The sequence below is a fragment of the Rhipicephalus microplus genome, chromosome 4, assembly GCF_043290135.1.
Source record: "Rhipicephalus microplus isolate Deutch F79 chromosome 4, USDA_Rmic, whole genome shotgun sequence".
Taxonomy (NCBI): domain Eukaryota; kingdom Metazoa; phylum Arthropoda; class Arachnida; order Ixodida; family Ixodidae; genus Rhipicephalus; species Rhipicephalus microplus.
In genome coordinates, this window is record NC_134703.1 from 154,526,249 (window position 1) to 154,598,337 (window position 72,089).

Sequence of the window (72,089 nt, forward strand, 5' to 3'; positions counted from 1 at the left end):
AAAATCAACAGAAATGCAAGGCGTCGTTAAAGGCGACCAGTACCTGTTGATGAACTGCGAATTTTGTGTCGCCAGAGGAATAGTCGAGATGCTTCGAGGGAACGATGCTCAAGAACTTCAGCAACGAGTATGAGCACTTCAGCAAAGGCATAATGGCTACGCACATCAAATAAATGCTGCAGGCCAGCAACGCTTTCTCCATCGTCAATTCTACAGAATCTGCTCCGGCGACTCAAGCCCTTCAACCAGCTTTTGACGTTAATCCGTGCTTTCCAATGAATAAACAAGTACAGCTCAGAAACCTGCTGCTGAAGTACACGAACTTTTTTTCGACATAAAGAATTCGACAGACCCTTGCCGTATAGCACGGAACCATAACGGAAGAAAGCGCCAGGCCACCCCATCAGATCCCGTGCAGTTTCGACGCGAGAACGTGAAGCCAAAAAGAAACAAGCGGACGAAGTGCTACGTGAAGACATCATCCAGCCTTCAGATAATCCATTACAGCATCGATAGTGTTAGCGCAGAAAAAGGACGAAACACTAGGCTTCTGCATCCACAATCACCACCTGAACAAAACAGCGAAGTACGTGTACGCACTCCCACAGATGAATGGCACCCTACATCGACTCTACAATGCGAGGTACTTCTTTCAATGAACCCCAGGACCGGTCATTGACAAATCAATGTCGACGAAAGAGAGAAAAGACGGTCATCAGAACATGGGAAGGCCTCTTTGAGCTCGAGTCATGCCCTTTAGTTTTCGCTCGACACCTATGACTTCCACACTAGTTATGGAGACAGTCCTGGCTAGCTTGAAGTGACATATTCGCTTCGTTTACCTGAACGACGTCGTTGTTTGCCTCGAGCTTTGACGAACACCTCCCGCGCCTTGAATTCTCGCATGAAGCAATGAGGCACTCCGGACTCAACCGGAAACTAGAAAAGTGCCACTTCGCGAACAGGAAACCCTTCATTTTGCACAACGTGATCCGTAAAACTGAAGTGCGCTCAGACCCACAAAAAACAGAAGTGATTGCTGTGTTTCCACCACCCATTAACAAGAATACGGCGGTATCTCAAATTTCCGGTGCCCTCCACAACGGCATCTCTAATATTCATAAGGTGGTTTTGGGACGTTAAACCCCACATATCAATCAAAACTTACACGACGCCTGCAGACCCCCCCCCCCCCACCCCAGTACTTGCACACTTCGACGAATACGATAGTAATCTACACTGATGCAAGCGGCCTACGTCTCGGTGCCATTCTTGTGCAAAAGACAAACAGAGAACAAGGGGTTATCAGTTATACTAGCAGGTCGCCATCGAAGGCACAAAGCAACTATTCGAAAGCAGAAAATGAGTGCCTCGCTATTATTTAGGCTACGTCAGAGTTTCGCCATTAGCTCTATGAAAGGCCCTTCAAAGTTGTGAGCTAGCATCAAACCTAGTGCTGGTTAGCCATATTGAAGGACACTTAAGGTCGTCTCGCACGATGGAGCTTAAGACTGCAAGAATTCGACGTTACCGTCGTTTACAAGTCCGGACGAAAGCATTCCGACGCCGACTGCCTGTTTCATGCCCCATTGATACAGCAGCGCAGGATGATGAGGACAATGACTACCTCTTGAGAACCTTAAGCGACGATAATATGGCCGAACGAGTGTGAGTGGACCCTGAAATCGAGGTTGTTGTGAAATACCGCATGGACAAAGGGGCATTTGTTCCAAAGGTATTCAAGCAACGACTGGTGTCGTTTTTTTGCGGTACAGTATTCTCGCCACAAAACATTTCTCGCCACATCGGTCCAACTACCTCATCGTAGTACCATCGGTGCTAAGTCCAGAAGTTCTGGATGCACTGTATGATGACGTGATGGCTACACATCATGGAATTTCTCGTACGTTAGCGCGGATACAGCCACAGATTTCTTTTTCTGAAATATTTTAGGGGCGAAGCTCCTAAAGGCGTGGGTTGTCCATCTCTTGTACGTATGCATGTATTGATTGATGTTTGATATGTAGGGTTTAGCGTCCCAAAACCACTATATGAATAGAGACGCCATAGTGGAGGGCTCCGGAAATTTCGACCACCTGAGGTTCTTTAACGTGCACCCAAATCTGAGCACACGGGCCTACAACACTTCCGCCTCCATCGGAAATGCAGCCGCCGCAGCCGGGATTTGAGCCCACGACCTGCGATTCAGCAGCGACTACCTTTGCCACTAGACCACCGCGGCGGGGCTGTGCATTTATGTATGTATGTATGTATGTATGTATGTATGTATGTATGTATGTATGTATGTATGTATGTATGTATGTATGTATGTATGTATGTATGTATGTATGTATGTATGTATGTATGTATGTATGTATGTATGTATGTATGTTTGTATGTATGTATGTATGTATGTATGTATGTATGTATGTATGTATGTATGTATGTATGTATGTATGTATGTATGTATGTATGTATGTATGTATGTATGTATGTATGTATGTATGGATGGATGGATGGATGGATTTGACCACCTATAGCTCCTGCTTTGCTAACTGCCCACCACTTCGTCCTTGCAAACATCCCACTACACCCCATCTCCGATACACCACTTCAACGATCATAAAGCAAATGCTGTTCAGAAATAGCCTATATGAAATGCAAAGTGGTCGTGTACTTGTACCCAGGTTCGCATTCAAGAACCATAGATTGTATCACTGTGTTATAGCTTGTTGTACATGACCGCCTATAGTTGCACCTTTGCAAACTGCCCTCTACTTCGTACTTGAAACCTTCCTACTATGCCCCATCACCGATCCACTTATTCATTGACCATGGAACCTTTATAATGAAGGGAGAACAGAAGCGACGTATAGCTACCCCTTAGTAATATTGAAATTCCTTGTAAAAATATCTACAGTGTTTGCTATGTCATTGAGAATGTAGAAGTAATATTCCCAAATGATTCATGGTTGATCGTTGAAACCCTCCAGTGCTTCACCGCACTCATCATAATTCACTCCGAGTGTATGCTGTGATATTGTTTCTGTGTTGGGAGGAAGTACGTTAATTCCAACTGAATGATTTTCATATGGTGAAGATTGTAAAAGTGGCATGGCAGTGAAGAAAAATGTAAAAGCCAGGAATTTGAAGAACGGTGCCGTTGATATATCATGTGATCGAGAGGGCGCAATTACACGAACTTCACATCCGAGCAACCGCAATGTGTATGTAAAAATTTTAAACATTGAATCAACTCGCCGGATGGCTATTCGCGCAAAGATGTTTCCTCTTCATCTTTAGTTTTCGACCTGCTTCCAAGTGTAGTTGTTGAGCAAATAAAACGCTAGTGGATTTATTTCCAATCTCTACAGCCCTCTAAAGTAGGCACATCAGTTCATAGTTATGGGCTGCTTTAAAAAAGACCTATGAGCTCAATGTGCCCAGCATCTACTAAAGCACGTACAAGTTCGCCCATAGAAAATAAACAAAATGTTTGATGCGCCATTAGAGGAATTTCATTTTCTTTTAATAGAAAAAAGAGCTATTTCGATATACTATAGGCTCGCACGCATAAAAACTCTTCGTTGTGGCTTCACATACTACATATATATATATATATATTTAGGCAATGGCTAAAGAACTTCAATATACAAACGCTGCTCTCGTGTAAGTATTCTGTCACACGAAGGCTCTCAATGAAGACAGCAAAACTGTCTACCTGCAATATCATTCGTCGAAATTCAGTTCATTGTATTTAAAGACAGCCGCACGTCTACAGAAACGTGCGCCCGCAAACAGATGACGTCCTTCTATGGAGACGCATCGGGCACGTAAGGCGGCAGTTCGTCCACGTGAGGATCTGAGATAAAAGACATCTCGTTGAGGAAAACCTGGCAGAAAGGCACGCGCTCTAGGTGGCGCCTGAAGACGCGGTCCATGGGTGCCAGCGAATGCATCCAAAGGGGCAGGAAGTCCCAGTTCTGGAGGAGCACGGGCAACACATCCGGCGCCTTCTCCTGGATCACCAGATCAATGACGATACGTTGGAGAACCAAACAAAGACAGACTTTTGTTAAGAAAGAGGGAAAGCAATGGTGGTGGTTTGGACTGGGTTTCTTATAAAATGATATTATTAATGCTGTTACAACGACTGAAGACACGACTGTACTGACGCTTTAAAGCCTGTATTTATGCTTGGTATGTCCTTGCGTGATCGTGGTGTCATAACGTCTCTTTCACATTATCAGACAGTTAGAGTTTAGCGTTAGCGTGATAGCGTAGGTTAAGGGAATGGTGTTACCGTGGAGCAAACGTTCGTTGTGGGCAGCGTCCTATAGTTTAGCGGAATATCGTTTACGTGGTTTACGTGCCCCCAGCTGGCATGGTGGCGCCACCTATTAGATGGTTATAATGTTAAACAGTGAAAATGAAAAAAAAAAACGAGAATGTTTGCCTATGCCACCGGGCGAAGCATAGTTAGAAGCTTATTTTAGTGATAATAAAAGTTACTAAATATGAACCTCGCACCAAACGCGAAATTATCTACGTTGCCGATTTGTTTACATCGATCTTGTAGTTAGGCCTAGGCACGTTCGTTATGCGAAGCTATCTCAAAAACTACGCCAACTTATCCGTAATAATTGGTCATCGAAGCTAACTGAAGGGAAGCGAAGCCACTTTGAACAGTCGTTTGCGGCGTACTATGTGAATCTTACAACAACTACGCCAAAATCACTTCGAAGTGGGCGTCCGAGTGCGCCGCCATGTTTACGAACACTACGTACACCTATGCTACCACGGTAACGTGAAACCTGAAAAATATCGTATCGTGCGTACAGGAAGCTGTATGGGTGACGTACGTATCTGCCCATGTGCACTTCTATTCCGGTATCACGGTACACCCGGTAACCCGGTAAACCCGGTATACTATAACTCTCTATTCATTGACACTTGAAAAGGGTCATCCCGCGCAGTAGCTCCACGTGAACACATTCAGTGATTACACTGTGTTTTACGAAATGCGTCACAACCATTTAGGTATAGAAAAGTGAACACAAAAAAATATACAAGCAACTGCTCTGACAATCAACGTAAGGAACTGTCTTCGCATACAATAGTATTAAAATACTGATTATAACGATAGCGGTATTAGTCATGTGATGAAAATAGGGTTATAACACATTAGATAAAAAGTTCGGCAGATCCCATGTACCTGGGAATCGACGTTATGCTAAGCATGCGGAGGGAAGGTGACCATGTTGTAATCTTTTTACTGAGCGACACGTCTCAAAATGACGCTAACATATGTACAAATCTCGCACGCACAGATATAAGCTGAAGAGTTGCAGAAATTTATATAATCAGTTGTTTGCACTTGCGCAACAATGCCAACTGGAACACGCATATTAGCAATACCAGAAGCGAGATGCTGGCCCTGGACACTGACTGCTACATGAACCAACTTGAGAGCATGATAACTAGCCATGATTTACGTTAACCCGACGTGACAGCTGTATCAAAAAAGCACATAAGTAGCGCTTATAAAATGGAGTAGGCAGCACTGCAACCACTATTGACGTTTCATGATAATTAGCGTCTGTTTGAAAAGGAGTTCCAAGACTTACGATAGAGCGTAGCTCTATCGTAAGGTGATTCACTTCCATTCAGAATGCCTGGGTCGTATTCCAGCTGGGACCCTGTCATTTATTCTTTGCATTCGTCGGGTCTACGCTACCAATGTCGGGCATTTTTAACACTCGCGCGTTTGTTGCCCTTGTCATTCCTGGGTATACATACTAAGTGACAATCACATGTGGCACATACCCACATAGCAGTGGCACATACCCACCCATGGGTATGTGCGCCTGTTTGGCGGGAAGTGTGTTACAACGTACGCGATGGGATCACGACATTATTCATGTCTTGACTAGCGCGTCATGTTCGTCAAACCATCTTACCCTCTCAGGCTAATTTTGGTTCAATCCAAGTAAGGGGGTGCCCACGAGAGCACGGAAACGTAAGCGGACGGATAGATAGATAGATAGATAGATAGATAGATAGACAGACAGACAGACAGACAGACAGACAGACAGACAGACAGACAGACAGACAGACAGACAGACAGACAGATAGATAGATAGATAGATAGATAGATAGAGATAGAGAGATAGATAGATAGATAGATAGATAGATAGACAGACAGACAGACAGACAGACAGACAGACAGACAGACAGATAGATAGATAGATAGATAGATAGATAGATAGATAGATAGATAGATAGATAGATAGATAGATAGGCAGACAGACAGACAGATAGATAGATAGATAGATAGATAGATAGATAGATAGATAGATAGATAGATAGATAGATAGATAGATAGATAGATAGATAGATAGATAGATACGTTCAAAGTCACTGACGTTCGCTGAGAAATGTTTCGCATTTAATACTTGCGACTCTACAAAAAAGTCAACAATACAACATGTCTGCGAGGCGCACATCCCCTCGGAATGTTTCGCGTACGCCCGACCACTGTCCTTCTTGCCTTCACGGAGGTGAAGCTGATCACTTGTACCGCCAGTGCCCATACGATGGGTTTCGCTGTTTTCCGCGTACTCACCGCCACCCCGGTACGACCCAACATGAAAAACTACCTCCCCCAGCAGCATGCACTCCCGTGTGCATAGAGCCAGTCGCACTCGCCTTCGCCAAGGCATTTTTCATCACCACCGCCGTGGTTTCCTACCGCACGGCCTCCCAGTCCCTGTCGGTGAAATTAACTGGAGCGACCTATGAGGGTGGAGTCACTGAACGCCAAAGCGCCGAATACCTCCGATTGACACGGAGACGCAACAATACTGATCCGACCGCTCCTGCTGTTGCACAACACGACCGGCTTTAACTTGGCATACTTGTGATGATAGATAAGATTACGCACACCACGCGTTATTGGATACCGGCGCCGACTACTCTATATTTAGTGAGAAAGCAGGCTTCCCAGCAAAACAATCTAGTTACGCCATGGCACAACTCGCCGAATTGGGGAGGTGCTGGCTATGTCAATACTCTACTGGGCGCCTGCTTTACTAAAGTTCATATCCAAGGAAATACGTTCATCGCAAGCTGATTGCCCGACGCGAGTGCTCCCGTGAAGTTAATCTTTCTTGAAGTTGACTTTCTGCAAGAGTGTACATCGATACATCTTGATTATTTATTTTGGGTTTATGTGAACGGAAGCCTTGAAGCTAAAGATTCCTTTTTTTTCTGTTACACTACTGTCGAGAGCACCTGAAAGCGACAGTATGGGGAATGACAGACGTCACAGTCCTAGAATTCTTGTTCGGTAACAGTGACAGGTCTTCCTTACCTGGAGCACGTTTATGAACGCCGTGAATAGTCCGCATGATATAAGGACGACCATGATGATGCTGAAAGGAACATCGCCGAGTAGGGACAGCAGCAGTGCCCCCAGCGGAATCAACGCGAACGTCACCAGTAGATAGAAGAGAACGAACCACCGGTACTTGGCGCCCGTTTCACCAAGCCGTCGTGCTATGAACAACGGTATTCTGTGAACAGAAGCGCGGTGCGCTTTGAAAAATGCACTGGCGAATAAAGCAGATGAGAACTAGATATATGAACACGGAAGCCCGTACGCCTGTTTGATTGATTCATATGTGGGGTTTAACGTCCCAAAATCATCATATGATTATGACAGACGCCGTAGTGGAGGGCTCCGAAAATTTTGACCACCTGGGGTTCTTTAACGTGCACCCAAATCTGAGCACACGGGCCTACAACATTTCCACCTCTATCGGAAATGCAGCCGCCACAGACGGGATTTGAAGCCGCGACCTGCGGGTCAGCAGCCGAGTGCCTTAGCCACTAGACCACCACGGTGGGGGGCCGTACGCATGAGGTTCAGTTTATGGGAGTGCGGTAAGACTTAATTTCATATGTGATTACTTTACTATAGACCCTTTCTGTAAAACTGTATATTTAGGAAAAAAAGTTCCTGAAGAAAAATAAAGTTCCTTAAAATGTACCGACAGACGCAGCAGACGTCCACTAGCGGTAAAATCAGGCTGGCGCACTGGGGCACAACAAGTAACATTGGAATAGCTTCAGTCATACAGCAAACTTCTATAGACGAGAGGTGGCAAAACATCCTACTGGAAAGGCTTTTGAACAAGGCTGTGATATGAAGAAATGGCGTAATCTTTTTGAACTTCACTTTATAATTGGAGTGCCGTTGTAAGCACCGTCAAAAAGTAACATGTCAAAAAGCTACATGTGTGTGTCATGCCCCCCATGCACACACACACACACACACGCACACGCACACGCGCACACACATACACACACACGCACACATAATCACAGACAAACACACACACCAACACACACACGAACACACACGCACACACACGAACACACACGCACACATGCACGCACGCACAAACACACACACACACACGCACGCACAAACACACACACAACACACACACAAACACACCTACACACACGCACGAAAACACACAAACACACGCACACACACACGCACACACACGCACACACAAACACACACACGAACACACGCACGCACACACACGGACACACAAACACACACACACACACAAACACACGCACAAACACACACGCACACACAGGCACACACAAACACACACGCACACACACACGCACAAACACACACGCACACACAGACGCACACACAAACACACACACACAAACACACACACACGCACGCACGCACACAAACACACACACAAACACACACGCACACACACGCACACACAAACACACACACACACGCACCCACACAAACACACACACACACAAACACACACACACGCTCACGCACACACAAACACACACCCGAAAACACACAGAAACACACACGCACACACACAAACACACACACACATGTGTACTTGCATACACGCGCAAGCACACACGACTCGCACACGCGTGTGCACATACACACACACAAACAAACAAACTTTCGCACGCGCACACGCACGCACAGGAAAAGGGACCCTGGGTCCGACCGAAATTGGTGATTTTTATCAAGCTTGATTCGCCTCAAGTGAGAATATTTAGTAAAGAGGTAATAAACCACAAATATTGTACCATATATGCTATTCCTGGTTGTAGTTTTATTCACTTCGTCACTTACGTATAATACAGAAAAGGAGCCCGTCGGGTGATTCCCTACTTTCCATAATCAACTTCTTTAACGCTAACTCACACCCAATCAACAGAAAGCTCTCGTTATTAGGAACAAATAAGAAACATACGTTGACCTTCTAATGTCAATATTTTCTTGGAGCAAACGTATCGACAGTAGAAGTTTCTTCAAGGCTGCAACTTCAAGTCGCATCCTAGGGGGGACAAGTCCATTCGTCAAAACGTTCGCTTCAGTTGTACCTTTTGTTTCAAGAAATGTTCATGTCTTCAATAATCTTTGGCCGCAAAACCTTCCGTTTTATTTGGACAATGAAAAATAGGCATTTATCAGATATATAAGAACAGTACTAAAGTCCGTATTTGTACTCCCATAACATAAAGGCTAGATTCTGAAGCAAGAATCATAACAGGGAGTGAAAAAAAATGCACTTTTATAATTGCTCGGATGCGTTCGGATTTCAGTCTGATCAGGGGATGATACCTACAGACCGGACACCATCACCGCCCTCAGCAAATGTGTCCCGTTTTACGGGAAGCGTCCTATTGTAGTGGCAGGTGCGAAACGACGCGCCATGGCACGCATAGTTTGAGTGATTGAATACATGATTGAATGATAATTGAAGGTCGAATACACCAAATTATTTTTGCTACTTTGTCCCATTTGGCTAGTTTATCAATACGAATTTTCGTCGTCCTTATAAATTGACACTGAAGTTTTATGCTGTGGTCATCTTGGCGTCATCTAATGGGAATAAAGGTATGCATTTTTATTCAAATATTAAAGGCATTTACAAATTTGTATACCTGGTTTATTGTAGTGATGTGCACATTTATGTTCTTACTTTGTGCACGCTGTCGTACCTCCCTGTGATGACGGTGAATGAAAGGTTGTCAGTATTTCTAGATAAAATGAATTATTGTGAAGCCGGACAGTATTTTCCACGCAGAAATACAATTGTGAACAATTACTATGCGGAGTTGCTTTGTCATGAGATAACAACAGCGGTTTACGGCAGTAACGTATCACATCATAACCGATAGCTGTTATGCAATAGCGTGCGTAGCACAAGAGGGTTTCAGAGACTTCTAATATGCATGCCTTGTTAAAGAATGCCAATGTCAGTGCTGCGAGTTCGCAGCCTTAGATGTTGTTGATGTAGACTATGTAAGACCGGGAACAAAGAGAAAGTGCGGATGTCAAAGTACTTGCCTGAGAAAGGGCAGCGGATAGAAGAGTAGGATGCCGATGACGTTGAAGAAGGTGTGGCACAGGGCTATCTGCAGCGCATGCTCCCGAGTTATGGGACTGCCCGCCAGGGCGGCCACCAATCCAGTGGCCGTGGTTCCTACGTTGGAACCAAGCGTGAGCGGATACACGCGGTCTAGGTCGAGCATGCCCAGCGCCGCAAACGGCAGCAGCGCTGACGTGAACGCCGAGCTGCTCTGGAACACGAACGTAATGAGGCAGCCCAAGAGCAGACTCAGGTAGCCCACCAGCATGGACGCTGGGAAACTGTACTCGCGGTTCACGCACACTGTCAGTACCTGCACGCGAAATCGTGCATACACGGATATAAAGGCCTAATTCAAAGCCAAACTAAGTGCAGGTGACTTACGTTGGATCAGGGATGCTTTTCAAATGCATGGTTTGGTGCTGACACCGTATCTTCATTTGGAATCATCTTTTTTGGACGTAATGTATTTATTATAGTTGTACCTATTATTATTGTATGTTTTTTTCTTTTTCTTCACGGTATGTATTATTATCTTAACATTGCCATGGCAATACTTCGATATCAAAGGACTTGTTTTTATTTTGTTGAAGTGACTTGACCTGGAAGAGTGAGAGATAGAGAGAGAGAGAGAGAGAGAGAGAGTGTGTGTGTGTGTGTGTGTGTGTGCGCGCGCGCGTGTGTGTGTGTCCGTGTGCGCGCGCACGTGTGTGTGTGTGTGTGTCTTTTTTGACATTTATAATGTATAGTGCTTTGAATTACGTATGTTGTCAATCTGTTGTAAGCTATTGCTATGATTGTTATGATTGTCCACGGTTTAAGTATTACAAAGATTGAACTGTGCAGACTTGCTGTAAACACCTTCTCTACTGTAATGCATCTGGCGCTGTTGGTACAGAACAAATAATAATAAAATTGCAAAACTCATTTACAATGGCTTACCAAAACGTTTTTTGGGGGTAAATTGATGACTTTTTGAAAGAAAAATAATTTTGCGCAAATATAAACAGCTCGAACTTAGCGCCAGTGCCATCCTGTTTTTTTGTAGGTGTCTTACATTGCACCAAAATATTTTTGTCGAAAAGAAAACTTGCAATTATCGCAATGCAAATAAAACCACACCACGCTCTCACGATGCGCAACTGGCCTCACCTTGACAACGTGGCTCTGAGTGAGTCCAGTGAGCACTTTTACCAGGACGTAGAAACAGAGCAGGATGGTCAGCACGGCGATCGCAAAGCAGCAGGCTCCCGTCACGGTGTCGCTCCAGTCCAGCCAGTTGAATAGCGCTGCGCCTGCGTAACAGGATTCATCGGAGTTTCTCTTCACAGATCGATTGTATGTGTCAGTGTAATAACAACAATGTCAATAACATTTACTACAAAAGGCAAGCAAATACCAAACGTATCACAAATAAATTTTACAACAATTATATATCAACATCAGGGAAAAACACCACAGCAAACGTTTTATAGCTGAGTCATTTTGCTTTCGTTATGAGTACTGACCCACTATACTTTACGCATTTTCATACCTACTCATTGTTTAGTTGCTCGCTGCTTAGTTAATGTTTACTCTAGCTATTTTTTATTTACTTTCGTTATCAAATTAAGTGCACTAACTAGAGCATTCCGTAAAATTTCTCGCAACACGTATATGCTTACAAAAGTAGAACATATGAAAAGAATAAAAGCGGCATGAGACTGAAAATCATGCCTATAATTTTTAAAACAGCGTTTTGCGTTTCGTGCAACATTTTACAATAGCATTTGTTTTACATCTAAGAGTTTAAGTAAATCGCGTCTTTTCCCCCAAAAAAAAGAGATCGTCAAAGAACTCTTGCGGGCATGTTGGCATTCTAAATGACGTTTTGCCTCATGGCACACACCCGTTCTTTGGCGTAGACATATGTCGGCAAACATACTCATGCGTAAGCTCACGAAGACGGACTCCTAAGCAGTAGGTCCGTGAGTGTGATAAGACAAGCTGAAAGCCTAGTTGAGTATAATGACTTAGACTGATTAAAGAAAATATTGGTCAATCTTATGCGCGTGAGCCTTAATCACAAAACATATTTTTTGTGTGGCTCTCAAGTATCTTCACACATATCTCAATGCTTTACCACACCCGTGCGCCACCTCAATATTTATTGATGATACGCATTAACTAGCAGGGAGGTTGCCATAATGACCCCACCCGCCAAAAGATAATTGATACCATCTCGTGGCAGTCGCAAATAAAAGAAAATGTTCCCACTAGATATAAACCACTCACAACCTATATTTGAAGCCGCAAAATGAAATCGCACATTGTGTAAGCCCGATCGTCTGAGATATCGACAATAAAGAAAAATAACTGCATCATCAAAAAGCCTTATTTTACGATAATGAACTCGTGAGTCAACCGACTCTGGAGCACTCAAACTATGGTAAAGACGCGAGCCTGAACCTTGAGTGAGTCCACCTCAGTATAATGTCGGCGAGTTTGAGTCTGATTGAGGTTGGTTGAGAAAAGCGTTTAGTAAGCCTTAGTTAGGGGGTATTATGTCCGATGGAAGAAAATTTTGCTGAATCGGCATTCGAGTGATATTTCGAAGTTGGTTTTGGGTCACGACACTTTTTTTTGCCGACTTTGTGGCGTAGACAGCATAATCAACGCCGTACGAAGAATGGTGCTTCCTAGGCGACGAGATATGTGCTCATGCAGAAGACAACTCAGTGTCTTGCGGGCTTTTGTACTGCTGTTAGACAGCCCCTTTCACCGGAGGTCCACGCCCATAGATTACTTGACTTATTCGCGCTGCTGCCATGGTGAATCGAGCGTCGGCGACCCCGCATTCGCTGTTCATTGTTTTCATTAGGTTGTTCATGTGTTTTATACGTGGTATTGGTGTAATTGGCACGTTTACTTCGGTTATTTGTGAGATCCGGATGGCGGAATCACTAATGTGTGAAGTAATAATGGTACACATGATCGTAACATAACGTGCGTACTCTGTTTTTATGTTTCATAAAGAATGGGTCTTTCTCTACATCACACAACATGAACACTACACTCAGGCTTAGTAGACAATATGTACAAACACATACATATGTGTTTGTAATCGCCTTTAGGAAGTACCTAAACATTATAGCCCTGTGTATTACCAAGTGTTTCTCTGCAGCAAACATGCAGATTTACTTGCTTTATAATAAGGGTTTTTTTAGTTATGTTGATGAATGTTCAGTACTTATCCGTTTCATACTGTTGAATAACTCAAACGTGCTCTGTTGCTGTGAATCGTTCATGCAACACCGGAAGCTACACGCTATTATATAAACAGCTTGTAGAAACCAGCAGCGGCCTCAAGGGAATTAGCAGGAAGGAGCACAACGAAGGCTTGCCATGCCATGCTTGCATCCAGTATTGGCTTGCTATCAGTTGTGATGTAAATGAATGTACAGTTCCTGTACTGGCAGCGTTTACATGTGATAACCAGGGTAAATAATATGTGTTGTGGCTTAAAAGGTGTTGTGAAAGGCCAGCACTCTCCTACATAAGAAAAACAAAATCAATCGCAAGGTTCCTCAATGAACATAGCATTCCTCAATGCGTGCTCCCTCCTTCGCCGCCTTGCAGTGTGAAGACAACCTCGTCGCCTACTATGGCGTCCGCCATTACGATGCCTTCTCCGGATGCCGTCCAAAAGCCAAGATGACCAGCCAACTAGTGTCGCGTGGCTGGATACAGAGTTTGTTGTATGAAAACGAGTGGTACTCAAACATGAGAAAAATGCAAAGTTTTCACATCGTGAGTGTGAAGGTCCCAGAAGTATATTTTCTGATCTTTATTTTGAAAGCGACATAAGCAGTTGGAGCTGCTCACAACAGAAAGCTACCTTCTACGCCAGCCGCGTAAACACCTTCAATTAGCATCTTCTTGGACTACTCGGTTAACTATTTATATAGGTTAAAGATATGAAAAGCATGCACCCAAGTCGCATGACCCTTCATAGTGTCTGTGTGTTGTGTGCCTTGCACAAAAGGGTAAAATCAAACCTAATTTTATTCGTTTAAAATTGTTTGACTGCACGAGGTGCGCCAGTAGGATAGTCGAGTGTAAAAAAAAAGTTCCAGTCAAAAAAAGCATACGGACATGTGAAAAACAACTTCACATTTTGCACACTTCCATCTGCTCTTGAACTTTTTGCCCTGCGCCTTGCACACTAAACAGAGTCTTCATGGATTCTGCTTGGCTTTGTTTGCCAGATTGTGGCGATTAAAATGAACCTATTGGGCGGCTTGTAGGCGCATTAGTGAGGCCATGATAGACGGGTTTCTTAAGCGACATTATATTTTGAAAAAAGCTTAGAACACACCCTTCGCCACATAAACAAAAAAAAATAAACAGCCACAAAACCTTTTTAACTACGCCCATCTAGGGGAGGGCATACCAAGCAAAAGGTAAGCACTAAATGCTGTGCTGCCATATATAAAAAGTGTGAACAATAAACAATTTCTAGGCAGCCGGCGATTGACCGTTCAAACAGTTTTTGGCCTTGCCAACCCGGCCAGCGGGTTGCAGCAAGCGAAGCCAATGGGTTAATCAGAAAGAGGTGAAAGATGGTTGATCTCTTTCTAAAAATTAGGGAGAGTGAGAAATTATTCTTTGACAATGACTGGCGAGATGCATGCTTTCATTATGATAAGATAAAAAAAATACTTGAAGGCGCCGGTAGCAACAAGCGCACATTACGTAGACGCATATCTTCGTGCTATGGCAGCTTACGTAAAATAAGCGATTAAAAGCAACGCATTTTGGGCTATCACAAAGGAACGAGTTGAATGCGCACGTACGCAGCGTGCAAATGAACGTCTATGGCACCCGGTGCACTGGTGATTGTGATTAAGCCTGATCAGAATCACATTTCTAAATAGTGATTGGTGTCCTTTTGCAGCTGCCTGCCACTGATTGGAAGGCGGCACTAATCACTTCGAAAAGTTACTTCCCCCTGCAAAGGGGCGCACGCATCGAGAAAGTCTGCTAGAGCGCGATAAAAACATGCTACATGCTACGTTCATAGTGTGCTCGTGGCCAATAAGCTAGCTTCACATATACCAAATTTGATGTTGCGTGACGTGACTGGATGATGAAGGTATACGACTAGTGCAAACATGATAATCACGACATGCGGGTCACGAAAAAACATGACAACATACCACGTCTATGATGCGCTCGCAGCCGCTTCGCTAGTTTCACATACCAAATTTGATATTACATGACGTGAATCGACGATGAAGGCAAATGACATGTTCAAACATAATAATCATGACATGCGTGTCATCGTTTTGCCAGCTTCTGATATGCCAAATTTGGCACGACGTGACGTGAATAGACGCGGGCGCTAAATGACAAGTTGAAACATGATAATCACAATATTCGTGTCATGTAAAACCTGACTACATGCTACGCTCATAGCGTGCTCGCGGTCGTTTCGCTAGCTTCACATATACCAAATTTGGCATTACATGACAAGAATGAATAACGAACGCAAGTGCTAGGCGCAATCATGATAATCATGACATGGAGGTCATATATGGCGTAATTCGCGTCCACCTTGTAACGTAGTGTGGATTTTAACGTGACATATCAACGTTCCTGACTCGTGCTTCACAAATTCTCACTGTACATAGAAACTGCCTATATATTTTTTTTCTTCAAGGGAAGGACACTGGTAGAGCCGACGCATTCTACTAAGAGTAACTTATCAAACATTCATGAAAACTTGTGCCGTAAGCGTACTTTCGATGGTGAATATAGATGAGCGTTAGTATATATCGGGCCTTATAAACCGAACGAGGCTACTTACACTTGGCGACGCATTCAGTGCCGTTTTTTTGGCAGCATCGCTTCAGGATTGTTCCATTGGTGTCCTTTCCCAGCGCTATTTCCTTTATTACTTGGTTGTTGAGCTAGCAAAAACAAAAAGATTCATTTGGTTTTAAAGTGGTATACACATTAAATTCAACTATTTTCTGATAATAGGCCACACTTAAGGTCATAACGAAAAACCATAAATCTAGGAAGATGACAGTCCATGTGCTGTAACCAGTGTTACTATTATGCCTGTCATTAGAGCGCTGTCACCTCAAGTGCTGAAAGAACCAAGTAGCTTGACGACTACTGCATATATTGTCCATTTCCAACGTGCATTAGCACATCATAACGGCGCATCGCACAAGTTTGTATGGTAATGTTATTAGAGATAGCGCAGAAAACAAAGACACTTATGCTCATTTTCTGTGTCTGCCTTTTTTGTGTTACTTCTGATAATGCGAAAGCTTTCTATTTATTAAAAAAATATATACTGATAGTTGAGTTTCACTCCAAGTTCATTTTAATATCAATTTTCTCCATCTTAAGTGCTATTTAATTGTTCAATTGCAAAAAATTGAAAATACGAAAATATCCGCTCCCTAACAGCGGATAGCCAATACCGGTGTCACACGGGCAAATTTAATCGCGATCAACGCCGAACGGTATTAACCTCGATCCGGATTAGAGGCTGCTACACGGTCACTTTTAATCATGATCAGGCCCAATCTTGATGAAAACTATTGCGATCGCGCATCGCGATCTCGCTGAGACATCGCAATTTCGTGTCTTCTGCTCCCCCTGGTCGAGGTTATTAAAAGCAAAAGAAACAAGAAAATCGAGCATAGTTCTGTAAAAACAGATATAAAAAGCAGAATATTTACTTCTAAAATAAATATTGAACTGTTTCAAATGGAAACATATTTGTAATATCGCATATTTTAGGATTTGTATTGACCACATGTAATTATGGGAGAAGCAGACGAAAAACATACGACATGTTCAACTCTCGCACCATTGGAGCAGTTGGAGCACTTCGAAGCAAAGCGATTCTCAGTGTCACTGGCTTTTCGACTACGTTGCAACGTATGCGCACTTCGTGGTCGATTGAAGAGACGTTTCCACTAATTGAGCACTGGCAGGAGCATCTGGGAGACTTGAGGCACTAGAAGTGAAACTCTGGCATGTACAACAGGATTGCCATTTCGCTGCGACTGGACACTAAGAGCAGGTGCCATCATAAATGAAAGTAAAGATTAGGACTCTCGCACAGCGATACAGGTAAGTGCAAAGAAAACTCTACCGAAGGACAGATTTATGAAATTACTTTTGTGGAGGCACGCAAAGTTTTTGATGTCCGAGCGATTTGTGCACGAATAACACATTGCTGAGAAATGGCTGTATTGAAATATCGTACGCTGAGTTTTGTCAATGACATATTTTATGGCGTGAAAATTCCACCTGGTGCCTTTCTTCTGACCCAAGGTAGAAGCGGATTAGCTGGGTCCGTGCAGCAGCAGCCATAAAGTTCATCGCGATCGACCAAACCGATCCGAATCACCCCGATTGTGAATAAAAGTGCCCGTGTGACACCGGTATGACATAACAATAATTAAGCCAACATTCTCCATCTTCCTAGCTATCACTATACGGTAATTACCATTAGGTAACGACTGTATGTGCCTGCAGCACGAAAGAAAATATTGTAATTGAGCCATCCGATTGACTAAGATGGCGTGGTTTGTTGGAAATGATCAGGTTCATTTATGCCATTCTTCTTTGCAGAATGTGAGTGAGCAATCTTAATGAAAATAATTCCTTCTTATCAACCTAACAAATTTTGTACTTAGAAAATACGTTTAAGGACTATGTTTTGCCACGAACCATCATCAATGCCAGCTATGCTTCGTTAATAATTAGTACTCCTCGCTGCAGACTTGCATTGGCGTTACATCACAAGCAGCTAGAAGAGTGCCATTCAACATGTGCGACTTAGGTGAGAGTAAAAAATAAACATAAATAGACGTATAATTACCATCGCGAACTAGGATATCATCCTTGTTTTGAATGTACCCAATTTAGTTTAGTTAAATCTATTCAGTTATTGAGTATACCATCCTAATTTTGAAAAATCAATTTTTACGCTTGGAATTCTTCAGTGTGCACTTGTATATAAGTATTTCGTGTGTCCGCTTGCATTTCGCTCAATAGAAATGTTATTGCCGTGATGGTACGCGGAAGGCGTGGCATTGGATGTAATAGGATCGATTCTGGTTAGCCTGTAGTTTCCACAGTGACCTCCCAAGAGTCAAGTCAATACCAGTGAATTGAAATGATTGATCACCTGCACGATAACCCTGACAAAGGGTTTTGTAAGGGCGTTCAGGTAGTTTGACGTCTCCAGTCGCTGCCCTCTGTCGATCACGTGCACAAACGCCTCGGAGATCTTCTCCAGCATATCTGCGTTGAAGTCAGAAAAAATGAATCATGGCAGCCGAGGCCAAGGAACAAGCTAAGGGAATGAGTCATTTGTGTTCCACGTTTACCGCTGCAAAATTTCACGCTTGGTAATTCACTATTGCTAGAAAATGTTTTGATACTTCTGAACTTGCCTTAGAGACTGCATGATGCAAGCTTCTCCTATTGGCCTCTCTTTACAAAGAATGCAACGTAATATGTCCGAAGTTTCTAAACAATGATTTCTGCATGGTACCAGCAATATAAGACTTCATGGACAAGACATGCCAAAAATAAATATTGATGTGTCTATTACTCCTAAATGCAATCGATTGTTCTAAGAAAGAACATATACAGAACAATAAGCCTGTAATAAAACTTCAAGATGACAATTGTTTGTTTCTTTATTACCTTGTTTTCTCAACTCCTAAGCCAACCGACAAGTCAACAAGTCAACCGATACGTATGCTTAAGTAGATCTTAAATCACCCACAGTGCTGGTGCTCATAGGAAGGCATAGTACCCTTCTGATGCTTTTAGGTATTAAAATGTCGAGTTTATCCTCCTCGCGTTTAGACCAATTTAGCGAGGATGCCACGTAGTAATGTGGCTTATGAAAAATGCATGGAAGAGCCGAAGGAGATTGCTCTCCCTCAGCCTTCCCTGCGGGTTGGAACCCTCAATATTAGTCGGAGCATGTTCCCCCTTTTGGAGGTACTAGGCCTCCCTATGAGCGCCAGCACGGAGAGGCTCAGGAGTCCCGGCATGCACAACACCCTCACGGATGTAACCGAAGCACGAACACTAGCTCATGTTGCGCAACTCTCCTCCACGAACGCTGGGTAGCGTCTCCTACAGTCGCTGGAATATCATGATACGGCAGGGGAGGAACAGATCTTCATATCACAAACAATGAAAGGCACGTACGAGGTGGCACCCTTTCTGCGTAACGTTCATCCACAGCACATGGTTCGTCGGCGAAAGGCAAGGGCCAAGTCTCTCCTTTATTTCGTGGCTAGGTCCATGGGCAGTGTAGCTTTCGTCGATGCGGCGCAGTATGGCTGCTCCAATCGTTTTGCAGCTGTGGTCGTTGATCATCACGGTCCCATACTGAACTCAGCTTTCGTGAGGAAAACGTCTGCTTTCGTAGCAGAGCAGGTAGTGATAGCCTTGGCGATGACGGACCATTCACGTCCAGATATATTTACTGACTCCAAGACTGCCGCCCGGGACTTTGCTTCGGGGGTAATCTCTAGAAAGGCGGCCGCTATTTTAAATTCCAAGTGTGTAGTAGGCTACCACACAATCACCTTGTTTCTGGTTCACATGGGCTCCGAGGTGCATCCGACTGTTCCCAACGCCAACGAACTTGCCCATAACCATCCGCGAGAAATCACATGCCGCGGCGGTGCGGGCGGGTACGGAGGTGGGTTCGCAGATAACTTTAAAGATCCAATTGGCACCTTTAACGAAGTGACGTGCAATTATCAGTTGTCTAGGCGGAGATACCCGCTTCCGCATTCTAAGCTCACTCGGCCGCTGTCATCGGTTCTTCGAATGCTACAGGCAGGTTCATTCCCATCTCGTAGTACATTCAGCCACTTTACTGATGGCATAACTCCAGAATGCCTTAGTTGTGAGGCACATAACTGAACACTCGCTCACATGATCTCGCCGTGCCCGGCGTTATATGGCGCAAAGTTCAGCATAGAAGAAGACTGGGAGAAAGCTCTTAAAATCCCCGAACTCTCAGTTCAATACTCGGTAGTCCAGGAGGCCTGCGATTGGGTGGAGGACCATGGTCTTCCAGTGCCTGCGTGGACGTGGCCAGACTTGCGGCAGACCCTCTTAGGGGGTTGTCTAACTTGTTTTTCAGGAACAAATAAAGTTCAGTTAACCTCACTTCACCCCCAGTGCTTAGTTAACAGGCACATACAGCTCCAAAAGACGCTGCTGTCAAGAGCTTAGAAGAAATTTGCAGCTCTGCGCATCAGCGAGCGTTTACAAGCAAAACGCAAAGTTGTCCTTTTCTCTCTGACCATAATAACGTGTTGCATCAGGCTGTATTCTATTCAATCCAAAAGTAGGCGCAGCAACGCAGGAAAGCCGAGGGCAACAAATACGAGCGTCTTCATGTAGAGACCCGTCTCACTCTTTTCGAAAGGCCAGTGCCAGATCTACAACGCCACACAGAGGATTGCTACTACTGGCTAATGCAAGATGAACCAAAAGCACATTTTTCAATAAGGTGCGCTTCTTGCTACGAAGTGTCACCTCGCTCCAGTGTTGTGCTCTATAAATGGGTGACATTACAGAATAGTGCAATATCGCACACTGGAAACACAAGAGTGAGCGCCCGCATTTTGTGAGGTGCACCCAAGTTAACGACGCGAGAAAATTCAACCCCTACCCCTTCGCCATCACTCCATGCTAGCCTCTAGCATGGGTGTCGGGCAGGAATAATATATTATATAAAAGGCGCTCAGTGTGTGCTTGCAATTTTCCGCGACGATCGTAATTGACATTGTCAAAAATACTCAAGGCAAACGATACGAAAGGCAGTAAACTGCAACCCTGATGTCATACAATGAATACCGTAAAAAGTGGCTCAGGACTATGAAAGTAGCAAGTGGAGTCTTCTAGTGAGATGAAACGCTCAAAAAAGATTGAAAGTGTTTATTTGAAGACGGATTCAAGAGGTGATAATAAAGCCCGAAGTCACCAAAGAAACAAAGAGGACGAATGTCATGCCTTATGGTGAACAGATCTGCCTTTGTTCAAATTGAGGTTCAGTAGCCGGATGATATCACGGTAAAAATCAACGAAGAACCATGGTTTCTAATAAAGAGACTGTGACAAAAAACTTCAAGCTCGATGTATGTGTTTAACTATATAGGTCAGAATGTGAAAGTTTTGTAAGTAGTACATCAATCACGTCAATCAAGTAGAAACGTTTTTTTTTATTTTGTAGACAAACCGCGTACAACAGCTCAACGTGGCATTCAGCACCCTGCGACAACGACAATATTGCGACACGTTCAGCATCTCCAGGCCACGTCCCAGGCGCTGAGTGACAATTAGCTACCTACGATAACGTCGATAATATCAGTGTTATCTTCATGCTGACTGGCGGCGACCCTTGGCAGTCGTTTAATTTTGATGTCTTGCACTGCTTCGTCACAAACCTTGTGCCTTCGCCACAACACTTCGAATATTCTGTCATGCACCCGTCAGCGTGTGATAATTTCTAGCAACGATTTCAACAGCCCTGCGTTCTTGCATCTAGTAAAAGCATTGTGGATGGCTTCCACAAGAAGCGTTTCTAAGTGCCACATAAGGGATTGTCTTTAAATAAACGTAAGAATAGGATCGTTCGTTAAACTTGCGGGGCCCAAACCGATATATACAAAAAAAGTAATCACAGAACGATGTGCATCGTCGGGTCTCTTTCGTTGTATATGTCTTTTTTGTGCGCCACAAGTTTTTCCAGGAATGTCCTAGTCACGAAGATCTCGAATGGGTTTCACGTAGGACTGCGCGTGCAACATACGTTTCTCGACGCGTCTCCGGTATGTATTGAACGTTGGCTTTACACACCTGGAGAGTGCGCAAAAATACAGGAGGTGCTCACTTTACGATTTCCGAAAATTTGACAGTGACGCGGGCGAGACGCACCTTTACTGCCATGTGGCTGTCGTGTAGAGGAGTAGAGTGTCGACAGCGTCTGTGTGGTTTTGGTTGATATGTGGAATTTAACGTCTCGAAACCACCACATTGATACGGTATGAGCTGGACCATGTTTTGGGAAAAAGGTAGAGAAAACGGAAGTTACTTGGTTCGGCCTATGTTCACCATCATCACCGATCATCGCCTGATCTCTCTTGCTAATAAACATAGTTAAACTCAATCTAACCGTAACAGTTTTATGGTGGAGGTGTCAAGCGACGGTCAGAAGCAGGGGAGGTTCCAAGCCGGCTCTCTTGTCGTAGGGTGCTATTGGGATACGTGGACCACCAAGGATCGTCATAACTGTGGCCACCGCGAGGAAGTCTTGACGATGGCTCGTATCTCGATGTCATCTCTCTGTGCCAATGTGTCCTGGAGCACCACAGCTATAGCACGCAGGAGGTCGACGATATGTATTTTGGAAAGCATCGCGAGGGCGTGGTGAAACAGGTGCGTATTCGTTCGGGTTCTGGAAGTCGGCGGCCAGCTGTCGCGAAACACTGAAGCGGCACTGGTGGCGGGTGCGGCTGCGCTGCGGCCATGGTGGTGTGCCAGAAGCATAGCAATACTCCTCGATTACTTCTGCAGCGATGCAAACAGGATGCTGATGCTGGTCTGGAACCGGCAAGGGTGTAGCTTCGCAAGGCGTCACGCGAGTGTGTCGACTGAGTTCGTCATGCACGATCTCACGTATTGTAGACACAAGATCAGAAGGCGCGTAGTTGTCAACACTCGCCACCGTGGTTACATTAGGTAATCGACCAAATTTAGGAGCAATGCGCCTCATCTTCAGCGTCTCAAACGTGCGACAGTGTCGTATGACATCGGCTACTGTACCAATGCTGTCTTTGCCGATAAGAAAGTGATAAACATCCTCTGCGATGCCCTTCAACAGGTGACCGACTTTGTCCTCCTCGAGCATGTAAGAGTTAACGGTCTCACATAGTTTCAGAATCACCTCGATATACATCGTGAAAGTTTTATCTGGGACCTGGGCTCTTTGCAGCAGCATTTGTTCGGCTTGCTTCCTCTTTGCCACTGTGTCCCCGAAACATTCCTTGATTTCGGACACGAAGCGTTCCCACGTTGTGAAGGCGTCCTCGTGGTTTTCATACCATGTGAGTGCCGTGTCCCTCAAGAAGAACACCACGTTAGTCAACTGAGCTGCCGTGTCCCAAGAGTAGTAGTAGCTCAACCGCTCGTAATGTTTGAGCCACTCGTCCACGTCCCCGCCATATTTGCTCCCGAAAGTACGGGACTCTATCAGATGCTGACGCTGCCAAAGACCAGCCGCGGCTGAGGTCAATAGTAAAGGTGTCGCTGGAACTGGTGGTGTAGTGCCATCAGCTGCGGCGTTCAGGGTTCCGTCTTCACCGTGAAACATCTCGATTACCAGCGATAACAGGGGCAACCCAGCAATGCGGCGGCTTCGGCGTAGCTCAGGTTGTTGCAGAACCATGCTGCTTCATTAGGCGCCCAGCGCCTCCACCCTTAAACTGTTACGGTTAGATTGAGTTTAACTATGTTTATTTACAGGAGAGATCAGGCGATGATCGGCGATGATGGCGAACATAAGCTGAACCAAGTAACTTTCTCTTCCTCTACCTTTGTCCCAAAACATGACCCGGCTCATAACGTATCAATATGATTATAAAAGACGCCGTAGTGGAGGACCCCAGAAATTTAGACCACCTGAGGTTCTTTAACGTGCACCCACATCTGAGCACACAGGCCTGCAGCATCTTTGCTTCAAACGAAAATTCAGCCACCACAGTCGTGATTCGCTTCCAAGACCTGCGGGTCAGCAGCCGAGTACCTTAGCCACTAGATTACCACGGCGGGGCTCTGTGTGCGTGCGTGCGTGTGCGTTACGCGTACGCGTGCGTGCGTGCGTGCGTTTGCGTGTGCGTGCGCGTGTGTGTGTGTGCGTGCGCGTGTGTGTGTGCGTGCGTGTGCGCGTCTGTGTGTGTGTGTGTACGAACTGTTCATTTTCGTTTGATAACGTGAGAGTTCTGTCTTGCGCAAAACGTTTCCTTGCGCTGTGTGTTCTTTCCTGTCAGCACGGCAAAATCATGTGTCTCCTGTTCTCTTCTTGTCACAGGTGAGACCGGCGTAAATCTTATAATCCGTGCCTTGCAGAGAATATAGGCGATCATGGTTTGCGACGTCACGAATCACAGATATTCCAAGTTCCTAAGTGCTTTATTCTTCGCTTAGCCACTTCATCAGCTATTAACACCATTTACAGCGGGGTCGACGATGGCAGTGACGAATAAGGGGCCGCCTAGCAGACGAAATATCAGCTGATACTCATGTCACCATTTCGTGCTGAATGGTGATCTGATGGGATGTCACCACGGGAGGTGACCGCGTGGCAGCGTCACCTGCGTTGCAAATGAGTGGAATTCGCAGCCGTTTTGAATCGCGCTCTATACTGGTAGTAGTAATTCATATAAAACGTAGACATTCGTCCCTACGTCGGCATATTAGAAACGGATCGTTATAAGCGCTCAATACCTACTTGTGGAGCCAGAAAACACATGTGTAAAGTTTATCCCACTTCTCCTTTACGAAAAACTGCTCAGGCGAAAAGGATGGGGGCCAGATTTCATGAAAAAATTGTGAATATGAGGCACCTGCAAATACGAATATAGAATTCACGAGTCTCCATTAACGATTCGTTTCTGCTGGGTACAGGTATTGACGCTAAAATAGCTAATGTTGCAGCAACGAAATCTGAGCAGAGTGCCACGATTTGCTTTCACTGAACGAGTCAGTGTGGCTTCTATTGTCCGCTGTGTGTCCTACCAAAATTACACGCACGTCGGCGCTCTAATCCGGTTATGGTCTGCGCACACGGGCTGAGGGTAGACGCTCACACTTTGGCCCAGCTCACATTTGCTTTTGCTGCACGATAGGTAGCAAGTTCTGGAGCTGCTGTTGAATTGGAAAAACTCCACTCTAAGAGACCTGAAGCCCTGCGCTGAGGGGGCTGAATATAGGTGGAGGCTAAATGCACATATCCGCATTCATACCTTTTGAATGGGGTTAAGGAACAACATGAAGTCGAAAATTCCTGCGCTCTCCACTGCGGCGTCCCAGATAATCACATCACGGTTTTGAGAAGCAAATCTTCAACGATTGTGTGCTAGTGATCGACTTACCTAAGCAACGTACTATACCATTGCGCATACACTTAGTAAATATCTCTGCACGTCAGTGTGTTTCATGTACCTACTGTGGCTGTTGTGACGCGTCTCTCGCGAACACAAATCCAAGAAGAGTGCCCATGATCATACGGCACAAGCGTACAGCAGGGTTGGATACGTGGTAATTGAGAAAATCGGAAGTTTTGGACACGTCCGCCATTTCCGGTAAGCATAGTGTGACGAGGTTTATTAGTCGATAACAACAACAGCTAGACAGCGTGAAGAACCGTCCAGCAGAGATCAGCACAGCAGCGAGCCGAAGCACGAGCCGAGAGAGCCTGGCGTTGGCGATGCTGCTCGCCGCAGGCACATCATCTTCTTCACAATCGCCCCCGCTGAAAAAGAAACCATCCTGGCGACTTAAGAAGTGTCAGGCAGAAGCTCATGGTATGGTTTCAGTCGGCAAACATGGACGATGTCACGTGCGCACCGGCGCATGTCGTCTGATCTGGAAACTGGCTCAATTAGAAAATTAACCGGAGAGGTTTTCTCCAAAACGGTGTAAGGCCCCTCGTACGGGGGACAAGTTTTGAGGAGAGTCCCGGTGTTTCGTGTGGAATGGCGAGCCACACAAGAGACCCTGGGGCATAGCTGGGATCTGAAAGGGCGGTGCTACGCAGTTCTTTCTGGAGTTGCTGCTCTTTTGAGGTGAACGCACGGGCAAGCTGGCAGCGCTCTTCGGCTTGTCGAGAAGCATCGGAGGCAGGTGGGCACTCGGAAGCATCAGGACGGTAGGGCAGTAGGGGGTCGATCGTATGGGAAGGCTCACGTCCATAAAGAAGAAAGAAAAGTGAAAATCCCGTGGTGGTTTGAACTGCGGTGTTATATGCGAATGTGACGTATGGGAGAACACGGTCCCAGTTGCTATGATCAGATGCCACGTACATTGAGAGCATATCACCCAGCGTGCGGTTGAACCGTTCCGTTAGCCCGTTAGTCTGCGGGTGGTATGCTGTCGTTTTCCGATGAATGACGTAGCATTCCGAAAGCAGAGTTTCGATGGCCTCGGAGCAGAAAGCGCGGCCTCTGACACTAAAGAGCTGTCGAGGTGGACTATGTCGAAGAATAAAGTGACGTAAAATGAAAAAGGCGACATCCTGAGCTGTAGCGCTCGGCAAAGCGGCTGTTTCGGCGTAGCGTGTCAGGTGGTCCACTGCCACCATAATCCACCGATTACCATTTGATGTCAATGGAAGGGGGTGGTAGAGGTCAACGCCGACGCGATCAAATGGCTTGGCAGGGCATGAAAGTGGCTGCAATGCGCCAGTCGCTCGTGGCGCTGTTGATTTGCGTCGCTGGCAGTCAGGACAGCACTGCACGAATTAGCGTACAAAATTGTACATGCCGCGCCAGTAATAGTGATGGCGAAGGTGTTCATATGTTTTGAGCCCCCCGGCGTGGCCACATTGCGGATCGTCGTGAAGAGAGGCACATACTTGTGATCGTAAAGTGCGTGCAATGACCAGTAGCCACCGGCGGCCATTGGGAGCGTAGTTGCGTCGATGAAGGAGTTGATCGCGGATGGCGAAATGGAAAGCTTGACGTCGAAGGGATCGAGATACTGGAAGGTTGGGCGTGCCAGATAGATATTTGATAAGAGATGCGATCCACGGGTCACAACGTTGTTCGGTGGCAATCGAGTCGAGATTTAGCAATGACAACGTCTCGAGGCGAGTGTTTTCGCACGTCGGATCTGGTGATAAAGGTGAGCGGGACAGGGCATCAGCGCCAGAGTGTTTGCATCCGCAGCGGTATACGACGCGAATGTCGTACTCCTGGATGCGGAGTGCCCATCGCGCAAGGCGGCCAAAAGGGTCTTTCAAAGGGGAGAGCCAGCAAAGCGCATGGTGGTCAGGTACTAGATCGAGCGGGCGGCCGTATGAGTATGGCCGGAATTTTCCAAGCGCCCACACCAGAGCCAATCACTCTTTTTCTGTCACGCTGTAATTATTTTCGGCTTTCGTCAGAGTGCGACTAGCGTAGGCTACAACGTATTCTGAATAGCCGGGCTTTCGTTGAGCGAGGACAGCGCCTAGCCCGACGCCGCTGGCGTCGGTGTGCACTTCGGTAGGAGCCGTCGGGTTGAAGTGGCGAAGAATAGGTGGGGAGGTGAGCAGACGGCGTAGAGTAGTAAAGGCAACGTCACATGCAGGGCACCAGGAGGAGAGGTTCACGTCACCGCGAAGAAGCTGGGTTAATGGTGACATGATAGATGCAAAATTGCGAACAAAGCGCCGGAAATGCGAGCATAGGCCAACAAAACTGCGAAGTTCTTTCATGGTCGTCGGCTTGGGAAATTCTGCGACTGCTCGAAGTTTTGCCGGGTCAGGTAATACGCCGTGTTTGGACACGATGTGGCCTAGTATGACGAACTCGCGTGCAGCGAAGCGGCATTTTTTCAGGTTAAGCTGCAGGCCAGCGTTAGTCAGGCAAGTCAAAACGTGCCTGAGGCGAAGGAGGTGCGTAGGAAAATCATGGGAGAAAACCACGACATCGTCGAGGTAACAGACACATATTCCACTTAAGGCCACGTAGCCTATTATTCATAAGACGTTCAAACGTGGCAGGCACGTTACAAAGCCCAAAGAGCATGACGTCAAACTCGTATAGTCCGTCTGGTGTAATAAATGCCGTTTTTTGGCGATCGGCTTCAGCCATTGGGACTTGCGAGTAGCCAGACCGCAAATCTAGCGACAAGAAAAATTCCGCTCCGTGAAGGGTATCGATGGCGTCGTCAATGCGCGGCAAAGGATAGACGTCCTTGTGGGTTATATTGATCAAACGACAATAGTCCACGCAAAATCGGATAGATCCGTCTTTCTTACGCACGAGGACAACAGGAGACGCCCAGGGACTGTGAGATGGTTGAATGGCGTCTCTCCGAAGCATATTTTCGACTTGATCGTTGATGACGCGGCGCTCTTCAGCGGAGACACGGTATGGCCTTTGACGCAGTGGCAGGTGTAGGCTGGTGTCCACATGATGTTTGACTTGTGACGTGCGGCCCAGTTGAGGCTGCGACACATCGAAAGAACTCCTGACCTCTTGCAGAAGATCCAGCAGGTCGGCATGTTCGGTAGGAGTGAGAGTGTCGGCAATTGCGCTAGAAAACGTATCCTTGGACGACTCCTCGAGTGCCGACAGTGATTGTGGGTGGTCGCAGTAGTCATTCGGGACATCAACCAAAGCCGATTGGTCGAGATCCTGCACGCGGCCGAGACACTCCCCCGCAAGCAAAGTGACAGGTGTGGAAAGCGGATTGCTTACGAACATATTGCTTCTTCCGGCGGCAAGGTCAATTGTTGCGAAAGGCAGCGGCAGAGCTCGACGACTCTTGAAGATTTTGGAAGGCATAAAAAGGCATGTAGCGTCAGTGTAGGCGTTGCATGAAACGGGAACAAGGACGACATTTCCAGGGGGAATATCGGTATCTTCATGAACGAGCAACTTCGCCGGCTGATGAAGAGCGTCAAGTAATGGGACATCACACAAGAGTGAAAACTCAACTTCGGCGCGAGCGCAGTCGATGACGGCATTATGCGGGGATAGGAAGTCCCACCCGAGGATGACGCCATGCGAACAGACAGCGAGAACAATAAGTTCCACGATGTAAAGATTGCCTTCGATGGACACTCTTGCAGTGCAGGTTGCGAGAGGTGTTACTTGCTGTGCGCTTGCGGTGTGGATCGACAGTCCCGAAAGCGGCATCGTGACTTTGCGCAATAAACGGCAGAGATTAGCGGCAAAACAGAAACAGCTGCGCCGGTGTCCACAAGGGCGAAAGTACAATAACCTTCAACAGTTACTGTGACCACGTTAGCAGGAGAGGGGCGATGGCTTAGACAGTTCGAAAATGGCGCAGTTCTAGCCTCTCGAACTACGGTGCTTAGTTTTCCTGTTCGGAAGGTCCGGGCCGGCGACGCATGGGGGAGTGTGATCACCAACGAGGAGGCGGTGCGCGCTGCTGCATAGCGAGGTGACGAGACCGGCCCGTATTGGTCGAAGGTTTAGCTGCCGGGTTGCGACGACCGGGCATATTTGCCGAACGTCTGAGGTCAACGGCGGCAGTAGCGGGCAACGTGTCCGGGAGTGAAGCAGTCGTAACAAATCGGTCGGTTATCGGGCGTCCTCCATAGATTGGCAACTGGTGGTGCCGCCCAAGGTGCAGTATAAGCAGCCGGGTGTGCGCGCTGTGAGCGCGTGGTGTAGGGCGGTTGCGGAAGCCTACGCAGAGCGTCTGCATATTTGAGCGGGGCGGCTAGACGGGTGGTGGTCTCGTGAGCAAAAGGCACTAAAGAAAGTTGGCGGGTGACTTCCACACGGACGAAGGCTCGGACTTGCTGAAGAAATGGTGAAATGTCAGGCATGGTGTAAAAACTGGACAGCGACTCACCACCACGCTGAGGTTGTCGAGTCAAAGAGCGTTGCTTCTTCAACTCGTCCTAGCTCTGACATAAGCTGACGACTTCGGAAGCTGTGCTCGGATTTCTTGCCAAGAGCATTTGAAATGCGCCATCGTCGATGTCCTTCAGGATGTGTTTGACCTTGTCCGACTCGGGCATGGTGTCATTCGTGCGTCGGCAAAGGTCGACGACATCCTCAATATAGCTGGTGAAATTTTCGCCAGTCTGCTGAGAGCGGACGCGCAAGCGCTGTTCTGCCCGCTGCTTGCGGACAGCCGGCCAACCAAACACTTCAGCACATGACGTCTTGAAGACGCTCTATGTGGGGATGTTGTGTTTGTGGTTGTTAAACGACATGGCCGAGCTTGTCGGCTTGATCCCACTTATTATAGGCGCTCACCAGCTCGTAGCGCTCAAGCCAGTCCTCCACGTCGGTCCCACCCGCACCGCTGAAAACCTTCGGGTCCCGTAGCCTAGGATGGCCAGGGCAGTTGAACTGGGGCGACGAAGCCGATGGGTTGGCGTTGTCAGTCATGACGGGTGGTAGCGTGCGGCTTCGCAGTTCCTGGGTGTAGCGACGGGGATAAACAGCACTATCCACCAAATTCAACGAGGTTTATTAGTCGATAACGACAACGGCTGGACAGCGTGAAGAACCGTCCAGCAGAGATCAGCACAGCAGCGAGCCGAAGCACGAGCCGAGAGAGCCTGGCGTTGGCGATGCTGCTCGCCGCAGCCACATCTTCTTCACAATAGTATTTGTTTAATATAATCAAACGTTCGTAAATTAGATCATACTCGGCCACTGCTTAGTTAATGCGGATGATCTTCGAAGTTCGCCTACCGCGAAGCGCCTCAAATGTCGACTGCAAAGGAGTGGAAACGGCGTTCGCGCACTACCGAAACAAGGTGGCGTAGCCTGTATAGCCATTGCCATGAGAGTGAACCATATAGGAACCGCACGCTGACCAGAGGGAGCTGCGTTGCTCACACTGCCCCGTCTCAAAGTATTTGACATTCGCCGTTAGGGGCACGCAGAAAATAAACGCATGTGCGCGTCCCCCATGTATACCGGCCACAATCCACCAACAGATGCATGGCACGCTACGTGTGCGCCGCGTTTCATTTTCACCGAAGACGTCTCAAGGTTGCTTTTTTTATCCGCTAGGCTATGAATTCTGGCGCTGCAGTCAGACTGGAAAACTTGACTGAACAGTGTCTATGCTAAAGATTGTATCGACGTTTCTGGTTAAATTCTAGTCATTACGCTACGGATTAGTTAATTTAGGAAGGTCTTGAACTGCAGCCACATTGTCAACTAAGTCGCCAGAGGCAATACTGGTGCTTTTAGATGGTAGTTATGCAAATAATAAGTACAAGTTTTACGCATTTATCAAAGAAGAAAAAGTGTATCGGCCTAATTGACATTTGCTTGTTTTCTTGATACTTATGGTAATTTTGAATTTGGTTAAATCAAACACTTTCTGTGGTCCCGGTAAATACAAAAAAACTTACGATCTTCTTTACTGTAGCTACCAACGCAAGGCACTGAATTATCGATGTTGTTAATCCACCCAAAATACAGCCATCAACACCTTTAACACGAACACTTCGATGCATGACCAGGGCTAGTTTCATGATGCCAGCCGCGAAGTGCTGGGCGCTTTTGCCGAGGTATACCTCGGTAGGCTTGGATGGTATGTTGGCATGAATGGATAGCATCTTGGCAACAAAACCCAAACGTACGTGGTGTCAGAGTCAATCAAACTGCTGCAGGACACGTGGTGGAGCATTCGTCCTAAATGTGCTGACGATTGCACTTCGAGCTAACTAATATAAAGATTTGCTACAGAAAAACCTGACAGAAATCGAAAACTCGCTTTACCGTGCCGCTTTCGTTGGTTGTTGATGCACCATGTAAATAAATGAATATAGCGAAAACAAGAACTGTCATTCAGATCGTGCAGGATAACTAGAAGCTGTGGAATGGGGTGTTATAGTTTATTATGCGATATCAGCACACGAGAAGCACAAGGATGGACATTCAGTACATACTAATTCAGTACATACTAATTGTAAACGTGAAGTAACTACAGCTGGTTAAAACCTCTGAATGTCCATAGCCATCACTCTATTTAGAATGAAAGATCCACGATTCTAAGCACAATTTAAAATCTAGTATGGCAGCGCAGTATGGCCAGCTGGTTAAAAGAATGAATGTAAAGAATAAATTGTGACGCTTCAGAGATACACACTCTGCTATGGGAGAGCCGTGAGCTATACCTCCGTTAAACGTTGTAGGTCAATTCTGGAAGGTGCGCTCACAGCCGATGCGCTCGCTGGAAATAGTCCAATGTTTTCTTGCAGAGGCGTCTTTCATGCAGAGGCGTAATGCTGTTTATTGATAGAAATAAATGTCCGAACAAGTTTTAAGAAAAATTTTCCCTCTGCTAAACAGTCAGAAATATTGATATAGTAAGGAAAGCAATAACTTTTTTCTGTTATGACTGGTTTTTTTACAATAACAGGGACAAAGTCCTCACTAATCCAGTAATAGATAGCAGTACGGCTCTCTTAACAAGGTAATGCACAAGAGCACCATTTGGCGATGGAGGATGTATTTATTTTCATGTTGTAAATGGCCACCTGCTGCCATTGTCTTGTTAATGCCTTCTGGTCATTATGTATTTGGTGGCAATGAAGAGGCTGCAATGTTTACGAAGAAAGCATTATTGTCTTTTTGGAAAAGCCGAGTGCTATTAGAGGTATTTGCACCCTTATAACGGTGAACATCGTGCCTTGTGAAGGAAGGCTAAACGAAACAATTAGTAACAATGACAGTGGTTACATGGTAAATAACACATAAAACATAGGTAATAAAACACAAACATGGCTAATTAACTTTACCACTGACTCGAGTTACCAGCAAGGTGAGAAATGACAAGGTATGATTCCTGGCCAATCACTATCACATCTGGTGCAGTTGCGTCCCTGTTTTAGAACAAACCAATAATTACACCATGGTCAGCTCGTACACAAAAACTAAGAACCTGGTCAGACGAAGCATGTATTTACAATACTTTGCAAAGTAAAGGTATTGCAAAAGTTACTGCTGCAAAAAACGAATAGGCAAAATTGGCACAAAATCCCGAATAGCTCCGCCAAGCGAAGCACTGCGCCGTCGCCTCTCGTGCTTCTCTTCGACCGACGCGTCTAGCTTCGAGATGCGTCGCTTCCCCCTCCTGAGTACACAAATTTTAGGACGTGTCCTCATAGTCTCGGTGGTGGCAGTGGAGACCAATCATTAACAAAAGAGATGTGGGGACGTCTAGCAAAGTCCCACACATATATTTTGTTGATCTTTTCAAGTAGACTCCACTAACTCGGTGAGTACTTCTTTAGAGGTCCCCACAGAGTTGGTGGAGTCTACACCAACTCTAAAGAGTTGATGTGAAGTTCCGGGCCCTCATTGATGATGGCCATCATTTATTGAAGCTGGCGCCCTCAGTTTGTACAAACTACAATGGCCAGGCAAAACTTCTCTCACCATAACACTGTTGGCGAGCTTGACTTAACCACCGCGCATGCGCAGATTGTCCAGCTGTGCTTTTTTTTTGCGCCCATGCTTGTAAAAAGGCTTTACATGCTACCTGCACCGTCTATAAAGGGTGCTGTGCGTAATGGTATTTTGTATAGCGTGGCTTTGCATGACTTCACCATGGCTGTGCTTTTTGCGTCTCATAGCTTTTAACTACCATGTAACGCAACATACGGCTGTATTGATTGTTGAGTGGCTAGCTGTGCCCGGCCTTTGCAGGGCAACGACGTGGTCAGTCTTCTTCCATCACCAATACCATCTTTATCGATTACGAATAGCTTCACCGTTAAAAAAAAGCAACAATATCATGCAAACCGAAGAAGGTGGAACATACTTGACATACGGCAAAAGTTCTAGCTATTGTGTGAAAGCTTAAGCAACGGCAACACTACCTTGTTTTTCACTCGAATCCAGAAAATCGCTGGAATTTACATGTCATAATCAAGATGACGTTAGCTTTGCATTTCACGTATTTCTCAACAAATACGCAAGCTTTTTGTATTCTTCGCCCACACTCATTCCATTCTCTCATTCCTAGATAACATTGCCCTGGGTCTGTATAGCATGATCAACGAAAACACAAGGCGTGACACTCAGAGCACACTTGTCCCGCAATGACCATGATGGTCATCTTTGTTCGAAAAGGCGAATAGATTTAGGTCTTCTTAATTACTGATGAAATAGATTATCCTATCGAAATAACGCACCGCATGTGTCGCGATCTTTTCCATTCATGCCTTATCTGTTGCTTACGCATATAGGGTAACACCAACACACAGACCATTCAGTGGGTCGAACTGTATGAAAAGACTGCAATCCAAACGGTATCAAATGGATCTTCCTCTGAACAAACAGAATAGATTTTCACGCAAAAGAGAACGGTAACAGATAGTTATATAGATGAGTTTTCCAAGCAATACAAAGCTATGAAAAACACTATATGCTTGGTAAAGTATATTTATTTCTAAACCTCGCAGGTCTACGCCTTCATGAAAATAAAAATTAATAATATAATCGCCCTGATGTGCTGTAGCCTATTTCTTCTACACGCACTATACATGGACAACAACGCTTTTGTCATCCACAGTACTTACTACTTACAAGCCTATTCGCAGGGCTCTCAAATTACAAAAGAAAAACGAGCGCAATATTCTCTCCTGATATTTCTCTCCTCGATTGGTCCGCGTAAGTGAAATACCAAATGTGATTTCTCTGCTGCACCGCTTTGTCATGCAGCCGCCCAACCGTCTTTCCTTGTCTCGTATGACTATCGAGTACAATTAACTGATCCACTTCATTGTGTGTGTACAACAGCGCAAGCGGTGATAACGTTTGGTCGAGAAGTGCAAAAGCTTTATAGTTTCTAGCGTCTAGTGCCGACATTCTTCACGTGCTTGTAAGAACTGAGGGGTAAAGAGGATGCAATGCATGCGCGAAAGGTAGCGAAGGAGAGCAGAACACTACTCTCTCGTCATTAAACGTGGGTGGCGAGGGGTCATTTATATTTACAATCTCTAACGAAAAGTAATTGATGTATTGCAGTTACCACAAAATGAGACTAAAAGGTCGAAATCGTTCTTGTATCGGTTTATTAACATCTGATCAGAAAGACTGAGATCTTTTTATAGAATCTTGATGTATCAAAATTTTGATTGTACCTAGGTGTTTGACTGATATATAAACCATTTCATGATTGTGTTTTGCTTTTACACATTTTTGTTCTCAAGTTATTACTACTTGATTTGCATTTTATATAATGCGCAGTTAATATGCTATGTATTACTTTATTGACCCATATGACGTAAAGCACTCTTCGTCCGTGCACTGAAACCTACTGCTTGTATGGACGAGATACTTGTCAGGCCACCCCACTACGGTAGTCTAGTGACTAAGGTACTCGGCTGCTGACCCGCAGGTCGAGGGATCAAATCTCGGCTGCAGTGGCTGCATTTGTGATAGAGGCGAAAATGTTGTAGGGCCGTATGCTCAGTTTTGGGTGCACGCTAAGGAACCCCAGGTGGTCGAAATTTCCGTTGCCCTCCATTTCGGTGTCTTTCATAATCATATGAACTCGGCTGCTGACCCGCAGGTCACGGGATTGAATACCGGCTGCAGCGTCTGCATTTCCAATGGAGGCAGAAATGTTGTAGGCCCGTTTGCTCAGATTTGGGTGCACGTTAAATAACCCCAGGTGGTAGAAATTTCCGAAGCCCGCTGCTATGGCGTCTCTCATAATCATATGGTGGTTTTGGGACGTTCAACCCAACAAATCAATCATATAGTGGTTTCGCGACGTTAAACCCCACATCTCAATCAGATTTTTGAGGCGAAAGAACTTTTAGCTTTTTCTCAAGTTTACGCTTCTTCTCATTGTGTGAAAAAAAACATGGTGAAAATTAAAGAGTGTGTGACTGATTAGTTGTTGGCTACGTTGTTCGCTCGCTTTAATACTAGTCTATTCAAGTCAACGCACTTTGTAATAGGAAGTAAGCCGGGATCGCGGGTAGACACCGCATACTCACGGAATGCCACTTCGATGGGCAGCAAAACGAGCACAGTGAGCCAGTTGAAGATGTCGTGCACGGTGGCCGCTGCGAAGCCTCGGCGGAACTCGTCTCGTCGCTTGATGTGCATCAGCGAGATCATGGTGTTGGTCACCGAGGTGCCCACATTGGCACCCATTATGATGGGCACCGCGCTGCGCACCGTCAGAACTGCGCAATGCCGCAGTAGCGACCACTGTGTAAGTTCGCTCGGCCACCAAAAGAAGCGCTTGAAAGCCTGAAAGCGCTCATACGAGAGCCTGAAAGAGCTGATTTCGCAGTTATTTTAGTGCTGGCGTCACAGTCGTAAGATTCTCCGAAAATTCGGCGTGCTTCATGAACTGAAAATCACAACACACACAAATAGGCAAAATTCTTGATCTGGCCGGAAGTTCTGCGTGGCAACAAGTGCGTTTTATTACTTTCTAAGCAGGTGTTCTACCTCTGAGACACTGCGAGGCTGAAGAGTTTGGAAATGATAATAAAAATGCATACAAGTGTCGCGTATAGTCAGGAAGAGTAACCTTAACACTTTTATTTCATGTCAGAAGCATCACATCTCACCGGCTGTTACACAATATGAAAGGAAAACTAGCTGTTGATTAAAAGGCCTGACCATAACAAAGCATTCATGCAAATTTAACCATCACCGTAATCACTATCCACAAAAAATGCACCTGCGTAAATGTGTGGATTGCCTCACAGACGCGTCGTAACCTCTTCGAACAATAAAAAACGTGCTAAACAGCTTAACGTCGTTATTCTGTGCTACGTAATTAAAGACGGACACATGAAAAAACACATGGCAGGTGCTATCAACTACTTGTTTATTGCAATCGTTGCAACGAAACTATATTTATAGCACACTGATACACCGACGCACCAAAAGCATACCAAGGCAACATCACCTAAGAAACTAAGGACATGTGACACCAAGAATTATACCATATCCGCTAAAGGGAACCATGTGTAGATGCGAAACAACAGGTGCTAGCGTTTACACTGTCGGCGGCGTTGACGCTGGTTCTAATCACGGTGTTGCGCAGGAGCGAAACCTGGAGAAGCGTAAAGCATGCAGTGAGAGAACGGTGTTTCCAACTGCAACATGTCAATCGCTGCCAGTGGGCAATGAGAGACAGAAGACTTCTGATTGGACATAGAGACCTGCAGTAGGCTTTTATGTAATACACAAGCTGCGAATTCTTATTGTTAAACAGCCCACCGAACCGGCACTACCTTGGAGGTCAAGATCCAGTCTCTATATATAAGAGGAGGCCAGTGAACCGCTTCGCAGCGCAAGCAGTCGGTTTTAAATGCGAAGCATTTCGTAGCGAACTTTTGCGACTTTGCGCGTATCTATCTATCTATCTATCTATCTATCTACTATCTATCTATCTATCTATCTATCTATCTATATATATATATATATATATATATAAATATATATATATATATATATATATATATATATATATATATATATATATATATATATATATATATATATATATATATATATATATATATATATATATATATATATCCCTCTATCTATCTAACTATAAATCAATCTATCTATATATCTATTTATCTATCTACCTATCTATCTATCAATCAATCTATCTATCTATCTGTCCATCTATCTATCTATCCGTCTAAGACCTTTAAATCTCCTGGCCGTTTCGATAAGGTTATCGATACCAAACTTGGTATGGCTTAATATGACTGTATAACGACCACATTTGACTAGTCATAACATGAAAATCATGATATAAATGTCATGAATCTCGTAATTAGCATTTCATGGTCCTGCAGCTCTTGCGGTAGTTTTGTTCACAAGACACGTTGCAAAACTTGTGTGGTGTGATATGACTGCATGGCTAACACAAGCGATAGGCCCTAACATGAAAATCAAGACATGCGTGTCATGTAACAACGTGACTACGTGCCACGCTCATGATGCACTGGCGGCCGTTTCACTAGCCTCATTTATACAAAATTTGGTATTACGGGACGTGAATGGATGACGAAGGTATGATTCTGGTGCAAACAGGACAAACAGGAGACGCGTATCATGTAACAACATGACTACATGCTACTCTCATGATGTGCTCGCGGCCGTTTCAGTAGCTTTACATGTACCAAACTGGGTATTACGTGACGTGAACGGACGACATAGGTATATTACAAATACAAACATAACCACGACATACGTGTCATGTAACAACATGACTACATGCCAAACTCATGATGCGCTCGCGGCCGTTTCGCTAGCTTTACATAGGCCAAATTTGGTATTACGTGACGTCAATAAATGACGAAGGTATGTGACTGCTGTAAACATAAAAATCACGAAATGCGTGTCATGTGCGAGCATGACTACATGCCACAGTCAAGGTGCCAATATATTTCAACATGACGCGGTGCGCGTGCTCACCGGCGTTCATTCCATCGGGTCACGCCGGTATGGCCATGCCAGGCACCAGTCCTGCCATATACTCGCTTTGACGCATGCACGTTTGAGCGCGTCCAGGAACCCTCCGTCACGAAAAGGGGGAGACGCAGTGTTGTCTGGGTAACGCATCAGCGCGAAATGTGACATGGAGCATTTCGCGGTGGTTGCCGTCGGGCTGCGCCGACGGATGCTGGTTGCGCCTGGTGTCAGACTACAGAGTGCTCGCGTTTTGGCAACGTAGCGTCGCTCTGCCCAGCGTGCGCGCGTCAACGCTACAATGGAGTATAATGGGCTCTTCATGATGCGCTCGCGGCAGTTTTGCTAGCTTCACGTATACCAAATTTTGTGTCACGTGACGTGAATGAATGTCGAGAGTATATGACCGGTGCAAACATTTTTTCAATAAAGTTTTTTTTATCTGTCCGTCCATTACTCGTGCTTTGCATATTACCAATTTCCACTGTACGTGGGATCTGCCAATTTTTTTTATTTTTCAATCAACAAACTCGCTAGGAGGCACTGCTTGCGGAATCGTTCACAGACGAAAGATGGTGGGAGCGTAGGTGAAGAGGGGCCGGCAACGCGCATGCTCGTTCGGGGTGTAAATTCTGCTGAGAGTGATGCCTAGAGGAGAAGAGGGGAGAGCTAGTGTAAGCTACAGGCACTGCCTGCGCTGGCGCTGCGGGGGGGAGAGAGGGGCAGAACGTACGACCGGAGAGGGAGGTGTAGAGGCGCGCATGTGCTGTAAGGGCGCTCACACCAGACACCTGACCGAGATCAGGTGTCTGGTATGCTTCGCTTCTAAAAAAAGCTGATCTCGCTCTTGTAGAGGGACACAGACGTCTCGCGAGCGCAATCAGCTCCATTGAATTTGAAAAATACACCTCTCAGTGTTCGTGGGGTGGCTTTATCGGGTTCACTCTATATTTCAATGCAACTTTTGCAATGCAATGTTGTTAGTAGCATATGTCTTCCCCTTTCTCCCGTGTTCGCTTTCTTAGCGCGAAAATCGCCATGTATATATGCTCCATTAAGTTCTTGTTATGCTATATTATTACTTAGTACTCCCTGCGCAACGACACTTCAAGTAGCATGTTTATGTAACAATGCACACAAGGACCTGTTCACATTTCTCTATTTTTCATGAGTTGAGTTCCGGTGGAGATTAAAAAATTGAATAATGCTTTTTAATGGATTTTTCTAAAAAATCACTTCGTGATAAAAAATAGTCAAACTTTGTTTGACTAAAAAACTGAAAAGAACTTACTGAAAAGAACAATCCCGCTAATCTTGCAGCTGCAGAGCGTTAAGTGCATCCACTGAAACACTATGCTTGTCTGGAGCTCAACACTCATTGCCAATAAAAAACAAGTGACGCGCCATTTTACCAGTGTTCTTATCATTCTTTATATCCCTCCAGTATTGTATCTAGCTTGTCATGCCGCCTGTCAAGTTTAGTGCGCAGGGTTGAACGCCTCAACCGAAAACAGGCCACAATAGATTGCATAGCACAGAGCTCCAGATAATTTAAACAACCTTTTCGTGAGCACTACCTCGCACCGAACACAGACGTCTAGCATTACGCATTTATAAAAATGCGACCACCCCAGGCAAGCTCTCCACCCTCTTCTTATGGGTCAGAAGCTGGACCCCATGATGATTTATCCATGGCAGTGACTTCAGCCACCACTCTCAAAAGTTTGCCTGCGAATTTCGTGGAGAAATATTTTAACATTACTGGCAAGCATGCCTTTTTAGTTTAAGAACGTTCAAGTTCATTTAGCTTACTCATAATATTACACTACCTCTAAGGAGACTGAACAAACTGGTGTTTGGAGGCAGTAGCGTGGCTTCTTTCTGGTCATCGTTTCCCTCTCTACAGGAGTTTTCCCACTTGGCTCTTTACAGCTGTACACTAATTCCCATCGCTCAATACAGAGCCCATTGAATGAGACAAAATGAGTTCACTTAACTTGACAGCAGTGCAGCACGGCAGGAAATAATTTGTTCTTATAAGGCAAAAATGCATAACATACATTAGTAACCATAATTTTTATTTTTTGTATAGGGACCAACGTAACGTTTGCACCCGAGTACATGTTAACTGCCCTGTTGGTGTCCGCTAGTTCAAGGAGAAGACGGTGAAAATAAAGTAAAAACATATGGCGGCAATTTTTACTTTATTTACTTTAATTGGCTGTTTCTGGGCCCTTTGTGACCGGACCAGAGAAGAAGATGGCCACGGTGCTTCTGTCGACTGTCCTCTCACATGAGTTTCTCTCACACTCGTGAATAACTGTTCGAAATCGATAACGATGCTTCGTTCGGATATCCATTGAATGACTATGAACACATAGGGTAATCAAGAATGAACAATGATCATGTTGCCAGGGTAGAAAGTACGTACGGTTGGACCCAACCATGGATACGGTGATTGAGGTGGACGAGGAGGAGCTCTGCACCATGACCGTGACGAGGACGCCAATCATGAGGGCCACCACGGGGTTGCGTAACACGCTGCTGTTGGTGAATACGCGGCCCGCCGCGCGACCGCTGATCAGCTTGAAGGCGGCGCTGAGCACGTCCAGGGATACGAGGAAAGTCAGGATGGCCAGCACCAGAAACAGCACGTGCACTAACGCACCCGTGGCCGAGTGAACCGAACTGTCGGCCCCTGCGATCGCAGTGGTTCGTGGTTACGCAATGCAAGGGAGCACTGGTGTGATTCAACGCTTCTGGCACGCAGTGCTACACTTCTTCACAAAACGGCTCGCCGAAAATGACTCCCCTTTATGGCCTGTTTTCGAAGCAATTTCGAGGTGAGAACCTGTTTTAGAATTGGTAACGGCTACGCAGATTGCTTAGGTTTAGTTAAAGTTCGGACTTTACTTGTGAGATTTTTTTTTCATCCAAGGTGGCTTTTCACCGATCGAAAACGCCACAGTGATAAAATCTGTGCAGTATGAGCTACATAACGCTGTACTTCAATATGCCCTCATCTTACACTAACTGCTTTGTCCTGTCAAAGCGTGGCGAATAAAACGTAAATTACAAAGTCAAATCTTCGCTGATCGCCCAATTTAAACCTCCTCGGACGACATTACTATAAAGCCCGCGGGATGGCTCTATGCTCTCACATAATAGAGTACCAAGTACGCGAAAGCGTTAATCACTTTTTCTAAACCTGCAATAAAGTTGCCAATGAAAGAAAATTCCCCTTCACATTTCACTGAACGGCAGTCAGTAAAAGGAATGTCGGTACGCAAATCAACATGTCGCTTATTTATTAGTGAATGAAAAAAAACTAGTTACGTTAATGCATTGTATAGTAAAGATAACTTACAATTTTAGAGCATTAACATAATTACACCGGTACTACAATTTACATCATTTCTTACCTGAACAGTTTTAAGGGTCATTATAGGCTGTAGATGGATATAAGAGGAAAATTATATCAGGAAGGTTATCCGTATACTTTGTCAAAGAAAGAAAACGAGCACGTAAGTTCACACATTCCTTCAGTCTTTTGAGTCATTTCTAACTAACCAATTCAGTAAGAAATCAATGGGAAAGAGTGGAATATTCCACTCTTTCCCATTAATTTCACGTAACACAAAACTTGGAACGGCACATGACACATGAACATGAATGGCGCATGAGTAATATGCGTAAGCAATTTTATCCAGCGTGTGCGTGAAGTGAAAATAATGGAAATGAGCACCATAATTTGCTCACAGTGACGAAGTTACAAAGTTCCGAAAAATGACTGATTTAATTGAAATGCTGGATCAACGAAATTGGTGGATCCCACGTACAGTGGCAATTGATGATATGCGAAGCATGAATGAGAAATGTTGATATGCGACTTTAAAATCAGCACAACGTTACGAGGTGGAGAAAAATGATGCCGTACATGACTTCCGTATTATGTTTGAATGTGTTATCATATTTTGATGTGTCGTTTACCTTCGTCATCCATTCACTCTACGTGATACCAAATTTAGTATACGTGGAGCTAGTGAAACGGCTGTGAGCATGCTATGAGCGTGGTATGTTGTCATGTTCTTACATGACACATGTGTCAGAGTTACGATGTTTGCACCAGTCATATATTTCGTCATTCATTGAAGTCATGTAACACAAAACTTGGTATATGTTGAGCAAGAAAATGGCCGCGATTGCATTATGAAGGGCTCATTAGTGGCACCCGACAGTCGACCAGAGGGCGCGACAAAGCTTTTTGGGTTACCTCAGCATTTTTGGTATACACTGACCGTCGTGGATACTAAGAAAAAGAAACGCTTGCCAAACACAGTGACACGCTGAAGTGTCAGTGCACTTTTTGTCACATTTTCAAAGAACGCTTTTTTGTAGCTTACATAATCACCCGTGACCCCCCTGCTCACAAACAAAAAACAAAATGACATGCACGTTCAAGTCCAACTTTGCTGCGTCTACTCGCTAGGCTACGCATTGCAAAACTCGGTTTTGCTGCGCCTAGTCGCTAGGCTGTGTGTTCTGGCGCTACCATCAGATCTCGTAAACTGCATTGCCGCGTGCCTATACTTCAATGTACCGTTGACGAGCGCACGCTGGGCACCGCGACGCTACGTTAGCAGAATGCGAGTACTATACAGCCTGACACCAGGCGCGACCAGCGTCCGTCGGCACCGCCCGACGGACGCTGGTCTGTGCGACATGCCGGATTTCTCGCCGATTCGTTACCCAGACAAGACTGCGTCTCCCTCTTTTCGTGACGAAGGGACGCCGGACGCACTGAAACGCGCATGTGCCAAAGCAACGCAGCGCGGCACGCACCTGCGAGTACATGGCAGCATAGAGTTTCCTAAAATAACTAGAGGGGACTCTGTCGCTGCGATAGTTCAGCGACCATGGGAATCAAGGGCAGCACACACATTTCCCTAGTCTTCGTACTTGGGGGCAGCAAACCGTACTTGCGGCTTTGTTTCTTGCTGTGTTTCAGTTTTGTTTTGAAAGAAAGATTCAACCCTTTGAACTTCGTGACCTGATTTGCAAAAGTATATCTAAAAGAATAAGATGGTGAAGCACAATAGCTGAACATTTGCAGTTTTTTTTTTTGTTTCGTGAGAAAACCGCTCCAAGCCACACTAGCACACACGGAGCCAAAAAAAGGCCAGAAGTACGAAGATTAGACAAATGTGTGTACTACCCATCATTCCCATGGTCGCGGAAGCCCCGTGCGTTGCAGCTCCTATAGACACTAGTGCCAGAGTTCCCTCTAGTGTACATTTAAAAACTCTATGCATGGCAGGAACGGCGCCTGACGTGGCAACGCCGGCGTGACGCGACGAAATGAACGCCGGCGAGGACGCACACCGCGTTATGTCGAAATGTATTGGCACTTTGACGGTGGCATGTAGTCATGTTCTCATATGACACGCATCTCATGATTATTATGTTTGCACCAGTCACATACCTTCGTCATCCATTGGCGTCACGCAATACCAAATTTGGCATATGTGAAGCTAGCGAAATAGCAGCGAGCGCATCATGAGTGTAGCATGTAGTCATGTTGTTAAATGACACGCAAGTCGTGATTATCATATTTGAATGTCTCATTTACCTATGTCAACCATTCGTGTCCCGTAATACCGAGTTTGGTACGTGTGAAGCTGGCGAAACGGCTGCGAGTGCATCATGAGCGTAGCATGTACTCATGTTGTTACATGACACGCATCTCATGTTTATCATGTTTGGACCATTATCATACATGCGTCATCCATCCAGTCCCATAATACCAAATTTGGTATAAGTGAAGCAAGCGGAACGGCCGCCAGCACCGCATGAGCATGGCATGTAGTCATGTTGTTAGATGACACGCATCTAATCATTATAATGTTTGCACCAATAACATTTTTTGCCATCCATTCACGTACCGTAATACGAAATTTGGTATATGCGACGCTAGCGGAATGACCGCAAGTGCATCATGAGCGTGGCATGTATTCATGTTATTACATGACATGCATGCCATGACTTTCATGTTAGGGTCTGTCGCTTGTGATCGCCATGCGATCATATCATACCATGCCAGTTTTGCAACATGTCATGGGAACAAAACCACCGCAACGGCTGCAGGACCATGACACGTAAGCTATGACATTTATGACATCCATGTCATAATTTTGATGTTATGACAAGTCAAATTTGTTTTTCACACAGTAATGTTATGCCATACCAAGTTTGGTAACGATACCATTATCGAAACGGCCAGGAGAACTAAAGGTAGTAGACGGATAGATAGATAGATAGATAGATAGATAGATAGATAGATAGATAGATAGATAGATAGATAGATAGATAGATAGATAGATAGATAGATAGATAGATAGATAGATAGATAGATAGATAGATAGATAGATAGAGTGATAGATAGATAGATAGATAGATAGATAGATAGATAGATAGATAGATAGATAGATAGATAGATAGATAGATAGATAGATAGATAGATAGATAGATAGATAGATACCCACAAAGTCGCCGAAGTTCGCTAAGAAATGCTTCGTGTTTAAAACATGGCACCTTAATCCTCAGATCTACCCATGGCCCAGAGCAGTGGCAAGGGACCCTTAGCGACAGCGCCCCCAAGGTCTGTCGGGTGCTAGTTCTGCGGACCTGGGCTGTCGTTGAGGTTGCCATAGGTGTCCCGGAATAGGAAGCCTCTCCGCTTTTCTTTTTTTTTAAATTCGCATAATCAAAATGTTTTCATCATCATCACATTTGCGAGCTAGACATGCGTTTACAAGAACACCAAAACAGAGTTCAGTGAAACGGCCACAGATCAGATATAATCAGGCGAAATACTTAAAATAGATGACTCGCTCGAGAAAGCATGCTATAAGAGTTTGCGTCAATACTGCCCCAAAAATTGGCACAAAGAACGAATGTTATGCAAGGAATCCTCTGAACTATCTCTGGGTAATGCGCTTACATATTTAGCATACATAATTGCCGTTACTATAGAGTGTGACAGAAATGCGCCAAAAGGATACTTCATCTGTCTTTCATATATTTTTTAAGCTATAATATCACCGTATGATATTTGACATAAATATGAGCTCTCAAATACGTGTTCAGGTTGTATGTCTCAAAGGGACATGATTACATTACCGTATTTGCTGTGAATAATTAGACACGCCTACACTTGAGTGCTGTTTTCGGTGGTGAGGCAATCGTAGATTAATATTATTAAGCCATAATGCATGTAGTCATGTCCATCCTCCCCAGTAATTTTCGAACTATCTTGTGCCCTATCCTGTTTAGTCGCACACTCTCAGGATGGGTTACCACGGCCTAATCACAAGTAGCGTTACATTAGTGATAACACGTGTTGGCTAGTGTTGGGAGATTCAGCTTGACATCGGCGAAGTTATTGCTTGTGTTGGATATAATGCCAATGCACTAATGGCTGCAATATTGACCAATATAGCCCATCAAGTACTATGAGGCACATTCTGACCTTAACGACTACTTTACGGGTTTGTAGAATAAACCATCTGTCAGCTACGTGCGACCTGCGGGGCGTTATTAAGCAGTCCCTAGCACGACGTCAAAAGCTCTCTCGCTTCCACCGTACACTTACCAGAGGAGCTGCGTTGTTCGCGCAACCGCGTTCCAAGTTTGCTGACGTTGCCCGTTGGAGGCACGCAGATAACAGAAACACGCATGCATTCCCGTGTAGCACGGTCACAACCCGCCCGCTCATGAGGAAAGGAGACGCCGTCCTCGCGTTCCATTTTGACCGACCCCGTCTAATTATTGCTTTTTTTTCATCAGCTAGGCTATGCATCGTGGCACTGCAGTAGCACACGAAATCTTGACTGCACGGTACCTACATCACTTCTTCTTATCAGCTTCGGCCTCAATTAGGGATAGAAAGGAAAAAAGAAAAATCGCTTCAAGTTGGCACAATATCCCATTTTTGAAGCTCCGATGAAAGCGAGAAGAAATTCTGTTTATGGAAATACGTCAAAGATAGATCTTCATCGAAAGAAAAGTGAAACTGGTGTGTTTGTGCTCGCAGGCGGCAAGGTTTTTTAGTGGAAACTCAACCCTTTTCAACAGCAAGCAAGTGAGTAAGTTTGCAACTTCTGTTGCTGCTAAAGTTGCGTGCATTATACGAACACACATCACCTTTCAGAAACACTCTATAAACTTTTATGGAGCTTAGAATTAGAAGTTAGGTCCTATAATTTTAGATACCTTCCGAACAGCATTCTATTCATTCAGAATTCTTTTGAAGTGCTGAACATCCACCAGTTAGAAATGGCTGATATGCAGACAGGGAAGCTTAAAAATGTGGTGATACAGAATACACTGCGAAACATTAAGCTGGCATGACTGAGTCCAAGTTTTCATGATAAAAAAGAACCTGAAATAGGTATCACAAGCATTAAGAATTATCGACGTCTGCGAACATTCTTTCACGGGAATTAGGGAGATCAAATGAAGCTTGCACTCTGGACAATCCGATGAACACCTCCACGAACCTATGTGTCGCTCGGTGAGCTCCCTTGAGGTAAATGCTTGTGACTTTGCTAAAAATCTTCAACACCGAAAGTCGTACTTAAAACGCTATATTTTTACTTGTCAGCTACTTTTGTGAACTGCTACCTGGTCACATGCGTGCTGAAAATAGTTATATCTATTCCACCTTCACCCACTAACGCCAATCAAAAGAATTTCTTCCCTTTGCCTTTAAGGCAAGTGCCCTGGGCTCCTTTGTCGTGTGACCCACACTGCATCGATTTCTGGCAATTAGGCCCAGTGCCTTAAAATGTTACTCAGTTTTGTAATAAATACTGCCGAACACTGAAGAACAGACGGCTCATGGAGGCTCAGTTATTTAAAAACAACATCGCCCAAGCAATTCGTACAAATAATTAACCAGCAAAATCGGACACAACTGGCTCCGCTGTTTAGCAGCGGAATGAATCCGACACAACACTAAACCCTTTCACAGTTATTGGTTTCCTGTTCGCGCGCCTTACCGAGGTTAGACACCCGTTCGACCATGGGTTTACGAGAGTGTTTATTTCACGTGCCTTAATAGTGCCTCGCATAATTACGGTCATGGAGGATTGCAATGAGTTGTTAAATGCGTTTTGCAAGTCTTTAATCACACTAGTTTTTCTCCAACCACAGGTAGTCAAACACGTCGTAGCCGGAGCCAAAGTGCCGCTGGAGAAACTCCTGCCGAAAGCGGGCGTTCAACTTGGCGAATGCGCTACCGTAATCGTCACGTTGACGTTCTCGTACCCGCAACGGCGCTTCTTCAGCGCCGCATTGTTGCAAGCGTTTGACATCACGAGTTAACTCCGCGGCTTGGTTTTCAGAATCCGCTCGCTACCGCGCTTGCATTCGCGGTCCCGTTTTATGGCAGCGTGGAAGGCTGCTGGATCATTAGTACGCAGTTCCTGCCAGCACTCGGCCTCCCGGGCCTCTTTTTTGGCCCGGACTGCTTCATCAGATCGGCGAATGCAAGCTGTCTTACGCTTCCACTGTCGTAGCTTCTTTAGAGTTGTGCGTGGCATTCCCATGTGGAAGGTATCATTAGAAGCTAACGCACGCGCCCGCAGCGCCACGGCTGTGACGAGATGAATGACGTCACTCACAACGCAGCGAATGGTGCGCCTGCTTGCGTATGACGCTGAGAACAACGTATATGACTCATGAGTTTCACTATCCCAAGTTTCTTTCACTATTATAGGTAATATTAACGGATAAAATCAAGGTTGAAGCTTTATTTTTGAATTTTGTGCCCGAAGCTCTGCCCGTGACGTAACAAATTTCAAAATGTATTTTTCGCATTTTTCCACAATGGGCTCGATGAAAATTTTTTGAAATTCGTGTGTTAGGTTTATGGTCTCAACAGACGATGATTTATTTCAATTTTACCGATTAGAAAAGTACTTAGAACCGAGTAGGCATCGCCAAAATATATGACTTCGTGCTATTTGGTGCGAGAATAAAGTGGCGTCTCAACCCGCAATTTCGTTTCCACCGTTTTTTTTTTTTTTCAATTACGAAGCGCCGTCTCGGGGTGAGAGTGGCGTTCTCATGTCTCTGAAATTGCACTTAATACGCAAAACCTCATCTTTCTCTTTAGTTACCCTCTAAAAAGCACGCGGTATTTTTTTCTCAAAGGCGCTCGCAGACAAACCAACTGCCTTCATGAGGCAGGCTGTCAGTGACTCCACCTTGCCTTCACAGAACATTTTCCGCGATGGCAGATCAGTGGCTGCGGTGCTCGCCTGCTGACATGGGATCAATCCCGGCCGTGGCGGTCGGCTTTCGGTGGAGGCAAAACGGTATACGCCGGTGTACCGTGCAATATCAGTGCGCGTTATTCAATACCAGATGGTCTAAATTCGCGTAGTTCTCTACTTTACGGCTTTTCTCTGAACTAAGTTAACGTTTCGGGACGTGAAACTACAAATATATGTATTACTCGATCGATTCATTATTACTACGCCCAGTGATTATATTTCTTTAGCTGCCGAGACGATCACCTAGTGTACTTTGGCTATCAGAGCGCTGTGTCTTCAGACTTATTCAGCTGTATTCAACTATGACTATTTCCTCGGTCGCACGAAGCTCCGGGTTCTGACACCTGAGACGCTGAGCCTCGGCTCAGGCGGAATACTCAACAGCGGCAGTGGACGGAGTGCTTAAACATGTTTCGTCACTCATCGCTCCGAGAGAAGTGGCTAAGATCAGAGATGCTATTCAAGCGCATCGGCTCATGGAGATGACCCTACTAGACGAAGGTGCCGCGTGAATGTGTGCCATCAAGAAAATACTACACTATTTTGTCCTGCATAGAATCACAATGCAAAAAATTGGAAGATCCTACGTAAAGCGGGAGTCAAAGATTAGGCAAGCACAAATGAGGAAGGTTGATGTGTCAATTTAAAATCGCATAACCTTACGAGCCGCATATAAAATATGCCAGACGTGACTTCCATATAATGATCATCATGCTTGGATGTGTCATTTACCTTTGTCATCTATTCATGGCATGTGATAACAAATTTGATATATGTGGAGCTAGCGAAACGGCCTTGAGCCCATCATGAGCATGGTACGTTTTTATGTTCTTGCATGACACGCATGTCATGATTATTATGTTTGCACGAGTCATATACTTTCATCATACATTCACGTTAAGTGACACCAAAAGTGGTATATGTGGGGCTAGAAAAACAACCGTGAGTACAATAACAGCTTAGCATGTAGTCATATTTCCACAGACACGCATGTCATGATTATCATGTTTAAGCGCATCATTGTCCTTCTCCACTCGTTCGCGTCATGCAATAACAAATGTTCTATATGTGAAGCTAGCCAAATGGCCGTGAGGGCATCATGACTGTGGCATGTAGTCATACGTAACACGCATCTCATGGTTATAATCTTAGCACCAGTCACATAACCTCGTCTTCCGTTCACGTCCCGTAATACAAAGTTTGGCATATGTGAAGCTAGCTAAATGGTGGCGAGTGCATCAAGAAGGGCCCAATCATAGTGCCTAGAATATACGTAAGCCCCGCCATGGTGGTCTAGTGGCTAAGGTACTCGGCCGTTGACCCGCGGATCGCGGAATCGAATCCCGGTTGCGGTGGCTGCATTTCCGTTGGAGGCGGAAGTTGAGTAGGCCCGTGTGCTCAGATTTAGGTGCACGTTAAAGAACCCTAGGTGGTCAAAATTCCCGAAGCCATCCACTATGGCGTCTCTCGTAATTATATGGTGGTTTTGGTACGTTAAGCCACAAATATCATTATCATGAATATATGTAAGCATAATCTGGACACTACAGCCTAATATACTCCGACGTGACGTTGACGCGCAGGCACGTTAGGGGCAGCGACGCTAGCACTCTATGGTCTGACGCCAGATGTGACCGGCGCAACCAGCGTCCGTGGGCGGGGCCCGGCGGCAACCGCCGCGAACTGCGACACGCTGCGTTTTGCGCTGACGACAATACCCAGACCGCACCACACCTCCCTCTCTTCAGGACGGATGGACGCCGGGTGCACTTAAACGCGCATTCGTCTCAGCAACACAGCGGGGTGCCCGCCTGCAAGCTTATAGCAGGCAGATCGGCGCCTGGCGTGGCACCACCGGCGTGACGCGACGAAACGAGCGCCGGCGTGCACGAGCGCCGGGGCACGTCAAAGTGTATTCGCGCCTTCAGTGTGGCATGTAGTCATGTTCTTACATGACACGCATCTCATGATCATAGTGTTTGCACCAGTCACATGCGTTCGTCATCCATTCACGCCACGTAATACCAAGTTTGGCATAGGTGAAGTTAGTGAAACGGCCGCGAACGGATTATGAGTGTGGCATGTAGTCATGTTGTTGCATGACACACACCTGATGACTATCATGTTTGCACCAGTCACATACCTTCGTCATTCATTGGCGTCACGTAATACCGGTTTGGTGGTGAAGCTAGCGAAACGGACACGAGCGCATCATGAGCGTGGCATGTAATCTTTTTGTTACATGACACGCATCTAATGATTTTAATGTTAGGGTCTGTCGCTTGTGTTTGCCAAGCAGTCATGTCATACCATACCAGTATTGCAACATGTCTTGTGAAAGAAACCACCACAAGAGCAACACAATCATGAAATGTAAATCATGACATTCATGACATACATCCCATCATTATTATATTATGTATAATTAGTTGTCCTCGTCATACAGTCATCTTATGCCATACTGATTTCGGTATTGATACCATTATCAAAACGGCCAGGGGAGCTAAAAGTCGTAGGTGGCTAGAGATAGATAGATAGATAGATAGATAGATAGATAGATAGATAGATAGATAGATAGATAGATAGATAGATAGATAGATAGATAGATAGATAGATAGATAGATAGATAGATAGATATGCCCAAAGTGGCCGAAGTTCACTGAGAAATGCTTCGCATTTAATACTGCGGAGCAATTTCGCACTCTCTTCAAGGCGTATTACGATATTATGGTCGGTACCCCATGGCATGCCAAATTGGAGGTTAGGGAGTTTCATGCCGACCAGAAGCAAGTTGTCTTCTTTTTGCCAAAATGAAGTTTTCATTTCATTTTTTCGTCCTGCGTTTGGTTCCAATAAGGTTGCAAATAAAACCTGATAGGCCAGCCTCAATTGTCTTTATTATCAGCGCAATTCCTTACGGTGTCTTATGATGAGAGAGAGAGAGCAACGTGAGGAGAGCGGGGGGTTAAAAGCTACTCGTAAAAGCCACTTTAGAAAGTCCAGAAGAGTAGACAGCTTTACACGTTTTAGCTTTCACGCTGTACTGAAGGCAGCCCAAGGGAGCGTGCGAGATTAGCAATATCGTAAAGTGTCGTGAGGCTATATCCTTTGAACTCTTGAGTATGCTGCAATAAATTGCGAGAGCTTCTCTGCAAGGATGTAATTGTATTCATTCGCACATTGCTTTATAGTTCAGCATGCAGTAAACTCGGCTTTTGTGCCATATATAAAGACATTTGCAGTCCGGGTGTGCTATGCAGGGTGGCCCGAGCTTGTCGGGCACACGATTTCGCTCCGAGCCCGCTCTGCGGCACCCATGTCATGAAGACCGTGCGGACGGAGCGCGTAATAGCAGCATTAATAAAAATGGCTACAGGAACACGCGCGGCGCTGGAAACGCATGTGGGATTTCTGCGTCGGTTATCAAAGAAGCACCACGTGCGAACGCGCCAGCGCCGCCTCTTAGTCTACATTTTAACAGTGCTGCTGCAACGTCGGCGTGATTGTCGCGCTATCTTCTTGCCAACTCAACACGCCCCTACAACAAGCATGTTCGTGAGCATTTGTCATCTCTCGGGCAGGTTATTTCGTTTCACCAACAGCATAGAAATTTCCACTCTCGAAGGTTGTGAAGGTGCCCAAACAGCACTCTCGTGCAGCTTGTTTTGTTTCTGTCGAGTATAACAGAAAAACACAAGGACCAATCTAGTAACGTTGACAAGGACAGCTGGTCACCAAAGGCGCTCGCATCCTGACGGCAATGCTCCTGTGACTGTATACGTCGTGATCGTGGTGAAATTGATTTCGAGACATCGCAGCCCCGTGGTGATATTACTTTAACTTCTGGGTGCGTGTATGCATGGTCTGCGCGATAAAGTTGATAAATAAATCGTGCCGCTCGGCTCGAGTACTGCTCCTTGGCAAGAGCAAACATGGTGGGCGTACACTATCTTTGCTGTGAGCGTCTGTCAATCAAACTGATGGACATGTGAACTCGAATACAAAGTCATTGGTTTTGAGAAGGCATGAGTTGAACTCCTGCCTGTAACGGTGCCTGTGTGACTGCCAAGCATTACATTTAGTGAATCCTACGCGGCAGCTTTCTAAGTTTGTCGTCTACTCATGTGCATTGTCGGCTTCAAAGTGAACACCGCATCAGCTCTTTCTTGATTTTATTCTACTAATTGGCTGCAGCCTAACTATTATATACTGAACCCTCTTGTCTGCAGTGATAGTGCTTCAATTAAAAGGCAATTATCTCGGGCGAAATTAGCAAGGCCATGATCAGTATGGAGCTATACACATAATTATGATTAGCATGATACTGACTGTCATCATATTAGTAAAGGCTAACTAGCACAGTTTTACATGACTAACTGAAGATTAATGTCGTGTTATTTAGCATAGTTTAGTTAGCTCATCGACTAGAATGCTTTAGTGAGCCCGGTTTTTGCTTTACATGATTTCATTAGCTCGATATTCTTAAGATGCATCTTAATTACCACAATCTTATCATGACTTGGTGTAATTAGCTTGGCCATAGCATGCCCTGGTCTAACTTGTAACGGCTGCCGTCCGGCCACAAAATCACAGCATATACATAGAGTAAATGGTGATGAATGGGGCGAGAGCCGATGGGATTTCAAGCAAGGAGGACGTGTTTTTTTGCGCTCCCGTCCTCACCCCGAACTTCGCTCCGCGCTCCTCGCGCGCAGCCCTTTTAAGGGCTGTTTATGGCACCTCAGCGAGGCACCAGAAAAAGAACTACGCAGCAGGATGCCGTTCCGGCAGCCTCGGCATCGTCCTCGGTGCCAACTCAGCAGCAGCAGCAGGCCCCAGCCAAGCCAGCCAGCTCTAAAATACCCCTGCCGCAGAAAGCCAGCAACCGTCAAACTGCTGCTGTCTCCGCGGCTTCGAGCAAAGGGAAGGCGAATACCGAACCTAGCTCGTCTCCTGCCACGGCCGTGGCTATCTGCGAGGGATACCCCCCTAGCAGCAACACTTCCTCATCTCTTTCAACCACTCCGGCCGCCGAGCAAACGGCGTCTGGCTCCAGCGAGCGCGGCGTGTCCCCATGCACGCTCCCGCGTTCCGATGGTCCTCAACTTGTTGACGACCTTCCTCCGATTGGATGTGCGGCCACCATCATCTTTCGGCCTGTCGGGAAGAAGGCTAACTTCCTGGCTGCTTCGAGGGATGCAATCGCCGCCTTCCTTTCGGGATTTCCAGCCACCAAGCGAGTGCGGGTGAATTTCCGGCGCAACCTTGTTGCTGTGGACAGCCATCCCAACACCGATCTGACTGCCCTACTTGAGGTCGGAACGATTTGTACAACGAAAGTTCGAGCCAAACAACTCGACCTCAACACCTGCATTGGCATGGTTTTCGGAGTGGACCCAACGATCCCCTTCGGGGACCTCGCCGACAACCTTGCCTCACCCGTGCCCATCGTGTCCGGTGTACGCAGAGGCAACTGCCTCAACCTCACTTTCGCTGGGACTACTGTCCCACCGGATATCCTGCTCTACAAGCAAAGGCGCCCAGTTCGACCCCGACAGCCCCGGCCTCTGCAATGCTCCCGTTGCGGCCGCTTCGGGCACGCAACCGCCACCTGCTATCGGGACGAACGGTGCCTGCGCTGCGGCCTCAAGCACGCCCCAGAGTCGTGTGCAGCACACCCCCGTTGCTTAAACTGCGGCGGGAAACACCCTGCAACCGAGCCCCGCTGTCCAGCCTGGCAAGTTCATCGCAAGGCTGCGGTAATCATGGCCTCAACTGACGGCACGGTGACTCGCCGCCAAGCCCTGCAGCACGCCAGGACCCCTGGCAGCAACCCCTCCATCATCAAGGGTCGCTCCTTCCGGGATGTGCTCGTCGGTACCTCCGACACCACCTCGAATGCCACGCCTTGCCCTGCAACGAGTGCGCCCGTCGTCCCCACAACAACGACGACTGCCCCGCTCTCGGCCACAGCTCAGCCGGCCCCACCTGTCGTCCAAAAGCGCTCGACAGTGACGCAGACACCGCGCGCTTTTTTGCAACCGCCGGTTCCCGTCACCGTCAACACAAGCGCAACGATGGAGCCTGCTGCTGCAACCTCGCAGCAACCTGAGGACCAAAAAAGGAACGACCACCTGATCGCCCTCGCTAAGGCACTTGGAAGGGCGCTCAGGGCCCTACCACTTGGATATGACCGAAATGTGGCTTCTTGGGCCCTCTTCACCTTTGAGGCTTGTGCCCAACAGTTCGGAATTAACCTGGAGGACACACCCGGTTATCAAGAATCCGGCGCCGCCTCGGGTCCGTTATAAATCGTGCACATCACTGTGCCGCTGGCCTTCTTGGTGGTAAGTCCCAGACGGTTGCGTCTGGCATACTTTATTTGCGCGTAGGCTTACTCCGCTCTCTCTTTTTTTTTCCCTTCCCTCACTGCTACATCGCGCTGCGCACCACGTCCTTTTTTTTTTTTCTCTTGCTCCGAGTTCCACGTGTACTTGTTTACATGGGCTGCTCAGAGCTGCCTGACGCTCCTTTTTTATTATTATTGTTATTCTACTCTTCTTGTTTTTTTTTCCTTTTCAAATTTTTTTTTCCCCTTCCTACTCTATGTGGGCGCATTAAGCCTTTGCAGCATACACTATCTCCACTTCACTATCAGATCCGGAGTGCCCTACCTTCTTTCCATTTGTCTGGTGGTTTCTTTTATTTATTTTTTTTATTATTTTTTCCCTTTCCTCTTTTCCTTTCACGGGCGCATCTCCTCCCCCCCCACGGCTTCTCCGCGGGCCTTTCATTACGTCGCACTTTCGCGTTTGTTTTCGCACACGCGTGCGCGAGACCCCTGATCGAATGCATTTCACCACTCTATTCTTACCTATTCTCTTCTGACCCTTTCATTCCCATTCCCCCTTCCCTGCGCTTTCCTGTGGAGGTGCCCTCATTCAGAGAGGCAGTAACGGGACAGCGCTTTTCTCTTCCTTTTCCTCTTTCATAGCCACTCAGAATGGGGCGAAGTGTCTGCCTGCCTGCCTGCCTGCCTGCCTGCCTGCCTGCCTGCCTGTCTGCCTGTCTGTCTGTCTGTCTGTCTGTCTGTCCGTCTGTCTGTCCATCCTTCCGTCCATCCGTCCATACGTCTATCCATCTGTCTGTCTGTCTGTCTGTCTGTCTGTCCGTCCGTCCGTCTGTCTGTCTGTCTGTCTGTCTGTCTGTCTGTCTGTCTGTCTGTTCGTCCGTCCGTCCGTCTGCAGCTGCTGAGTGAGTCTTCTAACTAGGTGTAAGTAGTCACCTACCACTTGCTAGGAGGTACCAACCCACGGTTTTAAAAGCTTCGCCCCAAATAGCTAATTAGCCAGCCGCACATGCCCGGGTGCTAGCGGGCGATGGCAAAAACGACGAGGCGCACCGATTGAGCAGCGCGCTAAAATCTACAAGCTTACGATGATGATTAACACGTGGCTTCGGGTTTAGCTGTGGTCGCGATTTCGTAAGACGCTCGGCCGGTGCTGATCTCAGAAGCCACCGAGCTGATTATTCTAAAGCAGACTTAGTGTAGACAATAGTTTCGGAATAAATTTAGGCACCACTTGCCTTTTAAAATTATCATCACGAAAAGTTTCTGGCACTTTCATTGCATAGGTGCACTTGTGCACTCAGTGGGACGACAAAAAAACTAAAAAAGATGCCCCTGGTTTGAAAACACCGCCCAACTTAGTCGACCGCTCTTATAACAATGTCTGCTTTCATCGTAACCAATGAAACGCAGCCTGCTGAAGAGTGGACTCGACTTTTTCGTACTGTTGGCTTGTTCATATTGGGGTGTCGCCAGAGCTCTGCAAGATCTTGCGTTTCGCGAAACTCGGCGAAACTCTTGGCTATTCTGCATAATGCGCCGCATTTCCGAGGCAAGGCAAGAAATACGAGACAACATTTACGGAATGGAACCTCGAAGCATGGTATAAAAAAAAGCAATCGTCCATGCAAGCTCACGTGGTAATTCAATTTTGGGAGAATTAAATATTTTTATTCTCCGAGGAACATTTTTATTTATGAAACAAACCAGACCGATTTCGGTTACTTTGACTCTCTTGTAATCACACGAGCGTTTTTGTTATTTTTCCGACACTGCATTGCCGGTGACACTGCAAGTTTCAAACAGCTTACCTCAAGCTCAGTTGCTTACCTCAAGCTCATTCATCTGATAGATACGTGGGGTTTAACATCCGAAAACCACCATATGACTATGAGAGATGTCACAGTGGAGAGATACGGAAATTTCGACCACCTACGTTTCTTTAACGTGCACCCAAATCTGAGCACACAGGCCAACAGCACTTTCACCTCCATCGAAAATGCAGCCGCCGCAGCTGCGTCACACTGTGGTTACCATGACATGTTATGCGAGAAGGTACTGCCAGCCCTCTGTACACGCCGTTGATGAATGATAGAGTTTATTGGCGCAAGGGTCAGATGTGACCAAAGAGCACCAGAGCGATAATAATTAAGTGTGCGTTACGCAGTGTGGATAACACAGGTGTGACGTGGCTGTAAATGAGCCCAAAACAGTCGCTGTAGGTGTGTAAAATATACATAGAGTAAAATTATGGCAATGACAAATGATGTGAGCTATGGAGACATAAAATTCACTAAAATTGATACGCATATAAAATAAAAACTAAGCGTGGAGCACTAGTGCCTCGGCAGAGCCCTTTAAACAAGGGCATGGGAGCCTGGGTTCATTGAAAGCTGCTATCACAGCGGCATCTTCTGGACAGAGGTTGCGCTATGAACTTGTTGGGCTGAAACATTCAATACCACATCTTTTAGAAAGCTTAGGACTGATTTTGCGTCAAAAAGCGGCTCTTCGCCGAGAAACATAATAGGATGTAAAGGAAGGTGTTAGCGGTATGCTAAAGTAAAATATTTCTTTCTTTCTCTTTCAGCTTCCGGACACTTCAGGAGGACGTGGAGGACGGTTAACCTCTCGCCACATCTACCACAAGTAGGAGGTTCATCGTCAGTAAGAAGAGAGCTATGGGTACCATATGTGTGTCCTACTATGAGGCGACCGAATAGGATATCAGTTCGCAGTGTTCTTGTAGCGGAGGGCCAGTAACCCAACCACGGCTTAATTAAGTGGAGCTCATTATTTATTTCTGTGTCCCACAAGCGTGCCAGTGGCTTCGCAGTTTCTTACGTAGGAAGGATTTAGACCTGTTGCAGGGACAGTAGTGGAGCGCAATGTAATTGACGTGGCCATTTGGTCAGCTAACACATTGCCCTCGATGCTTCTATGGCTAGGTACCCAGCAAATAGTAACTTGCTTGTTGGACATATATGCTGTACACAGAACGGAATACAGCTGAAATATTACCGGATTTCTGAATCTTAAAAATGATCCTAATGCATTTACGATGCTTAACGAGTCTGTAAATTGCTTTTTGTATGTTTGATTTCCGTATAGGCTTCACGGCCGACAATAGTGCATAACTTTCAGCCGTAAAGATTGTTGTTTCTTGGTGCAGTACACCGGATTCCGAAAAGGATGGTCCGAGGGCTGCATAAGCCACTCCTGCATGCGAATTGGAAGCGTCGGTATAAAACTCTACGCATGAGTAGTTGGACTGGAGTTGTCGGAAATGCATTTTAATATGTGCTTCTGGTGCGTGTTTAGTGATCTCGACAAATGAGGTGTCACAATGTATAAGCGGCCACTGCCACGGCAATAAAAGTTTCGCTGTGGGTGTAGGACAAAGTTCTAGCAGTGGAACACCCATTTCCTCACTTAAGTTCCTCACACGCAAAGAATGGTTTTCTCACGGGGAGTCGATTACGGAAGAGGGTGGCAGTGGTCATGTCGTTTATAGCTAAATAAGTAGGATGCTTGATGTTTGCGCGCACCTTTATAAAATATGTGAAACTGCTATAGGATCACTTCAGGTGAAGTGACCACTGATTCAACTCTACATAGACTCTGGATCGGACTTGTCCTGAAAGCACCGGTTGCAAGTCGGATCCCAAAATAGTGAACGGGGTCTAGAATTTTTTAAGCACTTGGCGTTGCGGAATCATAAATTATAGAGGCATAATCAAGGTGCGACCAGACAAAGCTTTTGTATAACTTCAAGAGACAATTCAGAACACTACCCCATGTTGTAAGTGATAGGAGCTTTAGGAGGTTTATCGCTTTCAGACATTTCATTTTTACCTATTTAATATGGGGAATAAACGTGAGCTTGGAATCTAAAGTAGTTCCCAGAAATTTATGCTCGCTGCTCACAGAGAGTTGGTCTTCCTTGATCGCAAGATTTCGTAGTGGCATTACCCTGGTTTGTTGGAGAAGAGTACGCAAGTACTTTTCTGGGTATTTATTTTAAAATCATTCTCATCCGCCCATTTAGAAAATTTATTCATTTCAAGCTGCACTTGTCGTTCGCAGATGAACATATTGCATGGTGTGAAAATCATCTGCACATAATCAACATACACGGAATAAAACATTGCGCTTGGAATTACTGCCTGCAGGGAGTTCATTTTTACAAGGAAGAGTGTGCAACTAAGTACGCCCCTTTGGGGAACACCAGTCTCTTACGTAAACGATGTAGAGAGAGCATTTTTCACTTTTACGCGAAAGGCTCGATTAGACAGATAGCTTTCAATTGTGTTTAACATGTTCTAATGGATGCCCATGGCAGCAAGGTCGCGTAGAATCTTGAGTCGCCATGTGGTCTCATACGCTTTCTCTAAGTCTAGGAATACCGAAAGCACAAACTGCCTATGAATAAATGCATCTCTGATGTATGTCTCTATGCGAACAAGGTGGTCTATTGTCGACCTCCCCTCTCTGAAACCACACTGAAGGGGGTCTAGTATACTGTTACTTTCTAGAAAGTGGACTAAGCGCCGGTTTTACATTTTCTCATATAGTTTGCATAGACAGCTTGTTAATGCTATTGGCCTGTAGCTGGCGGCCAAGGGCGGGTCTTTGCTTTGTTTAAGTACCGGGATGACTATCGCTTCTTTCCATGACAATGGAATATACCCAGCTTTCCACGGGGTATTGAAGAGGGTTAGGAATGTTTTCAGTGCTTCGGGGTGAAGGTACATGATCATTTCGTACATTATACCATCGCCACCTGGCGCCGAGTTGTTGCAGTACGCAAGAGATGCCTTAAGTTCAGCTAATGTGAATGGGCAGTTGTCTCACTGGCTGGACGTTTACATTTAAGGGGTTGCCGCTTTTCGCTTTCTTTCAGTCTTAAGAACGTTTCTGTATAGTGTGATACACTTGAGACATATTCAAAGTGTTCGCCTAGGCAGTCCGCCTGCTCCTCTAGGCTCTCTCCTCGGCTACTTACCAAGGGTAGGGTGTGTGGCTCCCGACCCATTAACTTGTTTACCCTATTCCAAACCTTCGTTTCCTTGGTGTAAGAATTTATACAGGAGATATATCCATTCCTACTTTCTTTTTTTACAAGACGACGCGTTCTTCTGGCTTGGGACTTAACCTGTTTGAAATTGATGAGGTTTTCAGCCGTTGGGTAATTTCGGAGTAATCTCCAAGCTTTAGTTTGAATGTTGCGCACTTTCCAACAATCGTCGTTCCACCATGGAATGCGACGCTTATTAGTCACTTTATTAGTTTGCTTAATACATTTCACTGCAGTGTCAATAAGAAAACCTGTTAGGTATGCTACAGCATCGCCATATCAAAATCAGCAATGTCATCTCCGTCTAAAAATGTAATTTCTCGGAACAGTTCCTAGTTGGCTGATTTGGTGTTCCAACGGGAAAAGTCAGGCGTGCATGTATCTTCTTTTGTTAGCTTCAACATAATCGGGAAGTTGTCACTCCCAAAGGGGTTCTTGAGAACGAACCACTCCAGATATGGAATTAATGTACTCGAGACAATACTCAGGTCTATGAAAGAGTATGTGTTGTGTTGTGCTATAATATGTTGGTTCTTTTTTGTTCAGTAGACATGCACCTGACGAAAACAGAAAGTGTTCCATTAGGCGTCCTCGCACATCTAAACGGGAGTCGCCCCATAGAGGATTATGTGAATTTAGATCACCAACGACTATATATGGCGGAGGAAGTTCATCAATGAAGCTTTGAAATTGTGTCTTCGAAAGTTGATAGCACGGAAGAATGTAAATAGAGCTAATTGTTAGTAGCTTCCCGAACAGCACTGCTCACACAGCAACTGCCTCAAGAGAAGTTCGGAGGTTTGATTGCTTACAGGCAACACATTTATCAACTATTAAGCGACACCACCCGACGAGGCGGCAGCGTCGTCACGGTCTTTGCGGAAGATGGCATATTGCTTTAGAAAGTTTGTTTGCGTGGGCTTGAGATATGTTTCCAGAACACACAGCACCTTTGGAGTATGTTTATTAGAAGTTCTCTAATATCATCGACGTTATGGAGAAGTCCTCTCACATTCCACAGTAAGATCTGTGTGTCCATTTTAGATGTGTTTTGTGATGTGTGCTCAAGGATGGAAAGTTAGCTCATGGACCCTTTCCAGGGGCCGTGACAAGAGACTTTTCTTTTTTGGATTGGTTGACAAAGTCACGCCGATCCTTCGGCGCTGGCTACGCCCTCACGCTCGGTGTTGTGTCCATCACCTCTTGCGAGTGCTGCGTTTGTTTTGAGGGCCTCGCCTTAAAAGACGAGACCTTCGTGGCCCCCAGCCCGGAGGTTGGTGGTCTTTCTTGTATTGCGGAGCAGCACTGGCTGCAACCACCGAGGGGGCGGATGGCGTCACCGCTGGCTCACTACGCGTGTGCCAGACAACCGCCGGGGGCTGTCGTGGCGCTGCCCCCTGACGCGTTTCTGGTAGGTAACACACCTGCCTTCGTGCCTCCCTAAATGAAATTTTTTGTTTTGTTTTATTTGTGACGATTTCCTTTTCTTTTTTTCCAGCATGGGCATGACCGTGAGTATGCGGCATGCTCCCCAATACAGTTCGCACAGTGAAGACAGTTTTCACAGGCATCAGATGTGTGTTCTTCAGCACTGCATTTCGCGCAAGTTAGGTGGCCTCGGCAGTTATGTGAACTGGGGCCGAACCGCTGGCATTTGAAACATCGGGGAGGGTTTGGTATATATGGCCTTACTCGAAGCTTGATGTATCCAGCCTCAACGTACTCGGGCAGTACACTTGAATTGAAAGTAAGTATCATGTGCTTAGTCTGGACTTCTTTGCCATCACGCCTCATCTTAATTCTTTTCACGTTGATGACATTTTCTTCGCTGAAACCCTCCAGGAGTTCAGCCTCCGTCAGCCCTAACAGGTCATTATCTGGAACAACGCCACGAGTGGTGTTCATAGTTCAGTGTTGGGTTACTATTAATTTGGTGTCTCCGAATTTCACTGGATTAGGCAGTCTCTCATATTGTTTCTAATCGCGGAGTTCCAACACGAGATCACCACTTGCCATTCTCGATGCTTTATATCCTGGGCCAAAGATTTCCTTCAAAGACATTGAAACTAGAAAAGGTTAAAGTGTTCGCACTGGTTTGCCGGGTGTGTCAGTGTGGATAACATTGAATCGGGGAAAAAACACTCTCTGGTGACCGAAAAACTGGAAGACTTCATCGGTGCGCCCTCTTTTCTGAGGGCGATCAGGGAGTGGGGGAAGGAAATAGCCATGTAAATGTTTAATTTTTGGCAGCGGCGCCAGCCGCCTACCATGGAGTCATACAAGGGGACGCTGCAAGGTCTGTAAGTACAGGTCCTGCAGACGCCAACTGTACGCCACCACTATAACCGAATACGGTGTATCCAAGGTAGTATATCCACACAGGGTTAACCCTTGCCGCCAGGAAACACGAAAGTCAATGGAAGTGAGAAGAGGAAAGGAAAGATTTAAAGTAAGAGAAAAGACGAAGATGTGAGGTGGAGACAGGAAAAGGCGACTGCCGATTCCCCCCGGGCGGGTCAATCCGGGGGTGCCGTCTACGTGAAGCCAGGGCCAAAGGGTTGTGTTGCCGCCGCTGGGGGGCCTTTCCTGTCTAATCACCCAGCATTGGCTCAACCCCCAGGATCTCCTTTTCCCCGGGCATGGCAAAGCCACGCAAGGCTAGGCGTGGGAGAGGGTCGAAACCCCCCGGTTAGCTCGGGTCCGTGGTGTCGCTACACACCAAACGCCTGCTTGCGCAGACGCCGCTGTGGGGCTCTGTACACTCCGTTGTCTCAACCTGTGTAACAAAATGCTTTTTGCAAACTTAGTTTAGCACACTCCCCAATCGTTTGGTAGTCTCAAAACAGTGTAGTTTCTATATGTTTGTTTTACTCAAAGGTGTTTATCGCAATTTTTTGTCTTATTTGTAATAAATTTTTTTCTGATACGTTATTTTGTGATGGCCCTTTACACATTCCAGTGTGTTGAATTTTCATCTGAGGCCTTGCAATGCGTGCCTAACAGGAAATCTTCTGACCATGGCAACACATATACTGTTCGTGTAATTTGTGTAGCTTACGTGTGGAAGCTTGCACTTGTGCAAACACCTCGCTAACCATTTCAGTAAAACTGTTCACTGTTAAAGGGGGCTGTCGTCGATGAAGAGGTGCCTGCGTGATTTGCACCTTATGTTAACCTCTGTAACTCTCGAAAGAAGCAAAAAATACATTTTAGTTGCGTTTCATTTTTTTATGTTTATCAACCGAAAGTGCTGAAATGAAAAATGAACAAGTCAGCGACCAATAAATAAAGTGTGTTTGCCACATTTTGTTAGGTTGCGATCACTCGCTTTGAGAAGAAAAGATATCTACGAGTTTTCCCATGTGACGACAGTATCACAGCAACCCGCAGTCTGCAAATGGCACTATAAGTGGCGCTCTTGCAGAGGTAAAAAATCAACATTTACCTTGATACACTATATGCCGCATGGAGGTGGACGGCATGGAAATGCGAACTTGCATGTGGTCGCTTCCGTGGCCCGGTGGTGACATGTCTGTTGTAAAGCAAAAAAAATGCAACTACTTGAGCATTGAGCATCAAGTGCTCAGAAATGTTTAAAAAATACGGTGTGTGAAATGGCACCAACAAAACCGCACCGGAGGTACACAGTGATGTATGAACACCCGGGTACAAACAGAGCCAGAATTGTTTTGAACGCTGAGTGCCGTCTTAAGGAGATGGAAGCTATTAAAAATGGTGGCCATCAAAATCTGTTGGAGAACTTCCAAGGAGCAGGGCGTGAATATATATTTAAATGGCTAAGGACACCAAGAACCAAATCAGTCTATGGCTTTTCCTCGGTGGAGGCCTATGAAAAGGTGCAGACATTGGCCTTCTCGTAAAGTATACCATCTCCTTTGAATTATATAGGCAGAGGCTACGCATTTTGAGATGGTGTTGTCAATTTTGTCGGCATCTTTGACGTTTCACCTTCGCAGAGAAATTCAAAACCACGGAATAATTTTTTTTCTACCCGGTAACGCTCCCAACTTTTTAATCAATCGTGTGTAATTAACAGGGTAATGAAACCGTGTGAAGAAACTCGGAGTCCATAAAGGCCCAACAAGTAAATAAGGTTGGTGTTCAGGAGAACATTAAAGCATATGAAATGAGAACTTCTACAAAACGGGGTGTCGCTTGAGGCAACGTTTCGGCAAGTGGTATTCCTCGACCGCACACTTAAGCAACGCTGTTGATGCCTTGAAAAAAGCGAGAACACTTGCGAAATGTTGGTTCATGAGCAACCCACCGTTTCTACATTTTTCTCTTCAGTTCAATGCGAAAATAAATTAAACGCTCGTTACATCGCGACCGCAAATTTTGTCCGAAAAAAGTGGCAATTACCCGAATGCTGAATTTTTACAAGTAAAGAGTGCCATATAAGAAGTTCGGCATATAGCAAATCGATGTTATGCGGAGCAAAGCTGACGGTGGGGTAATTTTTTGATTGAGTGGTATGTTGCGAGATGGCGCTGAAGATATATCTTGAACGGACGCGCCAGGTGGTTGGTGGTGTGGTGCTGTTCAGCGTGTTCGGTAAGCTGCTGTTTCACCGTATATGAACAAATAATGCGCTACGCGTGCGAGTGAACGCGCGAAAGGGGTGTCAGGAATCAACCGGCAGACGTCCATGCGTGGTGACAGTCTTACGTCACGCGAAACGGGCCGAAACGTGCGTCCATGAAGTGTAGGCCTACAACACCGGGCTCTTCCTAGTAAACTTCGACCATCAGTGTTTCCGACTGCGGACGGAAGGTGACGCAAAAGCTACTCGCCGGCACCGCTGTGAGGGCAAAAGGGCAACAAGGCAGGGAAATGTTTGTTTGTTTACCTCGACACCGCTTTGATGTTGGCGTTGATGTGCGCATGCGCCTTCGTCAGTGGCAGGAAGCTAAGTAAATCATGCTTACGCATCTAACAAGAAACTTTTAGGTTCCAATACGAACAGACGTGTTTCGTAATAAAATTTATGTGCTTGTGTGCATACTGGTTAATGTGCTCAAATATACCACACTAAGTTACTGGGCTAACAAATTTCAATCGTCAGCTGTAACTATTTAATATTTTGGAGTATTGAGAATAAAACTAGGAATTGGTGCTCTATTTTTTATCAAACAGGTGAGAGTACCGGCCAGAAAAAGCTCAGGGGCAGCTTCACTCGCTCCACCCACCCAAGAGTAAATACGTTGACGATAATACTGTAGTGTACATCAGCACTCTTTTAACACGGCAAATGAACAGCGAGTGAGAAAAGTAGAACATTGTTGACAAGCAGGTTTATCAGCATTGCAATGCAACTTCATAGGGAACAATTATTATTAAAACCACTGTGCAACCTATATAGCATAATTAAAAGCCACATTTCGGAGAAGTTATGATTGATTACAAGTTAACTCCGATATGTGTCTTATTTTTTTCTCCAGAAAATGAGCTCCGAAAAACAGCCTCTAAATTTCAAGAAAAATATTCTCCGAAAAGATGGAGCTTTGACCACCTGATTACGTGTCAGCAACGCAAGTGTGGGCAGGTATTACGCCTTTCTAAAAGCACTCAGCCATTCTGACTGTTCAGGAATGCCGTTTTCGATTATTCACGTTAGACATCTGACGTGCCTCGCGCTCTGCGCTCTCCGAGAATCATCCAAATCAACCAGATTGCGGATGAATATAACAAATATAACGACATTTTGAAGCCATCATGCAATACACGTGCTTGCCGGGGCCACAAGACTTGTGCAAATCACCCCATTTACGAATTAACTGAGCCTCGAATTAACGAATCTTTAACAAAACTCCATCAAACGTTAAAACACTTCCACTTCAATTGACTCCAAATAAGATCAGTGGCATGTTAATGGAAACTCTCCGAAAGTAAAACATTCTTATCGACAACGGGTGGCTATATAGGCTGCAGAAACACAAACGCACAAGCCGTTGCGTATAGGTACGCAACGAGAAAAAAAAAGATGCAGAGAAATCGAAATGAAATCATGACGAGATACTATCATTAACGCTCTGTAATGTCAATATGTGCCTTCTCGAGTCCATGCTTCGCTTCCCGCCACATGAAATTTAATCAATTGACGGCACCGGCAATGATGCGTGCGGTGACTAGAATCAAACAGTGTAAGCGTGAACAGTTTAAATTCAAAGGGAACGCTTTCTCTCGTTGCTTGACTAATAGGTTAAATTTTCGTTGACCAATATTCATAAGTATTTTTAGTTGATGTCAGTGTTGGACAGCCCATATATTTCAACGCCGCAAAAGGCCCTCGAAAGCACCGTACAGATACCCTTCAAGGCCAACCTTTTTCGGGCACCTCAATAGCTTTCTCGTCCTGCTGCTGTGGCTCGGAAGAGCTGGCGGCAAAAGGCGTGAGCTCTAGAACAGGAGATGGTTCTGGCTGTGCAGCCGCTTCCACAGGTGCTGGCGTCGGGGTTTCTACGGAAGCTATTTCCGTTGTCGACTTGGACACGTCCTGAAGTAGTGAAGAACATGGAGCGTACACGAGCATACATTAGAACGCTATTACGAACTTACGTATGTCTACACGCCGTAGAAGAGATCATGGCACACAAAGTATGACCATAAAGCAAATGCACATAAAAAAGTAAAGCAGCTTCGCGCTAATGGTTCCAAGCGCAAAGAAGTGTGGAACTATGCAGCTTTCTTGGTTTCTTTCTTGTTTTCTCTTTTTTCAGTTTCTCTTGCTTTCTTAATTCTCTTTCTCAATTTTTCTTTTATCGTGATAACAAGTATGAGGACACTCGCAGCTGGATTTTGCCGCCAAAGTCGACGTCGACCCCGGCGTCGCCGTCACTTCCCGTATAATATATATATATATATATATATATATATATATATATATATATATATATATATATATATATATATATATATATATATATATATATATTGCCACCATTGATGAACGAGCCGCTGTGGCTCATACCCGTTTCTGGTTCGGGTGAACTCCTGGCTGCAGGTCTTGTTTTTGCTCGCGACATTACTGACGGAGACGCTGGATAGGTGTACTTCGGCTGTGTCGGCCATCGTGGAGACAGCTACATCTCCCAGAGCAAGAAGCAGCCGCCGCCTGCGTGGGTTACCCCCTGAATTTGGTCCCTTGACATCGACACCCAGAAAGATGGCAACTCCGATGACAAGCCAGGCGGTCCAAACCAGCGATGCCCATGCTTCGCTTCTCGCCCATGTTTTTCATGCGCCACAGACACCAAAGCTGTTCCATGGAGATATCTTCGAGGATGTTGATGACTGGCTTGACCACTTTGATCGGGTTGCCAGTATCAACGAATGGGACGATGTTCGCAAGCTGCGCCGAGTTTACTTCTACTTGAAGGATTCTGCGAAGACGTGGTACGAGAACCATGAGGGCTCCTTTGCAAGTTGGCAAGAGTTTAGCCGTCAGCTCCATGACGCCTTTCAGAACACCGAGAGGAAGGAGAGGGCTGAACGAGCCATATCCTACAGAAACCAGCGGTCGAACGAACGAGTATCCATGTTTGTCGAGGACAGGCTTCGGCTCTTCAAGCGCGCGGACCCTGCCATGCCCGAGGAAAAAAAGGTGCGGCATTTGATGCGTGGAGTAAAAGAACAGCTTTTCGCTGGGCTCGTGCGCAATCCACCAACGACAGTCGCCCAATTCTTCAGTGAGGCGACCACTATGGAACGTACGCTGCAGCAGCGGTCATCACAATACGAATGCCAGATCCCGGCCACCGCATGCTCTATCGGCTCTGACAGCGAGAGGCAGGCCCTCGCAGACTTCATTCGAAGTATTGTTCGGGACGAATTGCGACAGCTTCCGGCGGTGGGATCCCATCAACCTGTGTCTGCGCTCGTGGATGTAATCAGACAAGAAGTCCGGCAGGCTGTCACACCCCTGACCCCAATCACACTACTGATTCCCGAGGCGCCAGTCCTGACATACGCAGCGGCATTACGATCCCCTGCACTACCAGCTACAGATCCTGCTATGCGGCCCAGGTACCAGGCAATGCAGTCATTCCACGCCACTGATTCGAGCCCGCCTCTCGGCTCAAGGTTCCCGAGCACACCCACCTATCTGCAATCTACCTCAAGACAAAGTGGTAGCAAGGCAAGCACGTGGCGCGCCTCGGATAACCGTCCGCTCTGCTATCACTGCGGCGAAGCGGGTCACGTATACAGGAACTGTCAATACCGGCCACTCGGTCTCCACAGCTTCCATCCTGATGCTCGATACCCGCGCTACGGTGAGCGCCCCCGCGAAATCGAAGCCTATCTCACGGGCCAGCGAACACCTTCGGCTGTTCAGCACCACCACTCGAGATCACCGTCGCCTCGCAGGTCTACGTCACCCAGTTTGCCCTCATCGTCTTCCGCTCCTTTCAGGAGCCGGTCACCAAGTTCCCGCAGGGGAAACTAGGAACGGCGACTTCTGGGGGTGAAGTCACGGCCCAGTGAACTGTAAAAGACCCTCATTCGACGCAATGACCAGACGAGGACCATTACGGTTTTGCAGTGTTCTCTGACAGCAGAAAGATCGTTTCTGCCGAAATCGCCATCTTCGTCGACAATCATGCTGTCAACGCCCTCGTTGACACCGGCACCGACTATTCTGTAATGAGCGCCGCACTGGCATCTGAACTGAGGAAGGTTATCACACCATGGCAAGGACCCCAGTTGCGCACGGCAGGGGGCCATTTGGTGATGCCTACAGGTATGTGCACGGCATGCATTCGTATATGTACGTCGAGATTTGCGGGCTCTTTCCTCGTATTGCGCGTGTGCTCTCGGCCAGTCATTCTAGGAATGGACTTCCTTCGTGAATACGGCACCGTCATCGACCTTCGTGAATTACTTGTGTCATTCTAGGATCCTTTTTGCGCTGCAACTGACAGTCCACAATTCCGGAAAAGAGCGCTTCGTGTTATCGACGATTCTCTGACTCTCTCACCTCGAAGCAGCCTCTTTGTCGAAGTAGAATTGAGACAGGACATCTCTGGCGCGGTAATTGCAGAAGCCAATTTGTCTCTCCTTATTTCACGACAAATCTGTGTTGCCCGAGGAATCATTCAGCCTAGCAATAGGCATGTTCACCTGCCAGTCCCGAACTTCAGCGACAAATATCGCCACCTAACGAGACACACTGCCATTGCATATTGTGAAGAACTTGCCGATGCCGATGATTCGCTCACGTTAGCTGTATTTTCATCAAATGGCCACCCTGACGAGGCCTTCGCGAGCACTCTCCACGTAAACGAGAGACTACCTTCGTCTCAACGAAAAAGCCTTTTGCGTTTACTCGGCTCAATTCAAGACTGCTTTGCCACTACGTCAAAGGTTAAACAGACACCACTTGCTCAGCACCGTATCATCACGGAACCCACCGAGAGACCCATCCGACAACACGCCTATAGGGTGTCGCAAAAAGAGCAAGACGCTATACGTAACCAAGTCCAGTAGATGCTTCAAGACGACGTCATCCAGACATCAACCAGTCCATGGGCTTCGCCAGTTGTGCTAGTAAAGAAGAAGGACGGTACGTTGCTTTTTGCGTTGATTACCGTAACCTGAACAAGGTCACCAAAAAGGACGTTTATTCTCTACCCCGGATAGATGACTCGTTGGACCGTATACGCAAGGCTAAATATTTTTCTTCTATGGATTTGCGTAGCGGCTACTGGCAAATCGCAGTGGATGAGCGCGACCGCGAAAAGACGACGTTTATAACTCCCGACGGCCTGTACGAGTTTAAAGTGTTGCCTTTCAGTCTATGCTCAGCGCCAGCTACTTTCCGAAGAATGATGGATACGATTCTAACAAGGCTCAAATGGTAATCATGTCTTGTTTACCTTGATGACGTCGTGGTCTTTGCAGACGCGTTTGAACAACACGTGCAACGCCTTCATGCAGTACTTCAGGCAATCAGGCCATACTTCAGGCCATACTTCAGGCATACTTCAGGCCATACTTTCCTACGTAACTTTTGCGTATAATACTGCTGTTCAAGAAAGTACCGGTTTCACACCTTTTCGCTTAGTCCATGGTCGCGAGGTCACGACGATGCTCGACGCCATGCTCCTGCCCGACAACTTAGGAATATACCGCACCAATGCCGCGAAATTCGCGCAGTGTGCAGAAGAGGCCCGTCAAATTGCTCGTCACCGTATTCAACATCACCAAACCGCAGACGCACGCCGCTACAATCTTCGTCACCGTGAAGTTATTTTCAAGCCCGGTGATGAAGTCTGGGTGTGGACCCCTATCCGACAACGTGGCCGTTCAGAAAAGCTTCTTCGCCGCTACTTCGGCCCTTACAAGGTCGTACGAAGTCTCAGCGACGTCACATACGAGGTTCTCCCAGAAGGCACTTCGAGACGTTCCCGTTTCACCCCGCGAACTGAAGTCGTTCACGTTTCACGGCTGAAACCATACTTTTCGCGCTGTGAATCGCCAGTGAGTGACTGACTTTATTCGTCTCTCTCTTACATTCTTTCCTATTTTCATTTAACTCTTGGCTCCACAACCAACTATGTTATTCCGCCATACGCCATTCATTTTGCTTGCTTGGTAATTTTCATCTCATTTTCTTTTTTTTTGCCTTCACGTACAGCATCAAGACGATGCTTCTTGGGAGAGGGGGTAATGCCACCATTGATGAACGAGCCACTGTGGCTCACACCCGTTTTGGCTACGAAAAAGAAGAGAACATTTTTGTTGCTCTGCTTCGGGCGAATTCCTGGCTGCAGGTCTTGTTTTTGCTCGCGACAGTATATATATATATATATATATATATATATATATATATATATATATATATATATATATATATATATATATATATATATATATGTGTGTGTGTGTGTGTGTGTGTGTGTGTGTGTGTGTGACAACGCAAGAAAAGAATACTGAAAAAAAATAAAAATACTCTGGTGCGCCAAATCACGAGTGGCATCTTTTATGTGTAACAGCGCGGCGTTAACCACTAAGCTATGAAGGAGTGCTTCCTTCAACTCTCCAATTGCAAGCTATTTATATCTAACACTAACCGCTGGTGACAGGCATCACGGGGGTTTCCGCGTCGTATATTCAGCCTTGCTAGCGAGATGGGGCAATAAGCGAGATGGCGCGTCGCCACATCGTCACGATGCAGCGGCGCGCACTCTCATCTCCCACGCGTACTTTACCCCGCGAAAGAGTGGAGGCTCATTCGCACGCTCTTATTTCGCGGTGCTGAGGATCGTATGTCTTGGCTGATTTTGGGCTTTCAATAGAACGATTCTGTTGTAGTTACCGGGCACAAAAAGTGACAGAAATCATTGCACATTCTCCATTTGCGAAAATGGCTCACTTTTCAACCACAGCGAAGTACCAACTGAGACGTATATTTGTCTTCATTCATACATGTGAGTGCGTTTCATGCGTCATTTGTGCGTAAGAAAGACGGAGCACATTTAGACCTGCTTGCCATTCTTCATGCGACCTTCCAATTTGTTGCTATCGCGGTCATTGCTTCGTCTTTGCGGCAAAGTTGCGACTCTCTTTTGTTGTCTTTCCCCCCTTTTTTTTATCAGTATTCCTCACTTCCTTCCTCTTGCATTTTTATGCGTTGTTTTG

General features: G+C 45.9%; 1 protein-coding gene across 1 annotated transcript; it reads right to left on the minus strand.

Moving 5' to 3' along the window:
* Positions 1–3,729: 3,729 nt before the first annotated feature.
* Positions 3,730–46,470, minus strand: LOC119172920 (sodium-dependent phosphate transport protein 2B). Its single transcript, XM_075893196.1, has 10 exons — positions 46,317–46,470; positions 41,097–41,363; positions 36,214–36,405; positions 32,917–32,955; positions 18,643–18,710; positions 16,294–16,396; positions 11,598–11,740; positions 10,424–10,758; positions 7,373–7,574; positions 3,730–4,019 (listed from the first exon to the last, which is right to left on the minus strand). Exons 1-10 carry the CDS (start codon positions 46,468–46,470, stop codon positions 3,813–3,815), a joined length of 1,710 nt encoding a protein of 569 aa, XP_075749311.1. The 3' UTR covers positions 3,730–3,812.
* Between the last annotated feature and the right edge of the window lie 25,619 nt (positions 46,471–72,089).

Excerpts from the sequence above, each read along its gene's own strand:
- LOC119172920 (XM_075893196.1), bottom strand. The coding sequence starts at position 46,470 with ATGGAACGCGAGGACGGCGTCTCCTTTCCTCATGAGCGGGCGGGTTGT. Across the intron at positions 41,364-46,316 it reads CGAACAACGCAGCTCCTCTG|GGGCCGACAGTTCGGTTCAC; the intron begins GTAAGTGTACGG and ends CTGCGATCGCAG. Across the intron at positions 10,759-11,597 it reads CTCAGAGCCACGTTGTCAAG|GTACTGACAGTGTGCGTGAA; the intron begins GTGAGGCCAGTT and ends TTTCGCGTGCAG.